General features: G+C 37.4%; 4 protein-coding genes across 4 annotated transcripts in view; all 4 read left to right on the plus strand.

Moving 5' to 3' along the window:
• The window catches only part of LOC113039573 (agglutinin-like protein 4), an 8,320-nt gene extending 4,744 nt beyond the window's left edge, over nt 1-3,576 (plus strand). The window contains exons 6-15 of the mRNA XM_026197491.1: nt 1-136; nt 288-482; nt 595-693; nt 999-1,137; nt 1,247-1,422; nt 1,667-1,861; nt 1,988-2,086; nt 2,344-2,482; nt 2,569-2,730; nt 3,042-3,576. The exon at nt 1-136 is cut by the window's left edge and continues 760 nt beyond it. Coding sequence (XP_026053276.1) covers nt 1-136; nt 288-482; nt 595-693; nt 999-1,137; nt 1,247-1,422; nt 1,667-1,861; nt 1,988-2,086; nt 2,344-2,482; nt 2,569-2,730; nt 3,042-3,088 — 1,387 coding nt within the window. The 3' untranslated portion in view covers nt 3,089-3,576. The remainder of the gene's footprint in view (nt 137-287; nt 483-594; nt 694-998; nt 1,138-1,246; nt 1,423-1,666; nt 1,862-1,987; nt 2,087-2,343; nt 2,483-2,568; nt 2,731-3,041) is intronic.
• A 10,889-nt stretch (nt 3,577-14,465) lies between these two features.
• Nucleotides 14,466-18,868, plus strand: LOC113039574 (fucolectin-like). Its single transcript, XM_026197492.1, has 4 exons — nt 14,466-14,957; nt 15,252-15,287; nt 17,917-18,175; nt 18,618-18,868. The coding sequence occupies exons 1-4, from the start codon at nt 14,915-14,917 to the stop codon at nt 18,850-18,852; spliced, it is 573 nt and encodes a 190-aa protein (XP_026053277.1). The 5' UTR covers nt 14,466-14,914; the 3' UTR covers nt 18,853-18,868.
• A 511-nt stretch (nt 18,869-19,379) lies between these two features.
• LOC113040800 (fucolectin-like) lies at nt 19,380-20,167 on the plus strand. Its single transcript, XM_026199050.1, has 4 exons — nt 19,380-19,410; nt 19,479-19,758; nt 19,851-19,992; nt 20,105-20,167. Exons 1-4 carry the CDS (start codon nt 19,380-19,382, stop codon nt 20,165-20,167), a joined length of 516 nt encoding a protein of 171 aa, XP_026054835.1.
• Nucleotides 20,168-40,788: 20,621 nt separating this feature from the next.
• On the plus strand, nt 40,789-58,948 carry LOC113040801 (uncharacterized). Its single transcript, XM_026199051.1, has 11 exons — nt 40,789-40,831; nt 47,229-47,264; nt 47,549-47,807; nt 48,899-49,044; nt 51,994-52,273; nt 52,376-52,515; nt 53,260-53,351; nt 53,420-53,516; nt 55,324-55,433; nt 57,829-58,024; nt 58,884-58,948. Exons 1-11 carry the CDS (start codon nt 40,789-40,791, stop codon nt 58,946-58,948), a joined length of 1,464 nt encoding a protein of 487 aa, XP_026054836.1.
• The last annotated feature ends 13,141 nt before the right edge of the window (nt 58,949-72,089 follow it).

Here is a 72,089-nt window from a genome sequence, read left to right on the forward strand (position 1 = left end):
CGTGACCCAAATGGGTCCCCTCAACGCGACTGCGAACTTGACCCAGACGCATCCTCCCAACATTACCACAAACTTAACCCCAAAACCGTCAGGCTCTAATACCTTGACCAATGGCAACACCAATAATCCACCATTGGTAAGCCTTTTTCCTTATTTAAAAATTAAAATATTAACCATCCTGACTGTTGAAGTGAAATTTGCATTTAAATGATAAAAATTACTTTTACAAGTTAGCTTGTAAACCCAGCACTTACGTTTTCCATCTAATTTGACTTTGTTTACGGAAGGAAATCACTGGCAGGGATAACTGCAAGAGAGATAGAGCATGTTTCTCTGCTCCACCTTCCTGTAATCCAGGGTCACAAGGTTCCTGCTATTTCCTCTCCACAAGAGGAGTTAGTGGAAATGCGAATAATTTTACTTTTGAGCTCAGTGGGGAGACAGATGGTTACATTGGAGCAGGCCTCTCTCGAGACAAAAGTGTAAGTGATCAAAACCATTTTTTTTTTTTGTATTATTAAATATAATAATCAAGCACTGTAATTAAAAACCCAAAGTAAGGTTCCCTGACTAATTTACTTTTTCCATCTTCAGGGTCAAGGAGCCACTGTCTATTCTTGCGCCGCAGTCAATAATGAACTGAAGTTTTTCCGTTCCACACTCAACAATCAAATACTGACTCAGGATGGCACAGTAAGACCATTTTTGAGAGAGCCTGCTCTATACTTCTCTATAGTTCTCTATACTCTATACTATGCCAATATAAGCAAAGGATATTCTTAACAGTAAACAATATGGTAGTATATGAAACAAATGTGAATGGTAACTGTCCACACAGGAATCAAATGTTGCCTCTAAAATCTATGTAAAAATGCAATAATACTTAAAAATGTACCAAAATAGACTTTCTCACAGCACTGTATATGCCACATTAGATTTAGGTTACTTGCCATCTTTGCATTTTAATATTCAGAAATATTATTTCTGTCTTGCTGCAGTTAATTCCTGGAAGTTTCCGTGGTTCGATAATTGGAAAAAAGATTCAGTGCATTTTCACTGCTGCAGGTCTCAGTAGCACTGCCCGTGCTGCCACCACAGACAGTTTTGTCTTCTTTTTAACAGGAACCGTCTCAAATGGTGAGTGTGACACATAAATCAAGTGAAAATTATTATTATCATGACGTATTTATTTTATTAATTTATTTTGCAAACGTAATTCTTACTCCTCTCTTTACTCCTTTTCCAGGTTCTCTGGATTCTCCAGTGACTAGACTGGCCACAAATGGGTCAGTGGACTTAAGCAACCCTAACAGCACAGATGTTTCAGTAATAACACCCAGTATAAACACCACCACTACATCCCCAAACACCACTGCATCTACTGCATCCGGAGTATCTACAGCTAATAATGGGACAAACAATGTAAGTGGTAACAGACTGGCAAGAACGTTTTTGTTTACGATTGTGTTGCTATTTGTGGTGAAGTTGAAGTAAAGTGTTTCTGGAGTCGATGTTAACAGCTATTGGTCTGGATGCCTAATTATTGTAGTATTTCTTTTTGAAGCTTGAATTTACTTGAGATTTTATGCAATTTGTAAACATTCTTAACAGATGCATATGAATTTTTGCATTGCATTTCAAGGCTAATATCAACATAACTTTGCAGGACAAGGTCACCAAAGACAACTGTAAGAAGGACAGGGCATGTTTCTCTGCTCCAAACGACTGTGACCCATCCAGCTCAAGTAGCTGCTTCTTTGCCTCCACAAGAGGAGTGAACGGAAACTCTGACAATCTCACTTTTGAGCTCAGCGGGGATACACCTGGTTACATTGCAGTTGGCTTGTCTCGAGACAAGAAGGTCTGAAAAACATCAAATTTAATTCTAATATATACCCTTGTCATAAAATAAATAAATAAATAAATAAATTCATAAATTAATATATTCCAACATTTGGTTTTGGACAAAAAACTCTTCTTCTCACAGGGTGATAGTGACACAGTCTATTCTTGTGTCAACGACAATGGTGTGGCGAGGTTCATCCGTGCCACGCTGAATAATACCATTCTGACTCCGGATAAGTCTGTAAGAAAACCCTTTTACAGAGCATTTTCTTTTATTAACAAGCTTTGCACAAAAGATTATTGACCATAACTGATGTGGTAATGAACAGCAATTGGGATGGCTTTAAAGAACAAAGTATTGTGGGACAACTATACAGTAGAACAGTAACAATGTAAATGTTTGTTCAAACCCAGAGTAGAGCTGGAGGGTTCATGGAATGCTTTGAAGTGAAGAAACACCTCTGTCACTGTGACATTTGTACTTGTTTTGTCTTGCAGTTTAACCCCGGATCCTTCCGTGGCTCTGTGAACGGCACTAGGATTCAGTGCATTTTTGTAGCTGCGGGTCTCAGCAGCACTGCCCGTGCGGCAAATACAAGTGCTTTCCTCTATATCTTAACTGGCAACTATACAAATGGTAAGAGTGACGCTACGAAAAAAGTACTGAATAAGATTCCAGGTTGTAGCAAAATTTTAATGTTTTCTTTGTTTCCATTTCCACAGGCACTCTAGGGTCGCCAGTCACACGACTGTCTACAAATTCACAGGTTGACCTAACCAACACTAACAGTTCAGATGTCATAACACCCACTACTGTGGTTTCTACTACAGCAAAACCTGCTACAACAGCAGGGAGCAATGCACTGCATCACGCTGCATCTCAGGGTAAGAACTCTATACGGCCACACCAGGCCAGACAGAATCTGCCTTTCGAGAGAAAATCTCTAGTGTGTTAGAAAGAGTCACACAAAGGACTACTCTTTAGCTGCTAAATGCTCTTATCTGAAATGAATTTGTGCATGATACATATTTGCTCAACAAATAGGAGAGCATTTGAAACACAGGAGTAGTTTCTAGCCAGTAGAAGTATTATCATTTTCGTGATGTGCTTTTCAAGATTCAGTTATTTGGAGAAAAAAGATAAAGCATTTGGAGTTCTTTAACAAACGACTTATTCCTTTTTCTTGTCTTTCCAGCTGCTCTGCTAATTCTCACAGGGATCCTTGCAGTCCTCCTGTTGTAAGGATACTGCCAACACATCATTTACTTTCTGAAATTGGGCAATGAGCACTGAACGCTTGATGAACCCAACACTGAAGTAGATGTGACTGTGCAGTATTGGGACTTTGAGAACAGTGAAGAAAAGAGCTGAAAATGTTGGGAAGAGGGCAATACACCATTTTTGTGACCTGTGTGTATGTGGGAGAGTGGTTGTGTTTGAGAGTGTTTTTGTGAGCATTAGTGTTCATATTCTAATAACGTACTGCTAGGTTCCTTCACAGAGAGGGCAGATAAAAATGTTTTATAAAACAATAAAAATGAAATGGTCTATTTAATTTAATTGTGCCAGTATGATGCCACCAAGTGGCTGAAATTATTAAAGATTATTATTTTTAAATGTCTTAATTTATATTTGCAACTGTTGCCTCAAAACTACTGTTCCCTGTAAGTTTTAAAGTCACATGTATATTTTTATTTGAAGAAAAAGAATATATAATAAAATGTTCATGTAAACGATGAAACTCCCAGATCTGTCTCTCTCTCTCTCTCTCTGTCTGTGTGTATTTTCACCAGTATAAGAATAAAGGTTTAAGGCAAGCATAGACCAAAGCTAAATGCAAACAGTATGTAAAGTTAGGAGAGTGAAAGGAGAGTGCAATGGAGAACTTTGTTGATGTCAAATGGTTGCAAATTCAAACAAGCAGGGGTATGTTTCCCAAAAGCAACCATGGATGCAAGTTCCTTCATTACAAATAGAGCTCAGTGGAACTTTCAAACATAGGGGACACTATATGTAGTGCAAGTGACAGAACTTGGTATTGTCAATGCTTTTGAAGCAGAGGCTCCTCGGTTACTGCTACACTGCTAGCAATTGGTGTCACTTTACAATATATTTTACAACAATACACTGTATTCATGGTTTTTATTGTAAATGCAAATGCATGATGGGAAATTGATGGACAGTCCTGTAATATTATTGTAACTACACTGTAGAAGCATTATTTTACAGACACCACAAAGCATTGTGGGATAGCACCAAAACTGGTACTTTCAAATTCTAACATAAAAAGTTCAGCTTTCTTAAAGCTGCATTAGGGTACTTTTGACGCTCTAGCGGTTAATAAACAGAAGTGCTTGCGTCTTGTGGAAGAACAGCGTAGCCGGAACTACTTCTCTCTGTTTATGTCTATGAAGAATCACAAAGGTACTGGGTTACTCCGCCGCGGTATCCCCGAAGCAATCTAAAATAGTCCGAATATAAACACTTATTATAGGTGCACCCTAGTGATTCAGGACAAGCCAAAAACACGGTTTGGAAAATGGATTCATGGTGTACTCGCTTATTATATAAATTTTTCTACATTTTGAACACAAACAAAGTTATGGACCGCAGCTCTGATTGGTTGTTTCTTACCGGGAGCGATGCATTTCTGAAATATTTCTGAGAGGAGGCAGAGGAGCTTGATTTTTTTTACACAGATTATCGGTCTCATATTCTACTGTCAGGACATAATGACAGGTTTAACAAATATGTAAAAAATATATTTTTTTACAAAAGTTCCCTACAGCACCTTTAACGTTAAAAGAAACTTTTTAAAAAGGTATGATGTGCCTCAAACTTTCTTTCAACTTAATTTTGATTTAAAAATTCAACATTCTAGGTACGTTGATTTGTAACATTCCAAGAACATAAAAAGGTCCAGTTTCCATATTAGTGTAATGCTATTTTAAGGTTAGTAAAATGTTCCTGCAACATTCTCTCAGTCATTGAAACACCTGCTGTGATCAAGCAAGAAAGAGAAATAAGAACACAAACTACAACTTTCTTCAGCCACAGTCTTAGGTGAACTGAAGATACAATACTTTAAATCTCTCAAGATCTGAATAAACAACTCCACAAACAGCATTACCAGCTTCACTTGTACTAATACTAATCAGAATTATTTTATTTCTGCCATGCATCTACAGAAGTTCTTATTGATAATTGACAGAGGTTAAGATGTTGTCCAACACTGGAACTAGAAGATGGCAGTTGCAAGGATGGAACGCCTCAGCCTCTCACACTGGACTGCAGCTCTTGGAGGTTCCTTTATACTCCAGCTAATGAGCTAAACAGGAGTCAGGTGGCACTCATTAGCCTGCCAAGCAGAGAGAGGAAGGAGGAGTAAAAGAAACAAGATCACAATCTACACACAGTAAACCCAATGGTTAATGTAATCAAAAGACAAAATCACTTATGTCCCTATGGACGTAACATACTCATCCAAGAGTTTCATGTGGGTTAATTACATCAACACCTTCCCCAAACTTAGGCTTTATCATTAACTCACATTTTAGAGGTTCAACAGGCACTTGTAAGAATGAATCCGTAAGATTTACAACGTCTTCAATTTTTTTTGATTGTGCTCGGGTCACTGCACACACAGAAAAAGTAGAGGGGAACTGTTGGGAAAGACTAGAAGTATCATCAGCTTTACCTTCGTTCCCTATGATTGGTCTGGGAAGCACTTGACCACCTGCCAGGTCATTTCCTAGTAGGAGACCCACCCCTTCAAATGGCAACCGTTCCCGCACTCCAAGATTAACTAATCCAGTCACAAGATTTTAAGTGTACTTTATGGAGAGGAACACGATCACACCCCATTTCAATACCACAAATTAACACATCCGTGCCAGTGTACAAGCTTTGCGAGAAGGGCAGTAATTCTTTTAAGACAAAGGACTGTGCTGAGCCAGTGTCACGCAAAATCACAACAGATTGATGCGCAGTGTCAGACAAGGAAACAGTGCCAGAAAGAAGAAAAGGTTGAATGGATTCATCCTTAAATTTCAGACATGGTTTGCACTAATGCCACCTTTTGGGATTTAGTCTCAGTGTTTTTCCTTTTCCAAGCCTGACACTCAGCAATTAGATGCCCTTCATCAAGGCAATAAAAACAGGAACGTTTGTCTCTTCCACCTGAAGAAGCAGGCCTGTCCCTATTTCCGTAACTTTTTGCCATATTGGGGGATATACGTGGCAAATCTTGCAGAGTGTTTTTATTAGCAAACGGCATGTTTGAGAATCGGGCAGACGGAAACACATTGCGGTGCGTCAAAACAAACTCATCTGCTAATACAGCAACATTCAACAACAAATTTACTTTTTGTTCATTTAAATGAATGACAACACCTTCGGGAAGACAAGTTTTAAAGTCTTCCAGTAAGATCAATTCTTGCAATTGCTCGAAAGTAGTGGCCTTACTGGAGAGACACCATTTTTCAAGCATTACTCTTTTCTCTCTCGCAAATTCTACATGCGTCTGTCTCTCTGACTTTGCATGGACTCTAAACTTTTGGCAATATGCTTCAGGAACTAGATCATAGCCTCTGAGAACAGCAGTTTTAAGGATATTATAATCAAGAGACTGCTCAATTGGCAACGACGCGCAGATCTCTTGAGCTTTACCTGTTAAGCTACACTGCAGCAATAATGCCCACATATCACTCGGCCATTTAAGTTTTCCTGCGATGCGTTCAAAAGCGACAAAGTAGGGATCAACCTCTGACTCGCGGAAGGGAGGCACAAGCTTGATGTATTTGCTGACATCAAATTCCTGAGCACTCCTTGTGTATGAGATTACAGGTGTAGGAGGAGAAGAAACAGAGGGAGATCTTGAGCGCAGAGCTGGAATAGGTTTCCTGATCACCTCCGCCGACCGTAATGCTATAGTACGGAATTTAACCTCTCTATCAGTTTCTGCCTCTACCACTCTGAGTTATAACCGTAAATTCTCATTCTCCTGCTTTTTAACTTCAAGGTCTAATTCCTTTAGACGAATCGATAAGGCCGGATCAAAGCTTACACTTTCAGTAGGATTTACACCAGAAGCAAACTCTTCAGCCACCGCATTCGTCACAACCGCAGGGTGTTCGTAAGCTTCTGGTAAAATACCATTGTATACAATCTGCTTAAACAAATAATCCTTAAATGACTTGCCTTTTCTCTTCTTTTACTATCTCGATGTTAAAGAATTCTGCACTCAAAATTAGATCTTTTTTTCTACATTTCTGAAAGATCTCTGTGGAGGGAGACAGAGTAAACGCCAACAAATCAAACTCCATTTCTACGTCCACAGAGACTCTCTCTCCCCCTCTAAAGCATAGACAGCGAGAACTAGATGTTTAAGAGAAAAAGAGTAATTGTACTCACTGAATCAACGCAGTCGTAAAAATAAAATAGCGGGCGGACGAGCCCCCACTTGTTACGTACCCCTTTAAAAACAGAGATCTAGGAGTGAAAAGGGGGGGTAACAAATAAACGGTGGAGAGAAACTGAGAGAACTGCCATCTCCAAGTTCCAGGGCTGACACACAAGAAAGCTCAGTAACAACAGTTTGAGCAAACAACCAGAGGGATTTTATTTAACAGAATGGAAAAATATATAAGGCTTCAGGAGGGGAAAGGCCAAAACAATAGACAAAAAGTTTCCTCTGACTAAGGTTTTCAGTGTTAACTTACCTACCAAACAAAAAGAGAAAGAAAAAGCACAGAGATACTTCCCTGACTTCCTCTCTAACTCAAACACAGGAGAAAAAGGGTAGTTTCTAAAATAAATGACATCCACCTCCCTACAAGAAAAATATTCCACTTCCACTTAAGCAGTTACACTAAAAATGACAGACACTCTGCAACTCTCAATAACTTCACTTTAACACTATAGGTGAAGCAATCAACAAACACTTAAGTAGACAAGAGTTTAAACAAGAGCTTAAAATCCCAACACTGGAACTAGAAGATGGCAGTTGCAAGGATGGAACGCCTCAGCCTCTCACACTGGACTGCAGATCTTGGAGGTTCCTTTATACTCCAGCTAATGAGCTAAACAGGAGTCAGGGGGCACTCATTAGCCTGCCAAGCAGAGAGAGGAAGGAGGAGTAAAAGAAACAAGATCACAATGTAATCAAAAGACAAAATCACTTATGTCCCTGTGGACGAAACAGTAGTTGTACTCCATATTGGTGTATCTAGAGATCTGTGATTACTGTGATGTGGAGATCATGGAAGGAACCGTGGAATCCAGGCATAAAAACACAATTCAGTGAATGTGATATGGACTAATGTCAGTAATTATTAATCTGTCACAATCAGTTTTGGAGCATTTATTATATATATATATATATATATATATATATATATATATATATATATATATATATATATATATATATAAATTTTTTACAGTTGTATTTTTCAAATTGGTTGAATAAAACTTTTCTTTCATTGCATTGCTGTTGTGTCATTATTTTGATGGTTGAAAGTTGAAAAAGCATCAGTGTGTGGATGTCAAATGGTCGAGAAGTTTTTGCATTTTTTGAATCAATTTGCAAACATTAAGGTGCCTGCTGCACAATAAGAAAAATGCACACATCCTCATTCACCCTTAAGGGTGATGTTATGAAAATCTGAATTTTCCATGTTTTAGGTGCTATAATCATGTCCTCAGTTCATCTACCAACCAGGGAAACATTTAACACACAGTAAATTTTGTGTAACTTTTTGAAACTTTTTTGTGTTTTAAAACATATTAGTAGTCTGAATGAAGAAAGTCATATACAGCACAGATGACTTCAGAGTGAGTAGTTTATGGCCTAATTTTAAATTTTGTGTGAACTAACCTTTTACAACTAAAATGGCACTTTGAGAAGCTTGATAAATACGGGCCCAGGCTTCATTAACAGAGACAACACTGCTCATTCCCTTAACTCAGGGCACCAAGGTTAGGTGAGTAACCACAGCTTTTACCTACATAAGGTTAAGACAGTTGATGTTGTATTTCTTTCTAAAATGGCATTTAGCATCATGCTGACAATTCCCTCAGAGCATGAGACCATGTCTCCAGTTATCACGGAATGAATTATAGCCAACAATAATCAAATACAACACTGAACTTTGTTCTGTACAAATCACATACTTTGCTTAGAACGTCCGTAACAAAATCGTCCCTCTGAAGTGTCACGCAGGACAGAAAAATAAAGCACCAACACTTTGTTTTCTGCAGGTTATAATAAAACTTCACCGTCATGACAAACAATAGCAGATTTAATTATCTGTTTAATATTTATAATAGATCAAAATATATAAACATAGTCTAAAACATTTAATACATAATTTGGAGAAAGTATTCATGTTGGAAAAGAAAGAAAGAATTCAGGGATAAGAGACGAAAAAACATAACTTTTTTGTCTTTAAAAATTTCTCTCTGAGATCAACACAAGTGAGAGACAGTATGGCTAGTTAACCTCTAAGTATTTCAGTGTATATGGAGTCCTGGGTGTACATCTGCTTATGATAAACTTGCAGTAAGTAATCTTTTAATTTCCAGTCAGTATAAGAACATCCAGATGGGGAATTCTAATGTGCTCCACATAAAAACTGCTTAATATGGCTTAATGTCACTGGAGGACCTAACACAGAGGTGAAGGATTGATGCTGATATGAGAGTATTTGTATATCCCTCATCTGTAGTATCCTATAAATGCTGATGCGATGGGTTTGATGTGAATCTGATCATTGCTGGAAACATGAAGAAACTCATTATCATTAGGATATGTCCCCAAAACCTTCAAACTGGCTGTTATTAAGCCTCTTATAAAAAAAACCACAACTTGACCCCAAAGAACTACTTAATTATAGACCAATCTCGAACCTTCCTTTTCTGTCCAAGATACTAGAAAAGGTGGTATCCTCACAATTATCAGCTCTATATTTCTTTGTGGGCCGATGAAACACACCAATTTGAAAAACTAATGGAATGCATAGTCGATATAAAAAAATAAAAAAAAACTGGATGACGAGTAATTTCTTACTGATAAATTCTGAAAAAAAAAAAAAAAACAGAGGTATTAATTATAGGACCTAAAAACTCAGCTTGTAATAACCTAGAACACTGTCTAAGACTTGACGAGTTCTTACTAGAACCAGGAAGTATGACCATATTAGCCCGGTCCTGTCCACACTGCACTGGCTCCCTATCAAACATCGTATAGATTTTAAAATATTGTTTATTACTTATAAAGCCCTGAATGGTTTAGCACCTCAGTATTTGAATGAGCTCCTTTTACATTATACTCCTCTACTTCCGCTACGTTCTCAAAACTCAGGCAATTTGATAATACCTAGAATATCAAAATCAACTGCGGGCGGCAGATCCTTTTCCTATTTGGCGCCTAAACTCTGGAATAACCTACCTAACATTGTTCGGGAGGCAGACACACTCTTGCAGTTTAAATCTAGATTAAAGACCCATCTCTTTAACCTGGCATACACATAACATACTAATATGCTTTTAATATCCAAATCCGTTAAAGGATTTTTAGGCTGCATTAATTAGGTAAACCGGAACCGGAAACACTTCCCATAACACCCTATGTACTTGCTACATCATTAGAAGAATGGCATCTACGCTAATATTAGTCTGTTTCTCTCTTGTTCCGAGGTCACCGTGGCCACCAGATCCAGTCTGTGTCCAGATCAGAGGGTCACTGCAGTCGCCCGGATCCAGTACGTATCCAGACCAGATGGTGGATCAGCACCTAGAAAGGACCTCTACATCCCTGAAAGACAGCGGAGACCAGGACAACTAGAGCCCCAGATACAGATCCCCTGTAAAGACCTTGTCTCAGAGGAGCACCAGGACAAGACCACAGGAAACAGATGATTCTTCTGCACAATCTGACTTTGCTGCAGTCTGGAATTGAACTACTGGTTTCGTCTGGTCAGAGGAGAACTGGCCCCCCAACTGAGCCTGGTTTCTCCCAAGGTTTTTTTCTCCATTCTGTCACCAATGGAGTTTCGGTTCCTTGCCGCTGTCGCCTCTGGCTTGCTTAGTTGGGGTCACTTCATCTACAGTGATATCATTGACTTGATTGCAAATAAATGCACAGACACTATTTAACTGAACGGAGATGACATCACTGAATTCAATGATGAACTGCCTTTAACTATCACTTTGCATTATTGAGACACTGTTTTCCTAATGAATGTTGTTCAGTGCTTTGACGCAATGTATTTTGTTTAAAGCGCTATATAAATAAAGGTGACTTTGACTTTGACTTTTGTTGATTGAATCACTCTCTGTGAGATGGATGTTTTTGGAAGAGGTATCTGTAGTGTTTGTTTTATAAAATCAACTAACAAATATATCACATTACTAGTCACGGTAAGAAGCACTAATACTTTTAATGAACACAAACTCAAATGATAATGCTAATGTTTGATGTGTTGGTGCTGTTTTAAAAAGATCAGGTGTAAAGATGCTGTTTAACTCCAGAGCTGATTTGGCCGACCAGACAGTAGTTAGGTTTCCATCCAAATATTCAAATTTAACTTACGTGCAAAACTGGAATATTGCATAAAACATTTAAGAATAAAGCATAAATCCAAAGAGTCCAAGAGAACAAAGATGTCACTTAATGATAAACTGGCACTAAATATCACTTAGAAAAGTAGAAGAATCCACCATAATAATGTATTCAGTGAAAGTGCTTCCTGCATAGTTTATGAACATTTTTTTTTCCTTATTGGATAAAAAGTGTATCCTACACAATTGTGGAGATTGTATGCACATTTTTATAATTGATTCCCATCTGGCATTTCTATACAGCATTTTATTATGCAATATTGCAAAATTTGCATACAAATAGGTGGATGGAAACATAGCTGGAGAGAAAAAAAAGAACCCACTTTATATTAAGTGGCCTTAACTACTATGTACTTACATTTTAATTAATAATTTAGTACAATGTACTTATTGTGTACATACATGTTTTTAAATTGTCCTTTTCTGTAATTACATTTTTAATTATACTGTTGACCCATACTTTACACCTTAACCCACCCTTAAACTTACCCACACCTCCAACCCTCTCCCTAACCTTACCCCTATCCCACCTCAATAGCAGCAAAAGTGTTTTACAATACAATATGAACACAATAAGTACATTGTACTTACTGTTTTATGTAAGTACATAGTAGTTAGGGCCACCTAATATAAAGTGGGACCAAAAAAATTCTTATAGAAATGAGAGAAAGACGTAATATGCATAAATGTCAGATCACTGTAAAGTAGCTGTGGTCAATGAGAAAATCACCCTGTACAAAATCTACTGTTTATGTACCAATCAAATAGACAGAATGTTTAAGTATGACAACAACCACATGCTAATCTGAAGTGGGTCTACAGCGCCTCCTTAAAACTGTGTGAGAACTACAGTAAATGCAATGACACTACATCAAGCATCAGTAGTCAAACATGTTGGTCAGTAATGATTGTCAATAAACGAGTGAAGAATGTCAACAAAACCAATAGATAACACAAATAAACAGCATCGGTGAGTCTGGCGGACTGCCCAAACAGCGTTTAAATACAACGCTCCAGTCACCAATCCTGCCTACCACACGAAAGAGAGAACCACAACTATATCCCAACATGTCAAAACATTAAACAACACAATAATCCACACCACTCCAGTTGACTCCAATTAATGTCTTGAGAAACCAAAACTGTGTGTTTGTAAGAAACAAATCCACCATTAAGACATTTTTTACTTAATGTTGCTTTCAGCCAAAATACGAGTTCATTTTTGGACTCTCATTATGACGGCACCTATTTGCTTCAGAGGATCGACTGGTGTTTTCTCAAATGTTTTTTTTTTTTTTTTCCTCTCTTCAGCCTACTCTTTATATCAGCTGTTATACCAGTGTAATGCAGTACATAGAAGTATGCACAAAAGTGCATGTGTGGCATGTGAGAACAAGTGAGGTCTGTTCTTGCGACTTCACACTTATCTGAGCTTTGAGACGCTGGCGGACTGAACTAATCTTGATGTTGCACGAGCAGCCTCAAGATCCAGCTATTAAAAGCATTTTTGGACTTGTCTGTTTCACTTAATTTGACACTTTAGAAAATTAATAAAGTAGGAAGTTGCATTTTAGGGTCAGCAATATCTTTATCTTATCTTAATTGCAAAAGATTTGAAATAATTTGGTTTTATTTGTATTTATTTATCAGGTTTGTGTTTGGTTTAATAGCCATATCTGGCAACACTGCATCGCCGGCAATAAAACTGACTTAAACTTAAAGGATAGCATAGTCAGCGAGGCAAATGGAAAACATATCATGACATTATCTGCTAGAAACGTTATCAATGCTGTCATAAACAGTAGCATTTAACACTAGTACACACAGATCTGTAGAAAAAAGTAGGTTACAGAATGAAATGAAATACACAAACACTAGCTTAAAGAAGTCTATGATATGTCATTCAGTATAGTAGTTACATTTTCACAAATAATATTGCATTATCTTTTCTGAATTGGCTTTGAATTGTGCTTTTACATTTTTTATTTATTTTTTGCTTTTTGCATGAGACAATTTTACCAGACAAACAAAATGTTATATTTGATCCTGAACTCTCCTGAAATCGTTTTGACTAGTAAATTACGATGAGGTTTCTGTTACTGCAAATCTACAGTCAGGATAGGTCAAACTGAAGGCTCGTGAATGAAAGGAGCAGAAGTCACGCCATCTGGGAGCTTCTGATTTTTGTCTATCGCTTATGTTAGCTAGTTGTATGGCAAAAGACTAAGTAAACTAAACTTTTTTTGTTACAAGCAATTAGTAAGCGGCAGACAAAACAGGTACTAGTCAACCTACACCCTCAGAATAACATCAGACTGACACATCTGTGATCGTGATGGAACAACTATTAATGCTGGACAGTTTTTCACAGGACATTTCTGATACTCTGTAGAAGTTAAATTACACAGATCCAACATGAACAGGTTGTGTGACATTTAATACAATTGTTTAATACCAACAGACATCTTATCGTTACAGCTATACTGAAGGCTTAAATATTCAACCTTAAAAAAACTATATTATTCTGCTTTTGATTTTGCTTTGGTCAAACATATGGAAATTGTATCTTTTGAACATTAATAAAATTAAAATACACAAAAATTAAAACTTGCACTTTAAAAACAAACTAACTAACATACAAACAAGTTTGACATCAAAAAAAAAAAAAAAGCAAAAAACAAATTGGTCGGTCTGATTGCAGACACTCACTGGTCCTTTTAGCTCCATCAGAATATCACATTTTATTTGTCTTCATCAACTGTGATTTTCTGAACAACTTTCCAAGAAAAAAAAGGTTGATATATACATTATTTACATAGGCAAAATAACTGATGCTGGTACAGACGCAGTCATAGTGCACTTCCTCAAACGCTCATGCTCTTCTGAAAAAACAATTTGGAAATATTTACATTTACATTTACATAGTCTGCAAAAATGCAGTGAATGGAAAAAACAGGTGACATACTAAGAAGTGAACAGCAGTAGATGTAGATGCAAATGGAAAAGAGTGTCAAAGATTTACTACATTGCTATGTGAAGTCCTAATTTTAAAGATAGTCTTGTGTCTTCTAGGATCAGATCTTCTCATGTCAGACCAGATGCAGACAGTGTTGGGGAACTTGCAAAATGAATAATAGTCAGAATGTCAGTTGGGTCAGATATTAAGCATATAGGTTACTGATACTCTAATAAGAGTAACTCTCAACAGAATGCTTAAAAGGGACCATCAACATTAAGTGTTACCAAATGTTTTGTTTTGTTTATTGGATCTTGACAGCTTCAGTCCTCATTCACTTCAGTTTTTCTAGCTCCAGTGAGGGAGAAAAGTGGGCGGAGAAACATGATCATGTGACTACCAAATAAAGTTGAACTAATTTGCTTCTTCCAGGAAAAGCTCTCATTAAAACATTCCCAAATGCAGGCAGAAATCATCACAAACCACATGAAATGAACATGAGAGTTGTCTTCAAGAGTCTGTTGTTTTTACTGGGTAAGTGATATATACAATCTAATTACAGCTTTTTCTTTCAGACAGAGAAACACTTAACAGCAGAACATAATTCAAATTGAATGTGTTGTTATCAGTTTAATGTTATCTAAATACCATTAAACATTATACTTTTATATGAGGAGCTAAATTGTGTAAGACATCATAACATGATTTTAGAGATCATACTGAATTTCCTAAACTGCTTTTTTATGTGTACATGTAGGTTTCTACTCATGAGAAAAATCTATGTAGGTTGCTAAATACTGAGCATTATTCTGTCTTTCTCATTTCAAGGGTTTTTCTCAGTTCAAACGAAGGGAGGAACTGAAGGTGAGATTTGAAAATGAAAACCTACCATATCTTTTTTTAGTGAGTTTGTGCTGCTGTGAACACACGTCACATGATGAAAACTCATGGACATAAATAGCCCAGCAGGACTACCCTTACGAAAAGGAAGTTTATTCAAGTTTGTTATTATTACTAGCACTAGTTATTAGTATTTAAAATAAAATAAGAAAGTATGCTTTTAGTTTACTTTTTATGTACGTCTTGGAAATGAGCTTACAATGTAAGTATACTTGAATCATACTTACAAAAATTCTAAATATATTTGAAGTATATAATCCATGTTTTCATTAATATACGGTAAAGGGCGCTCGTATACATCGTTTGTACATAATTTCCAAAAAAAATGCAAGTGAAGAAGAAACAAGAAACACCAGATACTACTGCACCAAAACTGTAACGTTATGGATTAAAATAACAGATGAAGAGGTAATAATTACAGTCAAGCTTTGGGGTGTTGATCGACTCCATCTACGTTTTGATTATCATTCTAAATCCAAATCATAGTCTTAGTTCAGCTTTTTGTTCAAAATGTTATTTCTTTATTTTTTTATGAAAAAAAACATTAACGTGTTTAAAAAATAGTGCATGAAGCTAGAATAAAATGTTTTGTTATTGTTTCTTTCTTTGGATGTTTCGTATGTTAAGATATTCATACAACAAAATATATACACATTAAAACCTAAATAGGGATATAGTAGTATACTTAAAGTATGATGTAAAGTTCACTTAAAAAAAAAAAACAACAAAAAAAAAAAACACTTGCAGTATAAAACTACTAAACTAGTCGGATACGGTTTATCATTATTATTTCTAAAATGATTGATGCCAGTTTGAAAAAGTATAATAGGTATTCATGTAAACATATTTTACTATCCAAGTCAACAGAGAAATAACCGAAAGGTGTGTGACTGTGCAGCATGATGTGAAAAGCATAGTGCATAAACAAATAAATAAAAATCATGCGGATTGAGTTCTGCAGATGTTGACTGATTACCACCTGGAAGTAATTATGCAGTATTGAAGATCCACTCGCCTAACTGCATCTCAATGAATCTCAAGATCATCCACTTTGAATTTATTTAATACACTTTTAAAATCTGTGAGAAAGGAGTAACGAGAAACAGTCAATGAAACTACAAAAAACAAAAAGAGCACAACATCAGAGTGAGACTTTGGGAAGAGGAACAAAACAATAAGCTAGATTTTAAATAATAATAATAATAATAATAATAATAATAATAATAAATAGATAAATTGTCAAGGCAAACTTTGAAGTTGGTTTGAGAAATCCAGAAGTTTGAAAAAGGTTTTAAAAACGTGAAGTTTGAAGGTTTTCAGTTTGTAGTTTCTAGTTTAAAAGAAAGTTTAAATGTTTTCTGACATTTGATTATTCTAGTTAAACTCTTTAGTTGATATTACCTTGTTCATTCGGGTGCTCATGGATTCAACATAATCTATTAGAGTCCATAATTACAGAGTAAAACAGAACAAAATCAAATGTAACAATTTATTATCAGTCAAGTAAATATGTATTCTGCCAATTACATATCCAATTGAAACACATCAAATCATATCAATACAAAACATCAAATTATCAAAGAGGAATCTAAAAGTAAAATATGCATACCTGACCTTAGAAAATACATAGTATGAAGTGAAGAGACACACAACACACTACGGGCTTTCTGGCTACAGAAATCACCCTGATCAACTTGCTGCAATCGTTTAAATACCTCAGACCAAGACAAACATCCCCCGAGATGAAGACAGGAACTAACCATTGGAATTTGCATTAACTCAGGTTCCAAGCCTGGGTGGTTTTACAACACAAAGAGAATAGAGGGTAATCCACATGGAGGACCCTAGGAAAGGACACTCCCATCACAGTATTCAAGATATCTCCTGACTCTTCGGATCTGTGTTATCTTCTAATCTACTTTTGTGAGATTGAGACCATTGAACCTGTTGCACTGAGACATTTCAAATGATGCTAGACATGAGTGTTAGTTCACTTGCATTGACATTTTCATGTAATCATTTTGAGCAGACTGAGTAGAAGGAAGAATGGGTGAAGGGATTTCAAATGAAACAAATGGCCAGAAGGGAAGGAGGTCTCGAAGATGCCCGTGTATGTCTGTATTCTCTTTTTCCCGGGAGATCAAAGTATCTCAGGTTTTTTTATCCTTACAAATATGTTACAGATGTGACTGAATTTGCCATGAAAAAAAACAACAAACACATTATAATCTTTCTGTGGCGATGTTGCGAAGTGTTCCAGACGTGGCATCGGTTGTCGTCCACTATGACACATTATACTATATTAAATGATTTAATCTTGCATCCCTGCGACCATTGTCATTTACTAATCCGCATGCACTCTGAGTCAATCAGATTGTGCCAAAATCTGGCTAAAATCATGTGGTCTGAACCGGCTTCATTCAATTAAACCACCAAACTCAACTTTCAGAAGTTCGTTTTTCATGCTTTTTATAATAATAATAATTATATTAAAGCAGAAGCTTGTAATTTGTTTAGATTACATGTTCAATTCCAGTCAAAATAGAAATAATTGTAATAGTTATACATTTTTTCCCCCTTGAACATATTCCAGTGAACATAGCAACATGGGGCAAAGCTAATCAATCGACACAGGCCTACAACTGGTATCCCTCAAACGCACTGGATGGGAAAAACTCCACCTGCACTCATACAGATGTACAGAGTGACCCGTGGTGGAAGCTGGACCTGATGAAGACGTACAGTGTGAACAGAGTGACCATCACTAACAGACACGACTGCTGTAGTTACAGGATAAACGGGTCAGAGATTCGGGTTGGAAACAATTCTTCAGATCTTTTCAGAAACCCTGTGTGAGTCTTCTGGCCAGTTGGACAGTAACTTTATACATACATGCATATGTGATCTTATACAACTATTAAACTACAAACACACACACACACACACACACTATATATATATATATATATATATATATATATATATATATATATATATATATGAATGTTACCACATTCAGTTAACCCGTTTTTCACACATTAAAAAAGGATTAAACACGCTGAAATTATTATCCATGTGTAATAACAACACTTAATTGTCATGACAAATAATTGCACATTTGTGCAGATGCTAAATAAACAAAACTTCAAAACTGCTAATTCTCATGTATGTTACATAATCTAAGTTGGAAGAAATTATAAAATATGCATTGTGTTGTGTTGTATTAAAAACATTTATATAATCATACATTGAGCAACAAACACAGGAGCTACTCACTCTTTCATCTTTCTCCAGATGTGCTGTAGTTTCTTCTATTCCAGCAGGAGCTACCTACAGCTACTCGTGTGGTGGGATGAAGGGACGTTACGTTACTGTGAATATTCCTGGAACTTCAAAGATTCTGACTCTCTGTGAAGTGGAAGTCTATGTGATTTTTCCAGGTAATTCAGAGCCACAAAGCAAATGTCTTCTGGCCCAGATCCGGGCCAAACAATCACTTTTTCCTCGTCCCAAGTGCCGCAAAGAATGATGGTCCTGAAGTGGCCCAGAACTGGATTAAAGAGAAGATATATATGCGAGTAGCAGGGCATAATTTAAGTTGCTAAACACTGAAAATACTGTCCCGATTCACTCCGTCAAGGCAAGCATTTCTCATTCAAAACACGCATCTCCAGAAACACGACATGTTACAATCTCTGACAAAAACAGCTGAAGTTTCTACACTGGCAAAGCGAGTGTTAAAAATAACTTTAATAAAACGATTCATCAGTCTACTTCTGGGGATATGTCGCGTCCAGTGCAGTCAGAGTCACTGACAAGGGTTTTATTGTATTTTATTGCACCGCTCGCATCCACGGTGTGCTTCCTTATCTATTGTGGTAATTTGCAGGTGGTGTCAAAAAATTGCTGATTTAGATAAATAGCTGTATTTCTGTATGATTGACTCATATACAATAATTTTCATCCAAATACAAGAATCTTGACTTTCTGATACGATACGTATGGTAGGCATTTCCAATCTGGCAAAACTGCTTCTAAATTAGAGCCAATCACCAAATGGTAAAGTCAACATGTCACTGCAGCTGCCGTTAGTGATGATATAAAAATAAAATGCACTGATTAAAACCCATTTCTTGACACTATGACATCTTCCAGGTAATTTGGCAACAGGAAGAACCGTTACACAGTCATCAACCTATGGACTGTGGTCTGCAGAACAGGCCATTGACTACAATCCAGGTTTCATCCAGCCATCATCATCGTGTTCCTCAACCAATATTCAGACTAACCCATGGTGGAGAGTGGATCTGAGTTCTGTGCACCGAGTTAATAGAGTCATCATCACAAACAGACTAGACAACTCTACAGAACGAATAAACGGAGCACAGATTCGCATCGGAAACTCTTTGGAGAACAACGGCAACAGCAATCCCATGTGAGACTCTTTTGCAGTGACTTAATATCCATGAAAAACACATATGAAGAAAGTCTAGAAGTCTTAATGAGGTTTTCTCCATCTCTCTTTAGATGTGCTGTGATCTCTAGCATTCCGGCTGGTGTTTCCTCCACCTACACCTGTAATGATATGGAGGGTCGATACGTGAATCTGTTCATTCCTGGATATTCAAAGTGTCTTACTCTGTGTGAGGTGGAGGTCTATGAAGAAGGTGTGATCAAACTAATATTTAATAGATTTAATACTTTAGGAAATTGCTTTACAACAGTTGAAATTTGCAATGTATGGTTTATGAACATTTGAAATATGTTGCATGCTCTCACAGATTCCAATCCTTTACTACATAAATGCATTTGTGTATGGCACCAAACCATGTCCATACTTATAGTTTTTTTTTTTTTTTTTTTTTTGAGGATCACTACACAAACTCTCAATGCATATGTTCAATCTTAAGTGACAGATGCATTTGGATCAAATTGCTCCAGATACTGTAGTCATGATGCATTTTTTTTTTTTTTATTATTTGCATTTAGAATTTTATTTTCCTTTTTATGTTCACCCTCATGTGCCCTTTCAGATTCTTCTGTCCAGGAAGAATCTTGTGAAGATGAAGTTTGAGTCTGTGTGAACCTCCAGCTCCTGTCACCGGTGAGAGAGGGAAACATACAGAAATCTGAAATCAAATCACATTGATTCCAGTTTAATAAAATCTGCTCATTTCTGCTTCAGTCAGCCCTGGTGGAACGAGGGTCTCAACCGCACTAAAAGGAACTGATGTTGAAGGAAGCTGTGCCAAGTCAATGTTTTCCTACAAACACTGTAAAACAGAGAAGGAATATTGATTTTGAAGTAAATTATTCAAAGAAATATGCATTTATTTGGTAATTTGCTTTGATGACCACAATAAATTTGTATGTGAAAATGTAAAATGATTGGATCTTCAGGAATTAGTGCTACATTGTAAAGTCCATCCAGTGTTAATTTCACTGACGGAAAATATGAATCAACTTGTATCAGGTGTAGGTGTAATATTAGGTGTGACCTAATATAACTTCATAAAGTGTCAGAGGACTTAGTCCATAAAATAAATATAGTTCTTAAATGTGTCATAGAATGCATTGATACTTTTTTTTTTATTGTTCTCTGATGTCCCCCATGTGTATGTTAAGTTTTATCTCAAAATATCCTACGGATCATTTTTTTAAAGCTTGTTGAAATTGCCACTTTTAGGATATGAGCTAAAACACACTGTTTTTGTGTTTGTCCCTTTAAATGAAAATGATCTGCTACTTCCTATTTCTTTTTTCAGAAGAGTGCGGAGCATCAAGAGCTCATACTGAAGGGCATAATGGTGTTACGGTTTAACTGGTGGTGACCGTGTTACTGACCACACATTGCTTCCAAATGCAATTTTTAACTAGCACATTTCTATTCATAATTATTCTGGTAGCATGTGAAGGCAACGTTGGTGAAAACAGGCATGGACGATGGTAACTTTAGCAACATTAGCCTTACAGAGAGCAAAGAAGCAAAACAAAATATGACGCGTGATGCTTACTTTGTCTGGAGTCTGGATGTTTGCGCAAAGAAGCGCTGATGACGATCCCTTTTTCAGAAGCAATCTTCGTAAAACTCCAGTGCCGAGCTGACCCTTTGTTTGGCAGTCCGGTTTAAAATGTTCCAACAAACGTATAGGAATTTTCAGTCCTTTTTTCACAATTTTTCCTTTCGAAAATAAAAGTTAACCACCCTGACATGGGTGTCCTTAGGCCCTTTTTAGGGGGGTGATCGCCTCAGTCCTCATGAAATTTCATATGAAAATGGCGGCAGACTTCAATTGGCTCCTGTCTGGCTCCTTAAGTTACTGTGGTCTAGAACCACCCCTGGCATTTAATCCTCATCCCACCTCAGCTGTTTCCTCCTGTAAAAAAGTAAACACATATTAACTTTATAAGAAAAATCATGATGCCATTTTCATATGAAAATGTAACTTTCACTGTAATACATTTTCCAGTGCATGTGGCAAAGAGGGTTGTACTAGAAATGCAAAAAGTAAAATTTTGTGTGTACAGTAAAGAGAGTTGTGTGGGAGATCATGAACACTTGTATTTGTATACATAAATACATACAAAAAAAATTATAATTATATATATATATATATATATATATATATATATATATATATATATATATATATATATATATATATATATATATATATATTATGATGTCATCGGCCATTGGCAGATGTGGCAAAGTTACGGACCGGACCCCTGTTTGGATGTTTTTAACCGGGAGCGGATGACTTTCTGCAAATGGCAATAGGACACTGGGAGGAGCCAGAGGAGCTTGATTTTTTTCACAGATTATCTGTCTCATATTCTACTGTCAGGACATAATGACAGGTTTAACAAATATGTAAAAAAATATATTTTTACAAAAGTTACCTATTGCAGCTTTAATTTTAAGTTAAATGCGATTCAACTAGACAAGATTCATATGTAATAATAATAATTAAATAAAAATAATTCCAATCACATATCACAAGATAATACAAAATCACAAATCAAGAAATCATTAAGTAAAAAGGGAAAAACACATTGATATATTGCATGATTTGATACAGATATAGCAGGGCTGGGAAACTTCGGTCCTGGAGGGCCACAGTCCTCCAGAGTTTAACTCCATTCCTAATTAAACACAGCTGCCTGTAGCTTTCTAGTGATCTTAAAAGACATTCATTAGCTGGTTCTGATGTGTTTGGTTAGAGTTGCAGCCCTGATGTAGAGTGTCGTGACATATCATGGAATGAGATTTTACTCTGTGTTAAACTTCAAGAAGCACTTCTTCTCTGCTGTGAAACAGAGGCTCACTTTGGGTATTCCAGTACACTCAGGAGCCTTGCATCTTCCTTTTTTTTTTTTTTTACCTGTATGTTTTGTCAATGGGTATCCCAGTTAGGAATGGGAGCCATGGACCCCTGCTTCATTACCTCATATCGCACAACATTGCTCTGAGGCAATAAAAAGAAAAACTGAACATGCAAATGTTTCAGAACAGATTTGTCAAATCACAGTCAAATCGGACTTTATAGTGACACCCACACCTTATCAGACTGTTCTTTGATACTTCTCATAAACTTTTAATTGAATGAAATCATATATATATATATATATATTTATCATGGGCATAAGAAAAACGTTTAGTAGAGAGTTAAATATGGTGGTCTGGAGTGACTGGGACTGGCTGAAGCTAAAGGTGCTGATGACAGCAGTTTTCTACAAATAATTCTTCAGCTCAATCTAGCTTTAAACCCGTTTTCTCCTCAAATTTTTTTCCCCTATAACTCTTTTATTTCTTTAAAAACTTTCCCTATTTTCAAAAGTTGTTTTCTCTCATATGGAATGTTTTACATAGAAAAAAATATGACTAGCTATCATTAGCCTTAGTCACCAGGTGTCTCTATCACTATGCATGAAATCTAATGCCTTAACTGCTTTGAATAACACATTTACGCCAAGGATTTGCGTATCTTGAACAATACGGAATCATGTTACACATGATTCATATGGTATTAGTTTTCAGGTGTATTTTCTAAAGGTTGGATGTAAACGTACTGTAATGTCACTGTAAATGCAAGGAGGTATATACTTTAATTTTGGCGATGACATGATACATACATCTTAAAATAATATATCCATCATACTGAATGTTTAACTTTTTTTCTGTATTTTGGCCCAGTTCACTCTTGTGTACTGTAATTTTTTATGAGGCTGGTGCTAAATAAATCCTGAAGACTTTGGAAAACTGCTATTGTGTGTTTAGTTGTTTACTTTTACACCTGCAAACATTTATTTAGAGGTTTAAATAAGATTCTGAGACTTCTGGACTCCACTGGATATATGGGGATGTAAAAAAAAGTTATGTATGTAAACAAACAAATCCTATATAGTGAACACAGAGGTTCACTCGTAGTAATATATGTGACGGGATGGTAAGGCGGATAGAAACTAATAACCACAATGAACAAAGTTCACTTTAAGCAAAATCTCAAAGAAACTATTAAGGTAGCCAACTACGCCACCTCGACTTTCACCCAAAGATATTTAAACTTTTACAGGTTTGTTCTACCCAGAGAGGACTGAGACAGTTCTATCAATTAAAACCTATTTTTATTCCATGTTCTTAAAAACAATTCACTGATAAATACCTTCCAGACAGTTACCTCTTAATTACCCACATACATATTTCGGTAGCACTTTATTTTACAGTCCTGTTCCTCATGTACATACTATGTACATATTATAGTAATTACAATAACTATGTAATAACTAGGTACTAACCCTAAACCTACCCCTAAACCTAACCCTAACCCATGTAGTTACCTTGTGTTACCAGAACTTTCTTAGATAAATACACTGTAAGTACACTATAAGTACATGTTAGTACACGTACTGTAAAATAAAGTGCAACCCATATTTCGGTAGCACTTTATTTTACAGTCCTATTCCTCATGTACATACTATGTACTTATTATAGTAATTACAATAACTATGTAATAACTAGGTACTAACTCTAAACCTAACCCTACCCCGTGTAGTTACCTTGCATTACCAGAACTTTCTTAGATAAATACACTGTAAGTACACTATAAGTACACGTACTGTAAAATAAAGTGCAACCCATATTTCACATAGAATAGAAGGTATTGTTAATTAACAAGGGAAAAACATAAAAATAAATATCAAAACTGCAGGGGAAACCCGGATGGCCAAGGACACTGACAGAAAAGAAAGAATCCCCTAGCTCACCCAATGAGCAATCACTGCAACCACAATAGTGTTCCACACCAAAAGACATTATAAAACTCACACTCCAGCGTGTTTAACCTTCCACTAAAAAGATGGGTGGCCCAAGTACCCTCTTTCCCGGCATCCTCAGGGAGACCTAAAGTACTACAAAAATTATAAATCCCATAAAAAAAAAAAGAAAACACCCAATATAAAAGATACCTGGGGCAATTACCATATATATATATAACTGCTGGTAAAGGTTTGTGAAATTGTTCACCAGCAAATCTCTGGGCTCAAATATAATCAACAAAATACAAATGCTATATACATGAAGAAAAATCACGTGATGTGAATTTAGCCCTTGTGGGGGAAAACATTGCCTTGGCGCCAATTGAAATACATGGGACTTTCATGCCGAAGAGTTGCTGTGTCGTTTTCTGTACCTCCAATAAACTAACAAATTATTAATTAAAGTTCTACATCCTTCCTAATAAACATATAGAACCGGAAAGGTTGACAAAATGGCTACAAGCAATAAATTGTGAGGATGATCAAGGGAAGTGGTGGAATCCCAAGACTAAGCATGTGTCTGTGCGTAGTCGGAATATCATCACAGTAGGCTATGTTAAAGGGGGGATGAAATGCTATTTCATGCATACTGAGTTTTTTACACTGTTAAAAAACTCAGAGCGATTCACTGATCAGAGCGAGAGCGTTGCCAAATGTCACAAAAGGAGTGTGTTTTTGGTTGCCAGGGCAAGACAACCCTGCACAGATTACCAAAAAAAAAAAAAAAACAGCATTAAGGGACCAGTGGATGGAGTTTATTTTTACAGAGCATCAACGGAGTTGTGCAAGTGTTTTTGTTTGTTCCCTGCATTTCGAAGATGCTTGTTCACAAGACCCAGTTTGACGCCGGATTTGCGTATCATTTATTTCTGAAGGATAATGCAATCCCAACGAAAAAGGGGCACGATCGTGTGTTGGAACCGCAGGCGGTGAGTAAAACTGCTTCAAATATCTCTGCCTCCTTGTTAGTGCGTCCGCCTCCCATCGGAGACCCGGGTTCGAGCCCCGCTCGGAGCGAGTCGTTGCTGCTGCTGCTTTCGTTCAGTTTCAGCCTCTGGATCTGATTCTGGATCATAAATAAGCGGCTGAATCTGACTGTAAGCCATGGTTTATTTTGGATGATGGGTTTTTCCTCACGGTAATGTCACAGCTTCCAAACGCTCTCAACGCAAAAGCCTACTGGCGCTCTTGATTCTTTAGCTCCGCCCACACGTCACGCCTCCAGCTGGTCGTGTTTTTCCGGGAAAAATCGGTACAGACTATCTTTCTCTTATGAAAATAATAAAACTAAAGACTTTTTGTATTCATGAAGGATGCAGTACTACTCTATATGTGCTCAAGATTAACAGGATATTGAGTGAAAACGAGCATTTCACCCCCCCTTTAACATTGTATTCATTATTAACGTTATCAAAACCCTTTAAGGTTGTCTCAGAAAGTGGCATCCATATATAATTAGCCTTATCATTCTAGCTGAAGCAAAACTATGTAACGTTAGCCTTGTGTCGAACTTTAACTCGCCTGAAAACACGTCTGCTAAGAGCTGTAGTCTACATTATACGCCGTATTCCCACTAGAAAAGGCCAAGGATTTTTGTATACCCAGTTAAAAAAGCATGAGAATACGTAACAACTTGGTTTTGTGTCTGAACTTTTACACTTTCATTCATAAATTCACCCCGTCTGTGTTTGCAAAATTACATGGATAGAACTGCGGAATCCAGTCACAAATGGACCTGGCAATATAAAGCAGAATGTCATAGAATATGGCTATTTTTGAATGAATACATCTACAATAGGGCTGTATATGAATAGTGTATATGAATATTAACGCTAAAAAAGACTAAAACATTTTCTACACGCCTCTTTGAATGAGTGCTCAACATGTGCATTTTTGTCATTCAAAAACACATGATGTTTGCTGTGTTTTCCCCCTTGCCGACAGAGATGTATAGTAACGAAGTGTAACTACTTCACTACTGTACTTAAGTACTAAAAGGCGGTATCTGTACTTTACTAGAGTATAATTTTTTTTCTCCTTCTTCCACTTTTACTTCAGTACATATTTTCAATGAGTTTAATACTTTTACTCCAATATTTTTATGTGCTGCATCGTTACTCGTTACAATTATAAAAATGTTACGAATCATTCCATTACAAACCCACATTACCATTGCCAGAACTGCAGGTTTGATGGAGATGGCACATCATTGAGTGAATCAAGCGATTAAGAAGAGTGCTGACTGAACTCCTGTGAAGAGAGAGATGAACACCGAGCCGAGCCAGATAATGACTCGTTCACGAGTCAAGAACCGGTTGCATCAGTAGTTCTTTCTGACAGTTCGATTCAATAAAATGGTTGAAGAAAATGGTTCACCAGTTCTTTTGTGCTCGACATAATGGCGTCATTGGCGATTGGTTTACCTGGGCTCATAACATTAGCACAGAATCAGTTCGGTTCAGACACTCTGTGTGTCGGTTTGCTTCACGCTGAATCAGACATGCGCAGTATCATCAGCTCTTTGGTTCTCGAATCGGACACGTCTGACAGAAATGGTTCTTGACTCGTGAACGAGTCAGTCTGTTGTTCGTTATCTGGCTCGGCTCGGTGTTCATCTTCAGTTCTCTCTTCACAGCAGTTCAGTCAGTGTACTGTTTGAGTAAATGAATTACTCCGGGATATTGGTTTGTTTTATCTCAGAGGGAGTGTCAGCCACATTAAATAAGTTAACAGCTTAAGACATTTGTGGATTAATGCGTATTGGAGATGCGAACCGTTTAAAACGATTCAGTTCGATTTGGTGAACTGTTTCAAAAAGATCCTGTTACATTGAGTGATTCGTTTGCGAACCGGATATCACAAACTGCTTTGTTTTGAACTGTCTTACAACAGACACAGAAGATAAGACAATGCTGAATGAAGTTGTAGTTTTTTTTTTGTTTGTTTTTTTGGACCAAAATGTATTTTCGATGTCACATGAGGTCATGTGACCTCTGATGTCACATGAGGTTTTTCTTACCTTTCTGGACATGGACAGTAGACCGTAAATATAGCTTCAATGGAGGGACTGAGAGCTCTCGGACTAAATCTAAAATATATTAAACTGTGTTCCAAAAATAAACTGAGGTCTTACGGGTTTGAAACAACATGAGGGTAAGTTATTAATTACATAATTTTGCAAATTGGGCGACCTAACCCTTAAATCTGTTTTTTGTTTACAAAAAGTTACAGTCAAAGGAAGTGTGATTGTCCTTTAGGTTAATTATTTGAAATAATAAAAACAATATGTTCAAACTTTTGACTACTTTCTTTAATAACTACATAACACAGTACTTGTATTTTTACTTTTAGTACTTGAGTAGTAAATTTTAAAATAGACTACTTGCAATACTTAAGTACAAAATTTTTTGAATACTTTAGTACTTCTACTTAAGTGTGGTGCTTAAAGAGCACTTCAACTTCTACTCAAGTCACTTTTTTGATAGAGCACTTGTACTTTTACTCAAGTCTGGGTCTCTGGTACTCATGTATATTGCTCTCATAACTAGAGCAAATTATTCCTGTTCACCACCAGGGGGAGTTAAAGAGTAAAATCCCACTCGGCTATATATATATGTATATATATATATATATATATATATATGTATATATATATGTGTGTGTGTGTGTGTGTGTGTGTGTCAAGTGAAGTCGTCACCTTTATTTATATAGCGCTTTAAACAAAATACATTACGTCAAAGCAACTGAACAACATTAATTAGGAAAACAGTGTGTCGATAATGCAAAGTGATAGTTAAAGACAGTTCATCATTGAATTCAGTGATGTCATCTCTGTTCAGTTTAAATAGTGTCTGTGCATTTATTTGCAATCAAGTCAACGATATCACTGTAGATGAAGTGACCCCAACTAAGCAAGCCAGAGGCGACAACGGCAATGAACCGAAACTCCATCGGTGACAGAATGGAGAAAAAAACCTTGGGAGAAAACAGGCTCAGTTGGGGGGCCAGTTCTCCTCTGACCAGACGAAACCAGTAGTTCAATTCCAGGCTGCAGCAAAGTCAGATTGTGCAGAAGAATCATCTGTTTCCTGTGGTCTTGTCCTGGTGCTCCTCTGAGACAAGGTCTTTACAGGGGATCTGTATCTGGGGCTCTAGTTGTCCTGGTCTCCGCTGTCTTTCAGGGATGTAGAGGTCCTTTCTAGGTCCTGATCCACCATCTGGTCTGGATACGTACTGGGTCCGGGTGACTGCAGTGACCCTCTGATCTTTATACAGGTGGCTATGGTGACCTCGGAATAAGAGAGAAACAGACTAATATTAGCGTAGATTACATTCTTCTAATGATGTAGCAAGTACATTGGGTGTTATGTGAAGTGTTCCCGGTTCCGGTTTACCTAATTAATGCAGCCTAAAAATCCTTTAACGGATTTGGATATTAAAAGCATATTAGTATGTTATGTGTAAACCAGGTTAAAGAGATGGGTCTTTAATTTAGATTTAAACTGCAAGAGTGTGTCTGCCTCCCGAACAAATGTTATAGGTTATTCCAATGTTTAGGCGCCAAATAGGAAAAGGATCTGCCGCCCGCAGTTGATTTTGATATTCTAGGTATTATTTTTGAGAACGTAGAGGACGTAGAGGATTATAATGTAAAAAGAGATCAAATACTGAGGTTCTAGGTTCCTGGTTCTAGTAAGAACTCTTGCTGCTGCATTTTGGGCTAGCTGTAGTTTGTTTACCAAGCGTGCAGAACAACCACCCAATAAAGCATTACAATAGTCTAACCTTGAGGTCATAAATGCATGGATTAACATTCCTGAATTTGACATTGAGAGCAAAGGCCCTTATTTTGATATAGTTTTGAGATGGAAAAATGCAGTTTTACAAATGCTAGAAACGTGTGTTTTCTTAGGATATATTGTGATCAAATAGCACACCTAGGTTCCTAACAGATGACGAAGAATTGACAGAGCAACCATCAAGTCTTAGACAGTGTTCTAGGTTATTACATGCAGAGTTTTTAGGTCCTATAAATAACTCTTCGTTTTTTTTTTTTTCAGAATTTAGCAGTAAGATATTACTCATCATCCAGTTTGTAGCAGCCCCTTGGCGTCGACAAACGAGACAGAGAGTTTCGACGGGTGCTTAATCTTCTTTATTTCGCTCGCTTTGAGCGCCATTAACCGTGACTTCGAGAAACGTTGTGTTGTAGCACCGTGAAACTACATAAAGAAACAATATACTCATAAATAAAAAACTTATGTACAAATGACAGATTACTTAAACAAATACACATTTACAGATACCCAAAAGGCAAATAAATTATTACATACATGAGAAATTAACCAAAAGAGCAACAAATAACACGTGCCATACGAAATTATATATTACTTTAAAATACAACATGCAAAACACACAATAAAGACACATACCTCGCTCCGCTTGCCAAAGGGTACTAGATGAACCAAAACGTAAAGTGCATCCACCTTTTACAATATATATATATCAAACTTTTGTAAACGCCATGTGAGAACCACAATGTGCTCCTCGTCCGCACCTTTCTTCTACCTGCGTTACAGCTTACGTTACGTAGAGAGCGTGCGTGCGCACACACAACACATTTAAAGTGACACACACACATACATATTTTTGCGGTCATTTACACTCCCACCAATTATGAGATGATGAAAGAACAGAACAAACTGTGAATGAATCAGAACATGATTTCTGCACATCAATATGACCGCCTTCACAGTTTTTATGCATGTGAAGTCTAAAATGTTAGGTTTTATAGAACTTAATTACATGGTCTGATGCAATGATATCACAAAGCAGTCGCTGATTACTCATTTTCAATAAGTACCACCAATTTTTGGATGGGCCTTTCAATGACTGTGGGCTTGGAGCATTGATTTTGTTTTCGCTCCCCTAACTGCAACTTAACTCGCCTTACAAGACCATCACTTCCTTCACTGGTTTCCACCACTCGGCCTAATTGCCACTGACCTCTGGGAAGCATATCGTCTTTGATGATTACAACATCATTCACTTGAAGGTTACGGCGAGGAATATGCCATTTCTGACGTGCTGCAATGTTGAGAAGGTATTCCTTCTTCCAACGACTCCAAAATTGTTCGATTAGGTATTGAACTCTGCGCCATCTTTTAGTGGCATACACATCTTGTTTTACAAACTTTCCTGGAGGTGGAAGAGCAACATCAGATTTCATCATTATCAGATGGTTTGGGGTCAATGGTTCGAGTGAATTTGGATCATTAATCCCATCTACCGTTAGAGGACGGCTGTTTACAATGGCCATTGCTTCATAGAACAGCGTTCTGAGTGATGCGTCATCAAGCCTGCCTGGGCATAAAGCAAGTGTGGCATTGAGTACATTTCGCACAGTACGTATCTGACGCTCCCAGACACCTCCAGCATGGCTTGCAGAAGGAGCATTAAAGACAAACTCGCATTGCCTTTCTGTAAGAAAGATCTCTAAGGCGTTGGTGTCAATCTCTTTCAGTGATTTTGCGAATTCATTTTTAGCTCCAACAAAGTTAGTGCCGTGGTCACACTGAAGTTTGCGAACTGCTCCTCTGAGGCTGATAAAGCACCTTAGGGCATTGATAAAGGAGTCTGTAGATAGGTCCTCAATCATTTCAATATGGACTGCACGAGATGATAGACAAGTGAATAATAGGCCATATCTCTTAAGCTCCTTACGAGCTCTCTTCACAATAAATGGCCCGAAACAGTCCATACCACAGTACGTGAATGGAGCGGAAACCTCAACACGTTCTCTGGGAAGTTCTGCCATTCGCTGTTCTTCAGCTGGTCGTCTGAGTTTCCGACATTGCACACACTTGTGTATGAACTTAGCGACGGACTTACTGCCTCCAATGATCCAGAATCCATTCATTCTTAACTCCATTTGAGTTTGGCTTCTTCCCTGGTGACGAACTTTGGTGTGGTAATGTGACAGAATTAGTTTAGTGATGTGGTTACCTTTTGGAAGTATTACAGGATGTTTTAGATCTTGACTGAGAGATGAGTGTTTTAGCCTCCCACCAACACGGAGGATGCCATTGTCCAAAATAGGATCCAGAGGGTACAGTGCGCTTGAATTTGGTAGAGCTTCTCCTCTTTCAATTATTTGCATTTCCTTTGAGAATGCTTGCTGCTGTACAAGCTTGATGACCACCTTAGCAGCTCTCTCACGTTCTTCAACTGACACATGATCACCGTTGTACATCTGTTTGTGGCCCAATCTGTTTATTCTTGCAACCACCCTTAGAAGCATAGACCAAGAAGAGAATCGACTTAAGCGACTGAGGATGTCTGCTCCGTCTCTGACGGAGGTCACAAAGGTTTGGACTAATTTAACTTCAGGATCACCGACAAGCAGGTTCACAGGTGTGTATGGTGTTGCATTTACTTCCTGTTCCCACAGGAATTTGGGTCCTGATAACCACATTGATGTAGAGATGGCAGACGCATTAAGCCCTCTAGATGCATAATCAGCAGGGTTATCTGTTGTATTTACGTAACACCACTGACTAGGATCTGTGACATCTCGTATCAGCTGCACTCGATTTGCGACAAAAACATGAAACCTACGGGCTTCGTTGTTAATGTATGCTAAAACGACCTGCGAGTCTGTCCAGAAGAACTCTTGGTCAATCTTCATTTCCAGCTCATTTTTCAGCATGACACTCATTCTGGCAGATATGACAGCGGCTGAGAGTTCTAACCTGGGAATGCTTATGACCTTTGTAGGTGAGACCCTGGCTTTAGCTATCACCAGACAGCAGTGGACTTCACTCTTTTCATTTTTGAAGCGGAGGTAGGAACAAGCACCATATCCTACATTACTCGCATCAGAGAAGTGGTGTAACTCTGTTCTGACTATTTCACTGAAGGTATGTGGGTGATAACATCTTGGTATCAATACTTCCTTGAGTTTCAGAAGATCGTTTTTCCAATCCACCCATTGAGGACGCAAGTCATCAGGAAGTTCGTTGTCCCATTCAGTACCTCTACGACAAAGTTCTTGTAGGATACACTTTCCCTGTAGAATAAATGGGGCGACAAACCCAAGAGGGTCATATAGAGAGGCTATAACAGACAGAATACCACGGCGAGTCAATGGTTGATCCTTAAGGTCGATGCTGAAACTGAATGTGTCATCCTTTGTTGACCATTGAATGCCGAGTACACGTCCAGCTGGTGTTGCTTCAAGATTAAAGTCAAGAGGCTTTGATGTTGTTGCCTTTTCTAACGGGTTTAAACAACTCAGAACGTCTTCCTTATTTGAGTTAAATTTGTGAAGCCGTAAACCTCCATGTTTACACACTCTTTGAGCTTGCATTATTAGTTCTTTGGCTTCACTGGTTGAGGGAACACTGGTTAACCCATCGTCCACATAAAAGTTCTTCTCAATGAATGCTGAGGCTGAAGGATAGTTAACCTTGTGCTGCTGTGCCAGGTACTTTAGGCCGAAATTAGCACACCCAGGTGAAGACGTGGCACCAAAGAGGTGGACTGCCATGCGATATTCTTGAGGCTCTTTCTCCAAGTCTCCACCCTCCCACCATAAGAATCTCAGGTAATTGCGTTCATCAGGTGGGACGAGAAACTGGTGAAACATCTTCTCTATGTCACAGGTAACTGCAACTGGCTCCTTTCTGAAACGGCACAGCACTCCCACCAAGGAATTGGTTAGATCAGGCCCAGTCAGAAGTGTGTCATTTAATGATATACCACGAAACTTTGCTGAACAATCGAATACCACCCTCAGCTTGTTGGGTTTCTGAGGGTGGTACACCCCATGGTGTGGGATGTACCACACTGTCTCTCCACTTAGTATAGCTGGAGCTTGTTCTGCATCACCTTTGATAATCATCTCTTCCATGAAAGCCTTGTAGTGATCATAATACTGTTTATTGGACTTGAGCCGTTTCTTTAGGTGTTGTAATCGAGCAGTTGCTAGCCCTTTGTTGTTGGGTAGTGAGGGTCGGCTGCTGCACTTAAATGGGAGAGGAAGCTCGTAATGTCCATTATCCTTCTGATGAATATTGGCACTGAGGTGCTGTATGAAACGAACATCCTCTTGTGACACACATTTATCCTCATAAGCCTTTTCATTGAAATCTGACTCAAGAATTTTCAGGATATCATTGGCCGAAGGGACAGGTATTTCCTTTACTGCAACACGGTGGACAAAACTTTGATTTCCTTGTCGGTCAAGGTGTGGATTAGACAGGCCTATAATACTCCACCCAAGCACAGTTCTTTGCGCGAAAGGCTCATTTTCACCACCTATAATTGCTTCCAAGGGAGCTAGAGCAGATGGGCAGTCAAATCCAATTAAAAGTCCGACTTCACAGTTCAAAAGTGGTGACAGCTGACTTGCTAAGTGTCTGAGGTGACTCCACTGAAGCGCTGTGTGCTTGGTGGGAATATACGACTTGTCCACTGGAATGAAGTCTCTTGTGTATGCTTGCTGTAGTGGTATAGAACTTGCAGATTGTAGTCCTCTTACTTTAAGTCCACAGACTCTCTTACTGGCAGTGATCGTGTCAGCAGCTGTCATGGTGCTGAGCCTCAATTGCACAGGTTGTGAGACAACATTCAAACTTTCAAGAAGATCTTCCAAGATGAAACTTGAGTCGCTCTGGGTGTCAAGTAGAGCATAAGTTAGTACTTCTCTTTGGGGTTCGTCCACTGTAGAGATGAAAACTGGTACAATGCTGGAAGTAGCAGGAGAACATTGAGTGAGTGCGTGTGTCATGACTTTATGAACTTCCTCACTTGCTTGAACATTCGTAGATGCTCCTTTAGGGTCCTTTGAAGGAGCTTTATCCCTTTCTTCATGTAAGCAGGTAGGATGACTTCGACCACACGTACCACATGTATGTCTTCTTCTACAGTCTTTACTCATGTGTCCCTTTCTGAGACATCCGAAACAGAGGTGGGTTTCGTGAATGAAGGCTTTCTTTTCTTCAATAGTCTTTCCAGCAAATGTAGAGCATTGAGCAATGTGATGTTTTTCATCTTTGCAGAAAAGGCACGATGTCTTTGGCTTAGAGCTGTACGTCTCTGGTCTTTTTGAGCTTAAGTCCTTCACCTGAACCTTTGTACTGAGAGCCTTAGCACGCTTGGGGAACCTTTCATCTGTGTTCCTTTGATTCACAAATAGTGCAGAGGTTATAGGGTTACAAGCTATTTTTGCTTCCTTTGCAGAAATTCTGTGAAGCATTTGAAACTTGGATAGTCACCTGATGTGTCTAGCTCTTCCACCACGATTCGGTTCCACTTTCTCACAATCCATTCGGGGAGTTTCTTTAACAGCTTGTGGTTTTCTTCAGAATCATTTAGGATGACTAATCCTTTTACGTGAGGAATTGCCTCGACACAACCTTGTAGGAAATCTGTGAAGTCTCGTAATGCCAGTGGGTCATTTGCTCCAATTTTGGGCCATCTCATCAGCTTGTCTCGAAACGCTCTTTGGATGGCGAACGAGTTCCCGTACCTTTCCTGTAACACTTTCCAGGCACCTTGATACGCATCCTCAGAATTTCTGTAGAAATATCCCTCCACCGCTTTGCGAGCTTCCCCAGCAAGGTAATTCTTCAGATAGAACATTTTTTCACCAGAAGGAAGAGGTTTTCGATCAATGAGGGCCATGAATGACATCTTCCAATCTATGAATTTTAAAGGGTCACCAACAAAGACAGTGGGTTCTGGAACAGGCAGCCGATGTGTGCTTAGTGAGTTTACTATTGCTTGAGCTAGATTTGCAGTTTCCTGAGGTGATGTAACTCCATATCCTTCACATGATGCTTGCTGAGGTAGGAACGACTGTGCTTCCGGGTTCAGTTGAGATGTAAGCTCTGTCCTTTGCCAGCCAGTTTGAATGCTAGGGCCTTCGTCATCTTCACAGCGATGAAGCTTGCCTTCCAAATCGTTATACACTTTTACACGAGCTGCTGCTACTTTAACTTCTTTGTCAACTTGTAGCTGTTGTAGCCGTTTCTTTTCCTCAACTAGCCTTAACTGCATTTCAGCCTCCTTCTGCTTTATCTCCGCTAACATTCTCAATTCACAAAGCTTCCAGTCATGCTCCATCTTATCAAGCTTAGCTTGTTGATTGTGAATTTCTTGTAAAGCTTTAGCTTGTTCCAGTTTCGCTGCAAATTCTGCCTGTGCATCAGCACGCTTACTTGAGACTTTAGAAGTCTTGGATTGGTTATCGGATCCCAGTGATGACTCTGAAACGACTGTGTTTGTTACTGTACATCCAAAGACGGATCCATATTCATCCTTATTCAGCACTTGCCTTACTCTTTCCTTCACAAGTTCTTCATTGTAACTTTCATTAAATGTTTCCAGTCGTTTACTGACAAGATCAGTGATCTCTGCAGTTAGTGCAGCGCAGGCATCCATACGTTTAACAATGTCTGGAGTAGTAGTGTGGTTACGCAGAATTGCTTCATAACGCTGATAGACTGAATCATGTCTGCCTTGAATGTCCTGCTGTATTTGATCCAGGTCTTCACGTGTACAGAATGTTTTCAAATTTGATCTAGCCTCTCTTGCAGCCTGCTTCCAGGACTCATATGTCTTATGGAAGGACTTTTCCTGTTTCTTTGCTTCTAGCTCATGCATCTCTCGACCTTTCTCTGTTAAGCTTCTTTCACGTGAGCTTGCTCTGAGCTGTTGCACTGGTGGGTTACTTATTTCTTCAGCTGGAAGTGGTATCTCCTCAACTGGTTCAACTTCCTTTTCAGGTGGGTTTTCCATGGCCTCTTTAATGTTGTTTACTTCTTTAAACTGGGCAACTTAAGCTATAAGTGATACCATTTCCATCAGACCTCTAAAATGTAAGCACTCAAAATATTAGCAAGGAGAATCAACACAAATGCACAACTGTAAACACTTTTAACATTTAAATATTTCCCTTGTAATAGATCAGAAATGTCAGTTTACAAACAGTAATAAAGTTAACTGTACTCTTTGTGTATGACTTTTTAAATGTCCAAGATAAATCTTCAACAATCAACGTTCAAATTTAACACACAAGTTTTTATAGTCTTTAAATAATCAAGCAAACTTGAATATTTTCTCGTGATTTGACTTATTCAATTTAAATGTCTCTTGTAGTTTTATCCTTCAATTTAATAGTCCAAAAAATATTCTCCTTTTCATTTGAACATGTCAACTTACAGAGTTCCAATGAATGGATGCAGCTCACGTGGGAATACGATTTAACTCACAGTCTCGATCTCATCTGTAGTGTTAAACGGTGCCTTGTTACCACCTTGCGATCTTTCCCTTTAAGCAGTTATAATGACGTCACGATCCGCTGTGACTGCGCAAACGTCCGCAGCGCCGTGCTGATTGATCCTCGTGCGGCGTTGTGATGAACTCTCTCGAACAGGGCAGCAGCGAAGTAATGCAGAGTCCCGATAAGCGTCGAGTTTCACTGTAGCAGCCCCTTGGCGTCGACAAACGAGACAGAGAGTTTCGACGGGTGCTTAATCTTCTTTATTTCGCTCGCTTTGAGCGCCATTAACCGTGACTTCGAGAAACGTTGTGTTGTAGCACCGTGAAACTACATAAAGAAACAATATACTCATAAATAAAAAACTTATGTACAAATGACAGATTACTTAAACAAATACACATTTACAGATACCCAAAAGGCAAATAAATTATTACATACATGAGAAATTAACCAAAAGAGCAACAAATAACACGTGCCATACGAAATTATATATTACTTTAAAATACAACATGCAAAACACACAATAAAGACACATACCTCGCTCCGCTTGCCAAAGGGTACTAGATGAACCAAAACGTAAAGTGCATCCACCTTTTACAATATATATATATCAAACTTTTGTAAACGCCATGTGAGAACCACAATGTGCTCCTCGTCCGCACCTTTCTTCTACCTGCGTTACAGCTTACGTTACGTAGAGAGCGTGCGTGCGCACACACAACACATTTAAAGTGACACACACACATACATATTTTTGCGGTCATTTACACAGTTTTTTATATCGACTATGCCTTCCATTAGTTTTTCAAATTGGTGTGTTTCACCGGGCACTTCTTGCAAGTTCACACACCTATTTAATGTTATTTTTAGTGATCTCCGACTGGTGATGTCCGGTGTGAATAACAATCTTACTTTATTTATGTTTAGCATTAGCCAGCACTTTTAAATTTGCCAAGATGTCAGGCGCTCTGGCTCCTGGTAAACATTTGACTATGGTGGCTGGTGTCTCTATATTCACGTTCCGTACAATAGAATCACCAATTACTAGAGCACTTTCATCAGGTTTCTCAGTGGGTGCATCACTGAGTGGGGAGAACCTGTTTAATGTTTTGATCGGAACAGAAGAGCGGTGTTTTGACCCACGACTACGCTGCCTCACCGTCACCCAGTTGCCCTGCTGCAGGGGCTCTGCTGGAACCGGACAATGTACAGGAGTCCCTGAGCTAGACGCATCCAAAGCCGTATCTAGAGCGCTAACATTCTTACTGTCCTCAATTAAAGTTTGGATGTGTGTCTCTAATTCTGAAATCTTCTCTGTCAGCCTAACTATTTCCCTGCATTTATCACATGTGAATCCCTCATCAGCGAGAGAGATAGATAAACTGTACATGTGACAAGAGGTGAAATAACGATAGCAGGCGAAGCCATTACTCACCGTGCTTGATGAAATAATCTTACCACAGTTGTTTGATGAACTTGTTAAAAACTGGAGCGAGAGAGAGGAGGGGAGAAAAGAAAACAGAGATAGGTTCGAATGAAAACGCTAATGAAAAGCTAACGAGTGCTAATGCAATGCAGGTGTACTGCACTCATGGATATAAAATAAAAGTGAACTATCAAAATTAATCTGATAAGACTGATCGATAATATCAGAAATATGGTGTGAATTAAGTTATATTTTATCACTTAAAAAAACAGAGAGTGATAGTAAGATAAAGATTCTAGAGGAGAAAAAACAGCTACACGGAGCTACAATTAGCTACAGCAAGCATGTGTGTGTGTGTGTGTGTGTTTACATAACTTGAATAAAATAACATTCTAACCCACATGCAAAGTACCAGTACCAACACATAATGTAAAGCTGAAAAGGTCCTGAAAAGGTCAAATACATTTACATGAAACCAAAAGAATATCATATAACTATGGAACTTCAGAATAAAAACAATATTTGTCATTGTTGATGACAGAATAGAACATTTTTTTTTTTTATCCAGTGAAACTTACATTTCATTCAAGATGATCATTTTATAAGTTCCCCCTTTGAAAGAACTTTGATGATTTTAGAGCAAACATAAATGATGTTATCACACCTGTTGTTCACAACCATTTATCACCAAGGGACAGTCACATTATTTTTAGAGGGAACCTCAGCTGTATCAGAAAATCGTTCCCTATCTGTCGGTCACTACGAGTTATGTTGTGAAGACATATCGGGAGGTGGTCTCACTTGGGAGCCCAATCATCCCTGAGTTTAAGAGAAAACGCCATTGAGAATTGGCTAGTGGACAATCCTGATATGTCGTCATTACATAACATCTCTGTTTCCTCCAAGGAATGAGGGTTACGTACGTAACTGAGACATTATGTCATGATAACTCTCAGAGAAATTAGCATGGTAATATATGGCAAAGTTAATTCGGTCTTGCCGTAACAGATCTGCTACGTTGCATGCTGCTGTGAGCATGTAAGAAATACTGCTGCTGCACATATAATGGTGAATGGTTTCTGAAGCATGCTGAAAACTGGTACTGAAAACTGGTACAGCAAATACACAAATAAAGTTTGAGTGCAAGACCACAAAATAGGCATACCAGAAGTTAAGACTTTCCTCTATAAGTGGCAAATACAACCAGCCTGACCCAAACACTCTATCCCAACATGACCAACAACTGGAGCCAAACACTCCCTCCAAACATGACCACCAACCTGAACCAATCACTCAATCCCAGCATGACTACTTGATCCAGACAGGCTGTCAAGATTTTAAACAATTAAACACTGTAAGGCTCCAATACTATGACCAACATCAATGTCAATAATATATCATTAAGAACTTTTTCATGTTTAAAATTATGTGAAACTTGCTTTTAAAGGATGATTTTTTTTTTTTCAGTTTAATTTGACTTCATGTTTATTGCAGGAGATTACTGGCATATTTCTCCACTCCACCCTACTCTAATCCATTGCACAACGTTCCTGCTATTTCCTCTTAAAATAATTTAGTTTGAAGTCAGATGTTAACATTGGAAATGGCCTCTCTTGAGACAGCAATGTAAGAGAACACTCCGGTTACTGAGCAAACTAATTTGTGCTAATAAATCTACTGCTTTAGTGGATCAAATTACAAGTGTATAACAAATGCAATATTCATTTCACTGGCTCTTGTTCCATCACAAGCAACAGTCATTTACTCAGTCTTTTTCCAAGAAAAACCTCATTTACATAGGCAAAATAATTGTTGGCCTAGTCAAATAAACTGCACAGCCAAGTTCATCAGGGAAAAGAAAAATACTATAAGCAGACATTTATAGAAATAAGGAAATTAAATATGTGTATTTGTTTAGGTGATTATTGATTAGCAGACTGTTGTAGGTGAAACCTATAAAATAAATAAAATAAAACACATAATGACGGCCTGTTAGTTTCCATGCCAGTATAGATGCAAGCCTAGTGCACTTCCTCGTTTTTTTTTTTTTTTTTTTTTTTTTTTTTTGAGTAAGCAATTTGTGAACATTTACATTTATTTTACATCCACTCTCACAGTTTTTTTTTTTTTTTTTAATGATAGCCTAGTGTTATCTAGAAACAGATATCATGTTGCACACTATTTGTGTGTTTTCAGGTTGTCGTTAATATAACAAAATGCTAAATGTCTGTTAATCTTGATAAGTCTGTAAGATTAGAAAGAAAAATGAATTAAAAAAACATGCCAGGTGTTGTTTTTTCGGCTCCCATCAGGAAGGAAATGGGGAGGAGAAACAGGATCATGTGATTTTTATGTAAAGTAGAACATCTCTCCCAGGAGCAATTTACATTCAAACCCCCTCAAAAGAAAGCAGAAAGAATAGAGACGTGTTTGAAATGAAGATGATGCTTTCGTACCAGAGTCTGTCACTTTTACTGGGTAAGTCAATCATACAATCTGTTTAATATATTGATTATATGATCTATACAATGTGTATCTAGCTTTATTTTTTCAGACACAAAACTAAATGAGTTGTTCTTGATTAACCAGTTTTTCCCAATCTGTTTTTACCCATGGCACAGTTTTGATAAGTGAAAAAAATCCCACAGGACACCACTAAGCAATAAAATATAACACAATTCTTATATTAATTGCTTCAAATTACATATAAAAACCGGCTATTATATTAAAAGTAATATTCCTATTTAATGTGAAACATGAGTTTGAGTCACATAGGAACACAAGGTCACATGCATCTTTATGTCGTTGGTGATGATAAAACAAATTAACAAATCATTGCTGTCTGGCATTAGACATCCTCCACCTGGGCTATACTTTACTGTACTTTCATGTAGCTCAAATAGTAGTGCATGGTGCTAACAACTGCTAGATCATGGGTTTGATTTCCAGGGAAACATCCAGAGTACATCCAGAAACGTAGCAAAGAGATCAGTTAAATAATCCATGTGACATTTTACAGAGCTACGTGAATACTTTTTGTACGCAAAAAAAAAAATAAAATAAATAAAAATAAAAATAAAAAATAACAACAAATATTCAACAATTGATCTCCTCCCTAATTTCCCCTTCATAACTCTCCTCCTCCACCTTAGCGCCATTTTGGGGAGTGTCCTTTGAACAAGGACGTGTGCCACATCGTTTACACATTGATCTGAATGAAAACACAGAACAGCAGATAATGTTTAGGTTCAGTAGATACTCTCCAAATTGGCACAAGGTTGGCGCAGAGGAGATGAATTGTTAAATAATGACGTTTTCAAACAAGAGAGTTTTCAAGAGAGATTTAAAAAATGATAAAGATGAAGCTGCTCTAAGGGGTGCTGGTAGACTCTTTCACAATCTAGGGCCCATCACCAAGAAAGCTCTACCTCCTCTGCATTTCAGCCTTGTAGAGGGAACCATAAGTAGGTTTTGATTACTAGAGCTTAAATCTCTGGAAGGGTTGTAAGGATGCAGCAATTCTGATAGGTAACGCGGAACAAGATATGTGCAAACATTTATAGACAAATAAAATAATTTTTACATTTATCCTAGAGTGCAGGAAACCAATGAAGAGCTCACAGAAAGGGGGGGGGGGGCTAAAACATATTTGCTGCCTTTTTTTTAAAGAAATTTGGCTGCTGCCTTTTGGATCAATTGTAAACAAGCTACTTGGGACTTTGAGATGCCATAATAAAAAGATTTGCAAAAGTCCAATTGAGATGTGGTGAATGCATAAACAGCTGTCTCAAGAGGTTTTTCAGGCAGGCAATGCTTAATTTAAGAGACTAAGCAGAGCTGAAAAAAGCTAGAGGCAACAACCGAGGAGACTTGTTTCTCAAGAGTGAGCTGACTGTCTAAGAAAACATCCCAAAATAATTGAACATACAAGAGATTAAACATTAACCCCCAGAACTATCAGCTTGGAAATACATGTCAATTAAGACTCTTTATAAGTTTTTTTTAAAAAAGCAAACAGTGATAATCATGTAGATGTGGAAGTGAGATGTCTATCCTGTAGCCTGATTATGAAGATGAGTGTCTCTCAGTGAGGTCCAAACAGAAGACGACAACCAGAAGGTGCACAGTAATATGCTCATGCTCATAAGGGGAGGGAGGGTTGCAAGCCGTTTGAGCATGCTTACCGAGCAGTGGTGCCACGTATATATGTCCGTGTCTAATAGGAAAGTGGTAGTGATTGGTGCAATGACAGCTGACCGCGTCAGCTGGTCGCAGCCTATGCCTCCATGGCCTGACTGAACTAACGCTGCACTTGATGTTATACAAAGTTTAGTGGTTAGATTTAAAATTGTCAGATGGACCAAAAACAATGACCTCAATCTTTGAGTCATTTAAGGTTAAAAAGTTAATGGCTAGCCAATGCTTTACCTCATCGAGACATGTAAATAGGGAATCGATAGCTGAAGGATTATTTATTTTAATAGGCAGATACATCTGTGTATCATCGGCATAAAAATGGAAGGACACACCATGCTTTCTCAGAATCGAACCTAAGGGAAGTATGTAGAGGGAGAAAAGTAGAAGTGCTAAAATAGATCCCTGAGGAAGTCCACAATTGAGATGGGCAGCAGAAGAGGTAAATTGCCAATTTTTACTGAAAAGTATCAACCTTTTAATTAGGAATTAAACCAATTCAAGACGGAGCCTTTTAGCCCAACAAAAGATTCTAATCAAGACATTAGCAACTGATGATCTATAGTGTCAAAGGCAGCAGTCAGTTATAAAAGGATTAAAATTGTCACCTGTATCAGTAGCAGCTAGTATGTCATCTAACACTCTCAGCAGAGCTGACTTAGTGTTATGGGAAGGCTTAGAGCCACTCTTAAAGAATTTTGAGATCTGGTTAGTACTTAGAAAAAATTGTAGTTGACACAACACTATCTTGTCCAGTGCCTTAGAGATAAAAGGGACAACAGAAAATTTACAGTACAAAACAGACAGGTCTAAGGAAGGCTTCTTGAGCACAGGAGTAAAAGAGGCCAATTTCGGCATGCAGGAACCGAACCAATTGATAACGATTTATTAAACAGGGAAAAGATAGTGCCAACTGACTCCATTAACAATTTAAAATACTGGGGGTGAATTACGTCCTGAGGACAGAAAGAAGTTTTGAGGGAATTAATAATTTTAGTGAGAAATTGCAAAGAAATGGGATCAAAGGACTCATGAAGATGATGACTGGGAAACATGATAATAAGCCTAAAGTTTTGTTTTCTGTAAATGCTCTTTTAAATCCAACTGTCAATTGTTTACTAAATTTGAGTCAAGTAAGTGGTTACCACCTGATATCTTAAATTTACAATCTTTTCAGAAAAGAAGCACAAGAATCTTTCACACAGTTCATTTAAGGAATTTAGTAAACAATTGACAGATGGATTTACCGAAAACAAAACTTTAGGCTTATTTAGATTTTTTTAAATCAGACTAGAGAAATATGCTGCCTTTGTAGACTTAGCAGCAGTCTGGTAGGACCAAAGAGCAGACTTATACACCTTGTGTAAAGACTGAAGTCTATCCTTTTTCCATTTTCGCTCCGTTTTCCTGCACGCCTGTCTTAAAGAATGAATTATGGGAGTTAGCCACCTTTCAGATTTAGGTGTTAGTTTAAGAACTTTAAGAGGAGGAGTTCTATTTAAAATGTCCATGCATACATTATTTAGCATCTCAAGATGTTGGTCGACATTCAGATCAGAAAGTGAAGCGTCCAAGGACAATTTTGAGCTCAGTTTCTTTAAAAAGCATGTTAAAATCCAGGTGAAACCGAGAGGTATAAGACAGAGACAGCTTAACAACATCACACGGAGAAGGTAGATTTGGCAGTGACAAAGAAAATAAAATAGGTTTGTGGTTGGAGATCACTGCATCAGAAAGCTAAAGCTCAGAGACAGAAAGCCTACAAGTGAGCACTAGGTCCAAAGTGTGCCTTTGTTGATGGGTGGGCTCATTTATCCACTGTGTAATACTAAAATATTCAATAAGACTTAAAAACTCCTTAGAAAGACATGGGCAACAAACATTAATATTAAGATCACCAACTAAGATAAAACGGCCATAATTTGTAGTAATATACTCCATTAACTTCGTAAGTTCAATAATAAAATCTTTAACCAGATGTGGAGGGAGATACAACACAACTAACAGAATCAGGACCATTCCACTCACAACTTAATAGCTGAGCTTGAAAACTAGAGAACATTTTTGCATAAATTTTCTGACAGCGAGAGAAAAAAGCATTTTTTTAAACTGCCGCCCCCTCTACCATTTTGCCGTGGAGAGTAAAAAAAAAAAAAAACGAGCAATCATTTGGAACCAGTATGGAAAAAAGGACTCAAATCTACTACCTGAGTCCAAGATTCAGTGATAAACATAAAATCCAACTTATGAGAGGATAAAAAATAGTTCAGCTGGAAGGTCTTATTTGCCAGCCAACAAGTGTTTATCAGAGCCAATTAGCTTGAACCGCTCCATTGTAAAGGTGGGGAGCTGCATGAAACACTACAAGCTGTAAGTGTTTGTCCAAACTAAATTGGTTTTGCGAGAGAACATAATATTTTATATTTATCTTATTTTTTACCACCTACTCCATGCACACACACACACACACACACACACACACACACACACACACATATATATATATATATATATATATATATATATATATATATATATATAAATATATATATATATATATATATGTATATATATTAGGGCTTGTAATTAAACGTGTTAATTGGATTAATTAATTATGAAGAAAAATAACGCGTTAAAATTATTAACGCAATTAACGCACTTGCCCCGCCCAAGACTTATGTGGATCATCTGCCATTTCATAAAGTTAATGACTAATATGAGGCAGGGCAAAAACTTACTGCGTGATGGAGCCTAGAGAATATCCCTAAAATTCAAGATATGGGGCAAAATGCCCTGTTTGAAATTTTGTCTCATATTTACATCACATAGCTAAGAAATATCACATGAGTTGTAGGCTAAGTGCAATATTACACAAGTGCAAATGTGATACTCATCGTGTACAATAGTTCAATAAGAAGTTAATATTGTGTTATTTTAGACACAATGTTGTCTGTTTTGCTAAATTTTGCCAACCAAAATACAAATCAGAACAGCAGCATTTCATTTCTTTATCCACGTTTTGAACGAATTGGGTGAACCATTTTGTGCATTGAACCACTGGCCATAGTCGCGTAGGATTTGAAGTGGTGCTGCACAGACCGATCAGTGTATGACATCAGAGGTGAAAATACTGTGAAATTACAAACGGCATTGGATTTAAGAGCATAACAATTGAAGGTTAATGAAACGTTAGCCAATAAAGCATTTATTTTAAACAGTGGAACTTAAAGTTGTGAACTAAAATATTATTTCAACCATACAGCATGTGAATAAATAAAATGCATACTTTTCATAACATTTCATTATTCGTAAAATGCATAACGTTTCTGGTGTTTGGATTTGTACTTCAATATAATGAGCTCCAAGTTTAAGAATAACCCTATCTCCCTCTCTCTCTATTTAACAGCATTAGCTCAATGAAATATGTCTTCCTTCTGTTAGAATGAATATTTTCCTGCCTTGCTAAATGTTGGGCTCATGGTCAATAAGTTGTATTCACCTCAATCTGATTCAAGTCTAACCGCAGACAGTGAAGCTGCATCACTGAGCGTGAGTCCCGCGTGCTCTGAGGCGGGAACAGAGGATCACTGGTCTTAAATTGCTTGGTCTTAAAGCCTTTCGCAAAAATCTACTATCACAAATAACAATGATTTTCATAAAATACTGATACATTATCAATTGATAATTTGTCATTATCATTATGGTCTTGTGAAAATTATAATATGGGCTGCGAGAAAATAATGAATACAAAGAGTAGTGCTGCTGAGTACAGGCATGTTTCAACTCGATAACACACCGTTCCTCAGAGCCAAAACACAGACCGAGTTCAGTTCAGCTGGAGGGGGTTGGGTGTTTTGGGGGGTAGTTATGTATGGCTTGTGGGGGTCGAGATAAAGGTGTGAATCTCTTGCTCTTTCATATGGACAGTGTCTTATGAATCTTGACACTAGACTAAAAAAGGGTCTGCCCCCAAGTAAGATTTTTCTAGTTCTAGTTGTACATTTGTTATATTCAACTAATCAGAGATTTATATTAAATTTACATAATCAAATCTTAATATATTCCCCGCTCAAAAGCACATGCATAAATTTTGCAACATAGCACATTGTTTTTTGACATTTTAATTATTTATTAATAAACAAACGTTTTCATGTCGGCTGCAAGATGAAATTCACAGTGCTGGCTCCGTTCCAAGCGTGCTCCATCACGAGTAATTCATGCCAACAGCCCATAATATAACTGCATATTCAGCAAGAATTCATGTTAAACATATTTAGCTATATAGCTTGATCAGAAGGCTACAATTACTGCAATAGTCGAGCGGGATGTTACAGGCTATAAGAGTTTGTCTGTTTATTTTACTGATTATTTTCGTGTTAAAGCATGATTTAAACAGATAAAGCATATTCACACGCAATCGCTTTCGCAATAATGCATTCAAACAAATGTAATCTTACAGTGCTACTACATTATCAGTAGGCTATCTGGTTTTGAAGAAACGCGTGGATCGGAGGGATTATTGCGCGGAGGGGAAGTTGTTTCGACTCACAGACTCTGCTGCCGAGTGAGTGAGATGTTTCACCCGACGAAATGAAGATGACCACGGCAGCATAAGCATAGCATATCCACCAAATATATATATATATATATAATTTCTAAATACTGTGTTTCTCATTTCAAGGTTTTTTCTCAGTTCAAACGAAGGCAGGACGTGAAGGTGAGATGTCAATCAAATGCTATTACATCTTTTGTCAGTCAGTTTGTGCTGCTTACAATGTAAATATTACATAAATCTCATTAACTTAAATAGCACAGAAAGACAAATTGCAGTTTATTATTTATTTTATTAAGTATGATTGATGGCAGTTTGAAAATTGTATTCATGAAATGCATATTTATTTTAACTTAAACTGGCATGTATCCTTTGGAAATTATAATGCTGATTTGATGCTAAAGATTCTTTCTTTTAAGAAGTAAGCTTTTCCATTAAACATATTCCAGTGAACATAGCAACTTGGGGCACACCTGTTCAGTCGACGTTAGCTTTCAACTGGTATCCCTCAAACGCTCTGGATGGGTTGAGCTCTACCTGCACTCATACAACTGTACAGAGTGACCCGTGGTGGAAGCTGGACCTGATGAAGACGTACAGCGTTAACAGAGTGACCATCACTAACAGACTGGACTGCTGTAGCAGCAGGATTAACGGGGCAGAGATTCGGATTGGAAACGATTCTTTAGATGTTTCAAACAATTCAATGTGAGTCTCTTTGACATTCGTATATTTTTTTTCTTTATTTTTTATTTTTTCATATATTCACTATCTATATACAAAACATTAAAATAGTGTAATAAAACAAAATCAAATATCTACAGAAATCAGCAAGTTTACTGGAACTGCCTAAAGGAATTCAAAATCAAATCCTCAAGAAAAAATAATACCTTTTTTATATAAAAAATTCCTTTTTTTTATTCTTTACATGCTTCAATAAAAATAATACTGTAAATTTGCTGTTAAGTGAGTCAGATATTGATTCAAACCTATCACTCTCATAAGTGTCATTTCTTCCTGAATCGGACTAAATGGATCATAAGAGTAATTTGTTCATCGGTCGTGCTGTATGCTTATTGTGTTGCATCCAGTGCATGAGGACAACCCAATAAAAATACATTCGATCACATATTTGGTACAGACTCTAAACTCGGATAAATTATTGTTTAACAATTTCTTTTTTTAAATGGCAGCATTCAGAGGACGAGTCTGGACTTCACAGAATGTGTGATCACAGAATGAAATACCTCCACCTATAATACCCATGTTACCACATTCCCTGCGTTGTATTACATTGAAATATAATAATGTACAGATCAAACACTGAGGAAAACATATCGCTGATAACACATGTACATCACAGAGACATCTATTTGCCATTTGCTTTCATATCTGCAATACGTTTTCTTTTGAACGTTTGCTTTGTCTGCAATATGTCTGTAGGACATTTCCTATCAGTTGTCAAACAGAGGTTTATGAGATGCCTTTAAGTGATTTAAAATGTAATTAAAACTGACATCTTACAGATGTACATGTGCCATCTGGAATATAGGTCAAGTGCTAAGGCTATGGTCACAAGACCATTTGTAACATTACAAAATTCAACAACACCATTTCCCTCTGAAGTGTCTCACAGGAAAGATGGATACAGACAACACAACTTTGTTTTCTATGTGTAATAATGAAAAATAAAAATGTGCATAATTGTACAAATAATTGTACATTAAGCGGCAATAGAGGCATCATACTAATAATAAGCAACAAACACAGGAGCTACTCACTCTTTCATCTTTCTCCAGATGTGCTGCAATTCCTACTATTCCAGCAGGAGCTACCTACAGCTACTCGTGTTCTGGGATGGAGGGACGTTACGTTATTGTGGATATTCCTGGAGCTTCACAGATTCTGACTCTCTGTGAAGTGGGAGTCTATGTGATTTTTCCAGGTAATCCAAAGCTACTTAACAACCTAGTCTAAACTCTTTCAAGGGTTTCATTAGGCTTTTTTAATGTTGTTCTCATTTCATTACAGCACTTTTTGATATAGTTCACTCTAGTGAGATTCAAAGACTTATTTTATACTCAGACGGTGCTCACATATAATTATGAATGGCAGAAAGCAAAATGCACAATTTGGCAGAATAAGGCCCGTCTTCTAAATAAAAAGATCGAATAGGCTGTTGGTAAAATTGTCATTATAAGCTCTGGTTGCCATTGAAAGAGTTTGTTCTGATAAAGGACGGTACATCTGGAAATCCTGTATAATCACATTGACGATTTCAACAATGTCCTTATTACATTTCTTAGTCACACTGTTGTATCTGGAGGATCAGAAAGCTCTCGGATTTCATCAAAAATATCTTAATTTGTGTTCCGAAAGATGAATGAAGGTCTTACAGGTTTGGAACAACATGAGGGTAATTAATTGACTAATTTTCATTTTTGGAGAATCTAACTATTAAAGTATTTTTTTAATTGTTTTTATTTAATTTTTGACTGATCAAATGCAGAGTTTTGTGAAGTGTAGAGTAACACATATTGTTTGCCGTTCTTACAATCACAAGTGCAGAGATGGAATTATGTTTACAAACAGTGTCCTCTGGTTTTTGCTTATAACTGGCATTGAAACGACGACAGACAAAGATGTGCTTTGTTCCATTTCAGAATCAGAATCAGAATCAGAAAGAGCTTTATTGCCAAGTATGCTTGTGCATACAAGGGATTTGTTTAAGTGGCATAGGCTTCCAGTACACAGAGACAACAACACACAGACACAAAAAAAAAATAAAAAAAATATATATATATAAAAAAATAGGATAGGAGTGAATAAGATGCAGGGATGTACTAGGATGGAGGGGTAACATATAAATATAAGGATATTGCAATTTGCACAAGTTCATGAGGTATATTGCCTGGGTGAAAAAACTGTTCTTGTGCCTGACTGTTCTGGTATTTGCAGCTCTGAGGCGCCGGCCAGATGGCAAAAGTTAAAAGATGGGGTGACTTGGATGTGAGGGATCCAGAGTGATTTTCTGAGCCCTTTTCCTCACTCTGGATGTATACAGTTCTTGAAGGGTGGGCAGGGGAGCACCAATAATCCTTTCGGCAGACCGAACAGTTCTCTGTAGTCTTCTGATGTCTGATTTTGTTGCTGAACCAAACCAGACAGTTATTGAAGTACACAGTATAGACTCAATGACGGCTGAGTAGAACTGTTTCAGCAGCTCCTGTGGCAGGTTTAACTTCCTCAGCTGGCGAAGGAAATACAACCTTTGAACCTTTGGGCCTTTTTCACAATGGAGTCAATGTGATTGTAACACCTTCAGGTCCTGAGAAAAGGTGGTTCCCAGGAATCTGAATGACTCCACTGCAGTCACAGTGCTGTTCATGATGGTGAGTGGGGGGAGTGCAGGAGGGTTTCTTCTAAAGTCCACGATCATCTCCACTGTTTTGAGCGTGTTCAGTTCCAGGTTGTTGAGACTGCACCAGACAGCCAGCCGCTCAACCTCTTGTCTGTAAGCAGACTCATCACCATCCTGGATGAGGCCGATGACTGTTGTGTCATCTGCAAACTTCAGGAGCTTGACAGAGGGGTCTTTAGAGGTGCAGTCGTTGGTGTACAGGGAGAAGAGCAGCGGGGAGAGAACACATCCCTGAGGGGCACCAGTGTTGGTGGACCAGCTGTTTGATGTGAATTTCCCCAGTCTCACTAACTGTTGCCTATCTGTCAGAAAGCTGGTGATCCACTGACAGATAGAGCTAGGAACAGAGAGCTGGGTCAGTTTGGTCTGAAGGGCTGTTGGGATGATGGTGTTGAAAGCCGAACTAAAGTCCACAAACAGAATCCTCACATAAGTCCCTGTTTTGTCCAGATGTTGATTGCATCATCCACGGACCTGTTTGCTCGGTAAGCAAACTGCAGGGGGTCCAGTAAGGGTCCAGTGATGTCCTTCAGATAAGCCAGAACCAGTTTTTCAAATGATTTCATGACGACAGACATTAGAGCCACAGGTCTGTAGTCATTAAGTCCTGTTATCTTGGGTTTCTTTGGAATGGGGATTATGGTGGAGCGTTTGAAGCAGGAAGGCACTTCACACAACTCCAGCGATCTGTTGAAGATCTGTGAAAAGATGGGGGCCAGCTGGTCAGCACAGATTTTCAGACAGGCTGGTTTCACACTGGATTCTAAAGCAGTGCTGAAGAAAGTGCCTGTTGTGTTTTCACACTGCCAGCGTCATGAGCAGCTTAGCACTCTGATATGTTCGAATCTCACAGTTGGTTCCAATCGATCGGCTTGGTAATCGGAATTCTGCAGAATCTGACTCAGACTCGAAGTGATGGTAAAACTGACAACATTATTAAATGTTCTTTTAATAGCTTTGGAAGCTGAAGCTGAGATGAAGCTGAGATGTTTGACCAATCACAATGCAGCTGAACAATCAGAGCACCCAGAGCTTTTCATAGCAGGGTCTTTGTTGAAATCAACATGTTTTAGGAAGACTGGGCATAGAGGAGCTACAATACTGAAGAAAAAACAAAAAAAACAAAACAAACATGAAACATTTGAACATTAAAGCATACTAACCTCTTCTACAATTACACCCAATAAACAAAATAATAAGATCTGAAAATAGTATCATATGACCCCTTTAAAGGCTGGAATAGCGAGCAGTCATAGCTTGCAATTTCAGGTAGACAGCACGTGGTCGTGGATGCCTGAAATAACTGCTCAGGGGAAAAAAATAATCCTTGAAAAGGACATTGTGAATCCTTGACTAGTTCAAACAGATCTTACATAAATTCAATCCTAGATTGATGAAAAGCTCCTCAAACACGTTCAAAGAGTATAAAATATGCTGACTAAAACTATTTCTTGACACTATGACATCTTCCAGGTAATTTGGCGACAGGAAGAACCGTCACACAGTCATCAACCATTAGCACCTGGTTTGCTCAACAAGCTATTGATTTCAATCCAGGTTTCGTCCAGCCATCATCATCGTGTTCCTCAACCACTGCTCAGACTAACCCATGGTGGAGGGTAGATCTGCGTTATATTTACAGAGTAAGTAGAGTTGTCATCACAAACAGACTTGACTGCTGTCCAGAACGAATAGATGGAACGGAGATTCGCATCGGGAATTCTTTAGAGAACAACGGCAACAACAATCCCATGTGAGACCCTCTTTCAGTGGCTTTAATATCCATGAAAATTTCTAAAAACACATATGAAGAAAGTGTAAAAGTCTTAATGAGGTTTTCTCCATCTCTCTTTAGATGTGCTGTGATCTCTAGCATTCCAGCTGGTGTTTCCTCCACCTACACCTGTAATGATATGGAGGGTCGATACGTGAATCTGTTCATTCCTGGAGATTCAAGGTTTCTTACTCTGTGTGAGGTGGAGGTCTATGGAGAAGGTGTGATCAAACTAGGATATTTAGTGTTTTTGAAAACTTTTAATGGCTTCATTTATTTTATTTTTTTAATGCAATTTTTTATTTAAAAAAATTACATTTCAAGAGTTGCATGCTCTCAACAGTCAGTAATTCACCAAATAAAATGCATTTATTTTTGACACTAAACCATGTTCATCCACATCGGGGACATGCACAGATATTTTGAGGGGCAGGTTCTCAAGTTGAAAAAAATGGCACTTCTCATATTTATTTATTTTTTGTATATTTCTTTCTAAACAAATGTTAAATATATTAGGGGTGTGCTATATTGACAAAATATATATCTCAATACCCTATTAAAAAGTAATATATTTAAAATACATGTATTGCACAATAAGTATAGTTTAAATATATTAACATATGTGCTGACAGATCAATCGAGACTTACTGATATATATATATATATATATATATATATATATATATATATATATATATATATATATATGTATATATATATATATATATACATATATATATATATATATATATATATATATATATATATACACATTACACCTTACACCTTAAACATTAGACAACCTCCCATTGTGTCCATTTAATTTGAAGAGATGCATTTGCATTATATTTCTGTAGATATTTTAGTCACAATGCATTTTATGGTTTCATTATTTGCAATTAGGAAGGTTTTTTTTTTTTTGTTTGTTTGTTTTTTTGTCCATGGATGTTCATGTACTCTTTCAGGTCCAGTGCTGAAGAAGACCTTTCTGAAGATGAAACTGAAGTCCAGTTCGAGTCTGTCTGAAACTGAAACGAGAGTTCAGCTCCTGTCACAGGTGAGAAAGGAAAACATACAGAAATCTAAGTGCACTGATAGCAGTTTTAAGAGATCTGGTGATTTCAGCTTCAGTCTGCTCTGGTGGAACGAGGGTTTTCTGACATGACGCTGGAATGGTCTCAACCGCCTGAAAAGGAAGTGATACGAAAGGAACCTTCACCAGGTGAGTTTGCTTATAAAAACACTTGAAAACCTGACAGGAAAGTTGATTTTTCAAGTAAAATTGAAATTCTAGTAATAATTCTGCTTATATTACAAATAAAATAGACAATGATGTTTTATGATGTAATGAATTGTTTTATTTACAGCTCAATGCGCTCTAAGAAAGAGATGATGATGATGATGATGATGATGATGATGATGATGATGATGATGATGGGGAAACCCAAACTTTGCTTCGATGTTTTTCATTTACCTCCTGGAATATTCTCTAGTCCTCAATGCTGGCCACAATAAAGTTCTGTGTGAATATTTTAACTACTAGTTCCTGAAACTGAATTTTGAAACATGCAAAATTAATTATGTAAAGCTGCTTTAAATTTATATTTTATAAAGTGCAAGTACTCAACAGTGTATTGGTATTGTTATTTATGCATAATTTATATACTTTTATATGTTTTTATAATTTTATAATATTTTATTTTAGTGAAGATCATTTTTATTTTAAGTATTATTATTATAATAATTATTATTATTATTCATTTACATCATTAACATACCTGTGTAGATGATTTTTAGAAAGAACTACATTATTTACTGCAGTTGACTTTTTCAGTTTACTTTACTATAATTTATTTTCCTGTGACGTTCTGAAATTAAATGCAGTTCTCAATATTACAGTTTTTCTTAACCAATGACACATTTCTCCAAACTCAGGTTACTGTTCTCAAAGCAGTGGAACACCATGTTTGTCTTAAACAGGTTATAAGTTTTTCATCAAGTTTATACAAATTACAAATCATGCAAATATATAGTTTAGTCATGAATCTCATTGTGCAGGCTGATGGGTTAACGAGAGACTGTAAATTTGTTGCAGCTCGGCAAAGGGTGGTATGATGGATGAAAGTTAAAACTAATGTACACAACTAATAAAAAAAAACTAAGAAGAAACATAGTATTTCAATGAAAAAAAAAAAAAAAAAAAAAAAAAAAACATAAAATCTGAAGTGTCATGCAGTGAAATTTTCACTAGCAAAAACGTACTCGGTTATGAACGTAACCTCGGTTCCCTGAGATACGGAACGAGTACTGCGTATGGGGAAATGCTCCTTCTTTTTTTTTTCGATACTGCCTTTTTTTCAATAACGCAGTGCAATAGCACTGCCATTGGTTTAATCTTTTAAACTTTTTTAAACCAATGTTTAAAAATGTTTAAACCAATGAGTAGTCATGTTTTATTATCCCCAAAACCTACTTGGACACTTGGCAGGGGATGGCCTGGCTTGCGTGACAAGACGCTGGATAGTGTCATGTGGCAGGCCGCTGATCAGGGGCCCGAACACTGACGAGTGTGGAAGAGGAAAAACGCTCTCTTTTTGAAAATGTGAAATATTTATTGTGTTTGAATTAATAATGGCTCTTAGCGTGGGCGCAACAACAGTGCACCTAGGTCACAGAGCAGGCAGGCGAGAGAGCTTTTAGACTGGTCTGGCCGCGGCAGGACTTTGCCCCTTCCTCTTTCTTCCCCAATGATCAGGAAGATTTTGAGGGTGTCGGATCCAGCACAAACCTTGGCCGGGGGCCCTGACGTCTCAGCGGTTTAGTGCACTTAGCAGGGCGAGCTTGCTGATGCTGCTCCTTAGGGGGTGCCACCTGGGTGGTAGAAGGGGCAGGCTTGCTCTTATACTGAGTTGCCGCAGTCCTGGGGCAACTCGAGGCAGGGGCAGAGCTGGAGCGTTTGGGCAGAAAGTGTTAAGGAATAAAAGGAAAAAAGGAAAACAAGTTAAGAATTACAGCTCTTTAATATGTAGTGAAGAAAAACCCTTTCACAACATCCAGCCAAGAGAAGAAGAAAGGAGGCAGACGTGTCTCTGTCAAAGTCTACGATCAAGACATGACTTCACAAGAACAAATACAGAGGGTACACCACAAGGTGCAAACAAAGCCTGATTATACTTTGCCGGAAAATGTCTAAAAAAGCTAGATCACTTCTGGAAAGACATTTTTTGGATGGCTGAAATTAGGATAAACCTATACCAGAATGACGGGAAGAAAAAAACTTATAAAGAAAGCTTGTAACCAGGCTTATAACGTGAAACGGATCATAGTTGATCATTAGCACTTGTTGCCTATTCAAGCATTTTAAACCATTTCTGAACTTGTGCGCACTCATTCAAAGCACACACTGAGAGCAGCGTTTCTGACGAGGCGCTTACACAGAATTGATTCCTCTTTCGTGTATCCTTGCTTCTGAATGAACACATACACACAAAATTATCTCATAATAATTGTTTCTGAAAATATTCACGTGAACACAGCCACATGCGGCAAAGTTGATTGGATGATGATGCATAATACAAATGTGACTGTATATAAAAAATGGTTGTAATTCCTAAGCATTTTATGTTAGATTTTTGTTCAACCCCTTGAATTAGAGCTTTTTAATTCAGTTTGGTGGCATAAAGAGCCACAGTTATGGTAACTGTGAAAGTGTCCAATTATATTTGGAGCTATATATATCTACCACAGTGCTGTAAAAGACAGATCTCTAGTTGTCAGAAGAGTTTGTTAGCAGTTCTTGCTGCTTAAGGTGGCACAAACATATTTTAAGTTTAAAGCAGTACCCCTGATACCAATCAAATGCTCTAACCGCCAAAGAAGAACATTGTGATCAATTGTATCAAAGACAGCTCTAAGATCGAGAAGCAACAGAACTGTATTTTTACCACTATCAACTGCAAGTAAAATTTCATTAAATTCTTTAAGCAATGCAGACTCAGTACTACTCAGTACAGAGAAACCAGAGTGGAGAGGCTCTGTTAACTTAGATTAACTGTTCAAAATTAGATTAATTGAGAGTATACAACTTTTTCTAAAAGTGTTGATAAAAACAAAAGCTTAGAGACAGGTAATCAAATCTGAAAATGACTTTGACCTAGCTGATTTTTTAGCATTCTAAAAGTAAGTCAAACACTCTTTAAAAAACTCATAAGACACAGTTAAAGAATCATGTTTCCATTTCCTCTCAACTTCGCATCAAGCCTGTCTAATAGAGCGAGCATTATCGTACAACCAATAATAGGATTTCTGATTGGGTAATTTCAATTTGAAAGGTGCAAAAGAATCTAAAATATTAGAACAGGATGAATAAAAAAGAGAAGTCAGTTCATCAGGCCTAGTGGAGGACTCAACAGCATTCAAAATGGAAACTTCAACATCATTAGCACGATAAATTTCACTAAACTGAGACATTTGAGAGTAATGGCCCACATGCTCTTTCACTACTCTAGAGTTCACAACATGAACATCGTCCATGTTTAGATTCTCTATAGCAACACCATGCACATAAAGTGTGACCTTGGATATGGGTTACTCCATTTATATGTTGCATAAAACAAAAAAACTCCAAACTGTTACAAAATTCAGCAACCAAGGGTCAACCTGGGCACACATGTATGTTAAAATCACCCAATAATAACAGCTGATCATATGATGGCATAATACAGATGAAGAATTCAGAAAACTTCTGTATAAAGCACTGTCAAAATTAGGTTGCCAATAAATAGATTTGGATAGATTTGGATAAATAGATAAAAAGATTTGGAAAAGGTGCAGCTGCAAGGATGTTAACCAGAGCAAAGAAATTTGACCATGTCACCCCCATCTTAACATCGCTTCATTGGCTCCCAGTCCATTTCAGGATTCAGTCTAAAATTATTGTTATTTTTTTAAGCTCTTAATGATCAATCCCCCTCTTATTTAAAAGTAATAAATATCTTATCCCACATTCATCTAGTAGATCCTTAAGGTCTGCTGATCCGTATCTTTTATATGTCCCTTGATCATGGTTAAAAACCAAGAACGACAGAGCTTTTTCAGTTGCTGCCCCTCGCTAATGGAATCATATGCCACTGGATATCCGCCTTCCACCTTTTATTATCATGTTTATAAAAAGGCTGAAAACATATCTTTTCTCCCAGGCGTTTGAATCTAATCTTAGTACTGTATTTTATAGTATTGTTTTTCATGTAGTTTTATTCTTATTTTATTTATATTTATTATAATTTTTTTATATACTCTGTTCAGCACTTTGGTCAGCTATGTTGTGTTTAAATGTGCTATATAAATAAAATTTACTTACTCAAGTGAGTGCACTAGAGCAGTCAGGTTGGTCGCTCCCTGCCAGTCATCCACTTCAGGGCACCGAACTGTCTCCTCTAGTGACAACAGAGGCCAGTCTCGAGAGACTTGTTCCCTTAGTTGATTTTCTGGCAGAGTGGAAACTTCTGCCAAATGTCTCAAAATGGGTCCTGAAGATTGTAGAAAGAGGATACAGAATCCAGTTTGGTTCTCGTCTGCCTCGTTTCAACAGGATTATTCCCAATGTAGTGGGCCCCGAGCAGCCTCTGGAAATGAAACAAGAAGCAGACCCACTCTTGAGGAAAGGGGCCATTGAATGTGTTCCTCCTCTCAACCAATGGCTTTGGTTCAAGATGCTCACGCAAGCAGCTGGTATCTCAAATCAAGTCCAAGGACTTGTTTGTTATGATAGGTTTCAAGGATCATACTTCCATGTATCCATTCTTCTTCAACACTGGAAGTTCCTAAGGTTTGCTTTCGGAAGCGGAGTATACCAATATAAGGTTCTTCACTTTGGTCTGTCACTCTCAACCCGCATTTTCACCAAGTGTGTGGATGCTGCTGATCTCCATTGTGACTCCAGGGCATCCGCATACTAAATTACACAGACAATTGGTTGATGCTAGCTCAATCGGAGCAGATGGCAGCTCAGCATTGAGATGTCGTCCTTGCCCATATGAAAGAGCTGGGTTTAAGACTAAACACTAAGAAAAGTGTGCTTTCTCCACTACAGAGAACCAATTATCTGGGTGTGGGATTCGACCATGATGCAGGCACGTCTCCTGCTCATATTGATTCAATCCTCATGGCAGTCAAGAGAGTTAGAAAAGGCCAGTCACTCACTGTCAAACAGTTTCAAAGACAGTTGGGTCTGATGGCAGCAGCGTCCAATGTAATTCCTTTTTGCCTGCTGTACATGAGACCCTTGCAGTGCTGACTCAGGACCAAGGGATTTCCCAGAGGGGAAATCTGTTTCACATGATCAAGGTCACGTGGCGATGCTTACATGCCTTGGACATGTGGAAAAAATGTTGGTTCCTGGCTCAAGGCCTATTGGTGGGGGCTCCTTGTGGTTGCATAACACTAACGACGGATGCTTCTCTCACGGGCTCAGGGGCGGTCATGACTAGTCGCTCTGCCAAGGGTCTGTGGGAATGCCATCATCTCACGTGGCACATAAACTGCCTGGATATGCTGGCCATGTTTCGAGCTATGAGACAATTCCTTTCAGACCTGGTGGGACATCATGTGCTTGGCCTCACAGTCAACACATCGGTGGTCTCCGACATCAACTGACAAGGGGGTATGCATTCGTGCCCCCTTTACAGGCTGGCTTGCCGGATCCCACTGTGGGCTCAGGGGAAGCTCCTCTCACTAAGAGCAGTCTACATCCCAGGTTACCTCAATCAGGGGACAGTCATCCAGACAATAAACAAAGCATGAGGCCCATGGACGTGGATTCTACCCCAATGTGGTGGATCTCCTTTGGAAGGAGTTCAGCCAGTCAGAAATTGATTTATCATTGAGTAGGCAACATATTAATAATGAATAATTGATCTGTAGTCAAATTCACTGCACCATCACTAACTTTACTATGAAGAGAAAAAAAATCCTGTGTAGCGCTAATGAAACTACTGCTTAAGTAGATCAGTTTACAAGTGTATAAACAAAATATTTTGGACTAAATGGAAACACTCACTCACTAGTTTTCTTCCATCAAGGTCACATTTCAGTCATCTCAATCAGCTGTCTGATTCTTTCCAAGAAAAAAAAAAAAAAAGCATTATTTACATACCTGTAGGCAAAAGGACTGTATGCCTAGTCAAATGAACAGCACAAAAGTTAATCGTAGGCAAGAAGGATGCAGTTTGCTATGCAGATGATACCCAAATTGTCTAGCCCTATGGCCAAATGACTACCAAATGAGGAAGCCATTGACTCCCTCTGCCAATAGCACTGAAGAAATTTGAAGCTGGATATGCCAAAACATATTTCAATTAAACAAAAACAAGCCACTGTGTTTTGGAAACAAAGATACATTTCTCAATGTGAAAGCATACCTTGACTCTAGGGGTCAAATAACAAAAAAAATCAAGTCAGGAATCTTTTTGTGATTTAAACTTTACTTTCTAAAAATCCCATACACTTTGTCTATAACTATTTTTTTTTTTTTTTCGTGTTTATTAATGTATGTTTAAGTAATACAGGGATTCACTCAATTCAAACAAAAGCAGGTACAGAATTCAACATTTTATGATTATTTTATGAATGAATATTATTAAATTGTCAGTGAGTTTGTGCTGATTTGAAACTCTGTAAACATTTCAGACACACAGTGAAAACTATGGACTTTTCCCATGCCAATGGATTTAAGTAAAAAAAAAATAAAAATAAAGTAGACTCAGAGACAGTCGTAAGAAACAGCTCAAGGTAGCATGTTTACATCTATACTGAACAAAGCAGCAGAACTACTTAAGATCCAGAATTTATTTTACAAAGTATAGTTAATGCGAGTTTAAAATCCTACAAATAGTATTCCTGAAACTCTTATTGTATTTCAAATTGAAACCGGCCACTGTTTGATTCTTTCCATCTAAATCAAAAGAAAAATTGCAAAATGATTGTGCAACTGTGCAGCATGATGTGAAATTTAAGCATAGCACATAAGACACACTTCTGTCATAACAACTCTCGGAGGGATTGGCATGGAATGTACATCTCAGTGTTAATGTATTTGGCCTTGGCGGAATAGATCTTCTATGCTGCTGCTGCTGCTACTGAGACTTGCTACTTCCAATACATCCACAAAATGCTGCTGTGAGCATGTAAGAAATATTGATGCTGCACATATAATAAACATGAAATAACCCCCAATATAGCATACATGAATCCCCTTATAGCTAATTGGGGAAGGTTAAATGTTTCTGAAGTAAGCTGCAACTTCTACGGCAAGCACTAGTCATATATTTGAATGTTGAGCTCATTGGCTCGCAATACAGGAGAGAACCAATCAGCTGTGCCATGTGATACTGATGCCATTAGGTCAGATTGAGTTAGACCTATCAGATTGTGCCATCTAGAGTCTCATGCCAGAACTCTGTATATGTTGATTGATAACTATCTGAAAGTGTTCATGCAACATGTGTTCCACCCTCAACATCTCAGTGACTCATGATTATTCACAAGACTGTGAACTTATTTCAAACTCTAAACCTGTTTGAAATCTGTAAGAGATCAGCAATGAGCAACAGGCAATGAAATTTGAAAAGAGAAAAATAACATAAGAGGGGATTGAGAGATTGAGAGGAGGGATTAAATAAATAAAGAAATAAAGAAATGGGGGAAAATGACCAGATGCTAAAACTTCTACACATCCACAACATATCACTGCCCTCTAGCGGGACCTTGATGTAACTAGCATCTATACTCACAGACTTGAGTTACTTCAATTCCCTATATGCAGCCGCATATACTACAGTAACCAGGTGGATGTCAGTAGAAGTTCTCTTGGAAAAACAACCATTTGCTTTTCAGTTTACAGATATTTTCTTCAAACTCAAAGAACAAAGCAATGTGTTAACATGTACTTTCAAAAATAGCTGTTGTGGGTTTCTGAGAATTTAGATCTTGTGTGGTTTTCTCACAATCTTATGTTGTATTTATTTGGATAATTAGCATTGTGGCGTTGTTTGTTTTCTTCCTTTGAGGCAGTCTTAAGACAGATATATTTGCAAAACAAATAATGCTATCCTAGGTGTATCTATATATTTTTTTATACATATATATGACAAAGTTTTCTATAATCTCACAAGTACATAAATATGGATGAAACATATTTTGGTAGATTTTTATGTGCATGACCTAAAATGTAGTAATCTACAGCGTCCTCAGCAGCTGAGATATTGTTAGAAAATTAAGACTTATGTTCAGCCTTACATTGAAACACAGAGCATCAGGGATTGCTTGCAAGACATTAGGTGTGTTCGACTTAATGCTGCACTGTGGAGATCGATCAAATTGTGACAGTGCATGCTGGGATGGAAATTTTAACAATGCAGGGCTGTCAAACAACCCCCAGTGGTCCAGCCCTCCGAAATGTGACATCACACTGCATGAGAATCAAAATGGCAGGCATAGTGAGACTGGGGAGTTTTCCAAGATGGTGACCTGACTGCACATGTTTTATTGAGCACTTTAACCCTCCCGGGTCGACAAATGCGAATTCGTGTTTTGTTGCATCTTCTCCTGATAACCCCAAAAATAACTTACATATAAGAGCAATACATTAATTGAATCTGTAAAGAGTCTACTTTTATTTGTATATAAACATAACAACTACAAAACACTGTCCATTTTCCAAAATTAAAACAAACAGGGTGCACTCTCTGGAGCCTAGGTCTGCGTGCAAGCAATTATTGATGATTTATAGCTAAGCAAGCCATAGATATTATAATGGCCCATGTGAACCTTACGGCGTGTAAACAATCACAAACACAGCAAACAAAGTAGTAAGAATGCACCGCAAGTTTTATAAATGTTACCGTTCACTTCACGCTGAGAGTAATAGAACATTATTCACCTCACAAAAGACTCGATGTGAATGAAGAATGAAAAAAAAAGAATGAAGCGGCTTGATCCAGCAGAGATCGTCAACATAAGTAAGTCTATATTATTTTTTATTTTTATTTTTTTTCACAAAACTTTTATTTTTACTAGTTTCCAAACTATTATCCCTTACTAAATGCCTTTCAGACAGGACCACTTTGGCAAGTTTACTTCAGTTTATTGAACACAATTTATCTTTGGTGGTATGGTTCCTTATGGGGGTTCTTGCTCCCAAATTAATTGAACATGCAAGAGATTAAACATTAACCCCCCAGACATAATGACATGTATTACTGCATGAAGAAGAAACACCCAAAACCATCCTTGTTCCATTCCTGCAAAAGAGAAAAGACAATGTTATTGAGATATTCTTAATGCAGCCTACATTTTATATGAAATGTCCACTTAGTCATCACCAAACTTTCTATATTTAGCTGTAGATCATGCCGTATACCATTGCTCTGCCTCAGAAGCCTGTCCAAAATCAGTTCATGGGGTGCGTTCAACTTGATGCATGGCTACAGATGGCGATGACAAAGATTACGTGTGTTTCGGGGTTTATTCACATTTCATATCATACAACACAGATAAATGTGTATATAACCCACTGTTTTGTATTTAAATAGTATATGATTATGTTGAACACTATTACTGAAAATATTGCATTGAGTTAAGCAGTATATAAAAAAGTGTTTCTGCTGCTCATGAAAACGTTTCTGAAATGTGTGTGTATTTGACAAATACTGCATTTTATTTACTTCATCTGTGATAAAGTATGCAAACGGGAGCAGAAAGTGTCTGGCTTGACAAGTCAGATTGTGATCGGTTTGCGCAGTGCTGCATGAAGTCGAACACACCTAATGCCTGATACTCAGCAAGTCAGCTGCCTAAAGTATCAGATGCAGCCAGTAACTTCTCACTAGTGATTCCCAATGGTTTTAGAGTATGATTACTCCTCGTCGCCCCCTGTTGTTCAGAGAATAGTACACCAATGTTCTCACACCTTCAAAAGTAAAATTCAAGCACTTCCAAGGACATTTCAATTTTCCAGCACTTTACAACTGTGGTAAATTACCTCTTTACATACTCTTACCTTAGTTAAACCACTCACAAAGATACAACACAGACACACCTTGAAAATCGTTTAGATTTTTGAAGAAACATTAGCAATTTGCATTGTTCTTAACAAAAAATCAGCAATTTGCCAGCAGGCACAATGGTTGGGGAATGACACGTCATATTCATAGATCCTTCAACAAGGATTTTACAAAAAAAGTCCAGAGATTTTTGATGGCTTCTGCCTTTTCCAAGAATGTTTTTCTGCAAAGAGAATAAAAACTACATGGAACAGTCACAGCTGTGATTAAAACAAAAACAAATGTATGGGCCCTGAAAACAGCACATAGTTTAGTAAAATAACAGTAATATGAATATTGATTACCCCTGCCCTGAGAGCAGCACATAATACACTAAAAATAACAGTAATATGAATATTGATTACCCCCGCCCTGAGAGCAGCACATAATACACTAAAAATAACAGTAATATGAATATTGAGTACTCCTGCCCTGAGGGCAGCACACAGTACACTAAAAAATAACAGTAATATGAATATTGAGTACTCCTGCCCTGAAAGCAGTGTTAATGCTAATGCTAACTGACTGATGAAATGTCAAGGAGATATGAACATGTTCTTATTTTTCGCTCATATTGGTTTCACAGACACCATGGTAGCATTGGAAAAGCGCATTTAACTCCTGTTACACATAAACAGCTTTCATCGGTTGAATCTGTAAACCAATCATTTTCTTTTCTGCCCTGAGAACATGAGTAAGTAAAACTCCCATCTGCATCAGCTGTGGCCTAATGGCTGAAGATCGCAGGTTCGAGTCTCGGTGCTGGCAGGAGTTGTAGGTGGGAGGGAGTGAATGAACAGCACTCTCTTCCACCCTCAATACCCATGGCTGAAGTGCCCTTGAGCAAGGCACCGAACCCCCAGTTGCTCCCCAGACGCTGGATATAGAGCTTCCCGCTTCCCACGGGTTTATGTTAACTTCTCACTGCTGTGTGTGTGCACTTGGATGGGTTAAATGCAGAGCACCAATTCCGAGTATGGGCTACCATACTTGGCAAGTGTCACAACTGTCTTTCTCATAGATCGATTTCAAAACTGTACAGGTATTCAAGAGCAAGCTTTTAGATGGATTAGATCCTACCTGTCGATCACTACTTCTTTGTATATTTAAATGGGGAGTCATCCTTTTTCCTTGCTAATGTGCAGTCACTTTTGAACAAAATGGACAAGTTATAACTTTGCATCACCCACAGTAAGATACTTTTGGATTTCAACATCATGGTTTTCAAAGAAACATGGCTACATAGTGATGTACCCAATAATGCATCATGATTAACAAGAAATGGTGTGACCTCAGGAATATCTCCACTCTGTCACGCTCCTGCTCGCCTCATCTGGAACACACACACACACACACACACATATATATATATATATATATATATATATATATATATATATATATATATATATATATATATATATACATTATTTGCCACCCATTCTATCTACCCTGGGAGTTTTCATTGTTACTGCTATTTACACCCCACCACAAGCTGACACCAGCTTGGCTTTGTCTAAGCTACACGATGTGCTCAGCGGCTACATCCACAAACATCCTGACGCTGCTCTTGTCATCGCGGGGCATTTTAATAAAGCCAACCTTATCTGTTGTTTGACCATCAAAATATATGCTACTGCACATAGCAGATATACTTACACTCTAATGACCGCTAGTTGACATGGAGTTACTTATCAAGAGCTGTCTAAAGGGTACCATCAAACTGATATTACAATTAAAATAGTTCAAAGCAAATGTGTCATATCACACATTCATCTGATCTGATATCTGATCTTATTGCTGTTTGAGAGATTTTTCATATATATATATATATATATATATATATATATATAATTAATATTATTATTACTACTTATAAGTGGACTTTGACATTCACTTTGATATTCCGCATCGACTTATAGGCAGTTGGATTTGGTGGGCTGAAATGCCATTTGTTTATGCAGCTAGATGAATGTAAACAAATCAGGCTTTAGTGTTTAGAATAAACAGGAGTTTCCCAATAAACTTTTATGCAAAGTTCCTCCCCTTTATTTTAGAGAACCAAGGTTACACTAGTAACAAGATAATTTACAAATCTAATTAAAGTGACGTGACGTACAGCCAATGGTGACCCATACTCCATCCAAAGTGCACACACACAGCAGTGAACACACACACGCACACAACGTGAACACACACCCAGAGCAGTCAGCAGCCATTTATGCTGTGGCGCCCGGAGAGATGCTTCCGATCAAACAGTTGACATTGGTAGTGTTCTGAAATGGCAGCTGTAGTGGTTATAGAGGTAAATGTGAATATTGGCACCAATATTGGTGGCTACTTCATGTACCTACAATAACATTGTAACATTTTTATATTGTGGCTAGGATTGACTAGGTAGAGCTAAGGTGATGATGTTATCAGCAATGAAACTGACCAACGTGGAGTATCTGTGAAAGTGAAAGTAAATGGAGCAAGAAAGAGAGGGGACACGAAAGCATAGGAGGGCACATTCAAAGTTTATATGTTTATAGATTGTTTCTTCAAATCTTATATATTTCAAACCACACAAAAGTTCCAGGTTTTTGACTTGATGAAGATGAAGTCTGCATTCAGTTTATTTACAGTACAGTGAATCAGTCAAATTTAACAAGCCTGATATAATTACAAGACTGAAGACATTTTTCATTTAAATTTTTCTATGGTCCACAAAATGTGAAATAATCTTATAATCTTAATCTGAGAAATAAAAAAAATTCCATCATACTGTGTTCACAGTTAATTTTTTTTTTTTTTTTTTTTTTTTTACCTCAAGTCACTTACATCTCTTAACTTTACTGAAAAACATCAGTGTAAGAAAGGTAAGACATTACAATACAATTTGCATTAGTTAACAGCATTTTTAAACAATTTATTAATCTAATGTATATTTATAAGTATTGTTTACTGTTAACTTGTGAACACATCTGTGTATTACTGCCTTCAGAAATGGTAATTCTTTCATTTAGATCTATGGGTTTTGGATAAATGAGTGTTAATTAATTAATTAATTATATTTTTAATTTGCATTATGGTCTTATTTGTTTGTCCACCGTTAATTTGGTTTTAAGACAGTTTGCAAAATAAATCATGATGCCCTAGATTAATTATCTTGTCAGATTACAAATAAAAATGCATTAAGGTCATAATGCAGAAAATGTCCATTGAGATACAGTCTACGTCAGTGGTTTCCAACCTCGTTCCTGGTGCATTTCACCATCTTGACTGATGAATTCAACCATTAACAAAACTCCTTGTATTTGTAACATTTTACATTAAAATCTAAATCTAAACTAAAATATATTAAAAATCTATGTTCAAATATATGACAGTGCACAATTCTGAGAAATTCTGAACTGACCAAAATTAACATGTGCCCAGAGATTATGTAAATTATGTAAACAAGAATGATGGAGATGTATAAGCAGGCAAAGAGATTATCCAGGTGCATTGCCAAAGGGGACGAAATGCAAAAGACTTTCACACCATGTTCAGTGCCAAATGAAATTTAAACATTTAACGATCATGACCTGACCAACCCATTGGCATGGTTCATATGCATTAAATCATTTATGCAGTTTTAAGCAAAGGTTTGGGCTTCTGGAATGCTGTGTTATTTTCAAAAATAATTTAGACTTGTTCAGAGGAGCCTCTGCACACCTCAGATGACTTGACTGTTGGCAGTACTCAGAAAAAGGCGTTTTCTGCATCCTTCCATTGGGCTGTTCCTTGTGCAAAGTGTGCTGGACTGTGGAATGATGTTCAATACAATTATCAACAACAAGGTGTTCTTGGATCTCATTGGAAGTGGTCTGTGGTTTGCTTGTAACGATTCTAACCATTCTTTGCCTTTGCCTTTCAGAAATTGTTCTTGGTCAACCAAGAAACTTAATCACTATGATATTTTCTCATAAAGAGCACATTATTATGCAGTCTCAGAGGGGTGCCAAAACCTTTGCATAAAACTGTATGTCTAAGTTTGGGGGCTTGCAGGCTGATGTTCAAATAGTTTCCCTGTTTAGGGGAAATATCCATTATACTATATTTTACCATTGTAATGAATACTAACCTTGTGACAACCAGTGCTATGTTACAAGACTATCCTACTTAAGTCCATATGTTAAACAAATTAGGTCAAAAGTAATATAAAAGTAATCAATAAAATAAACTTTGATTGACAAAAAGTTTACACCAATACAGTAGTTTTTGGACAAAATTTTAGACAAAAAAGAACTTAATTATGTTAAATGAAGTTTAAAGAAGACAGACAGAGAGAGAGAGGTGTGTCAATGAGACAGAAGGGAGGGGACACAGTGTAATATGATGTACATTTACACAGACTGTCCAGTGACTGATATCACTTACACTCTCCAACCTAAGAACAAAAATCAGACGCCTTAAATCAGCCATGAAGAAGCTCTACAAGTACCTGTGGATCTTACTGGGTAACGTACAACATTCATGTATCTGCTATTTTGCTAGTTTCACACTAATATTAACACAGTTGTTTGTCAAGTTTTAGTGATTTTGTTCTGTTTCTAAGTTAGTTAGCATTCATTTCACCATTTACTGCAGATTTACAGCATGTTTACACCACAAGATTTCTTAAAACCACTTTACTCATGATTAAGTGTTACTTTTTTCATGTTTTGTATGTATTTTTTTCTCATCATACATATTTTGCTCATTTTGCTTTTGTCACTCTAGAAATTACTGTGAAAATTACTTGACATATTTGTTCCTCAATAAAACTAGTTTGCTACCTCAGAAAACCAAGTCATGTTCTGATATGTGCAATTCAAATAAACATTGCATTTAACTAATCTCCAAGGTTCATTTGAATCTTGTTGTTTACACAGGGGTTTTATCAGTTCAAGAAATTGCAAATGGAGCAGATGGTAAGAATCTTTCAGTTTATTTGTATTTATTAAATTTGGTGCCATTTAATTAATTTCTTAGGGAAACTTTTTTTTTTTTTTTTTTACCCATAAAAAAGCAATAGGATTTCATAAGAAATAGACTTTTTGCCAAATGCTTTAAATTAAACAGTGTCGGTCCATACAACAAAAATGCTCTGCAAGAATGCATTTTAAATAATTCTCCAGTCCCTATTTTAGATTATACACCTCTAATAGTTGAATACACTAACCCATTACTGCATAGGACTTCATTAAATCAGTCAAACAAATTCAGAGTGTCATTATGAAAGTGAGCTGAATATGACAGAATAAACAAGGTTATTTAAATCAAACACTGTTGAAGAAAGTTTTTGAAGAAAGAAGTCCATAAATAATTGAAAATATGTTGATTCTTGAAATATCTTCCAGACGTCACATTTCCCTGGCAATACGCAACCATGTCGAGCATATATGGGAACTTAGATGCTAGTCGTGCCGCCGACGGTGACCGTGGCACATGTTCCCACTCCATTACACAGAACAACCCGTGGTGGAGACTGGAGTTATGGCAGGAAGTTCAAGTGGAAACGATCGCCATCACTAATGCAGACAGCAATAATTATCACTGGATAAACGGTTCAGTGATTCGTGTCGGGAACTCCCCTACTATTGTCAAAAACCCAATGTGAGGTTTTCTTCAACATTTATCTTTGATTTATGTGGCTGCAGGTAACAGGAATATAAACAGATAACAGATGATCTTTCTGTCTGTAGATGTACTGTAATTTCTACCATTCCATCTGGTCAAACGGCCAACTTCTCCTGCGGCTGGATGGAGGGACGTTACATGTTTGTTCATATTCCTGGAGACCAGAAGATTCTTGTTCTTTGTGAGGTGAAAATCTACGGGTATTTCGCAGGTAACATAAATTAGGTAAATCATTGTTGTAGATTGCAGTCTAATTGAATACGTGTAACACAGTTTAGGGCTGCTAAAGTGCACATCAATAGAGATTGTGTCAGTGTCTCTATTCTCAGGAGGTTCTGCTTAAAGTCAAAGTGTGGACAAATAAAGATATTAAAATATTAAAAAGAACTATTACAAAAACAAATTAACATGAAAGAGAAGGCAATTATGTGCTTTGTGTCTCTTTCAAGCTCTCTTTTATAAGTAGTAATTTATAGAAAAAACAATTACCACATTTTATTATAACTTACTTGATACATTTAGACCTCAGATCATCACAAACCCCAATGATGGGGCATGACAGATTAAAAATATTTACAACAGAGCAGATATTCACGAACAGAAGTTTAGTTACATTCATAAACACAATCATGCTTTGTATGTAGGCCTATACAATTCAAAAACTAGTTATAAACATATGGTTATATTTGTGAACAAAGAATAACCTATCACAGTAAAGTTTTGTCTAATCATTGTTACTGACATTACACTAGCAACATTATAACTCATATTACTTTTATATCATATTGCTTTCTGTTATACAACATAAACAAAATTAAAATAAAAAAAATAATAATAATAATCCTGGCACCGTGAAAATCTTTGAAAATGTGAATGAAACTTCAAAATGTTTAACTTTATTATACATTTAGTCATGGATTATAGTTTGGAAAAAGTCTAACTAGTAAAAATAAAAGTATTATGAAAACAAATACAAGTAGATTAATGAAATAAGACCTACTCATGTTTATGATCTGTGCTGGATCAAACCGCTTCATTCTTCATTTTTCACAGCGAGTCTTTTGTGAGCTGAATTCGGTCCTATTCCTCTCAGCGTGAAGTGACCAGTGACATGACCAGTGCATTCTCAGTGCTTTGTTTACACGCCGCGAGCTTCACATAGGCCTTTATATTATCAAAAGCGTGCTCAGCATATGGTCTCACTATCACAGAACATAAGTTTTCAATAAAGCTTCTTTAGTTTAAAAGTAGACATGTCAAGCTTTCTATATATATATATATATATGTGACCGATCATGGAAAGTAGGGACACAAGTCGGTTCGGGGGCATTTTGAGTTATTCACAGATTCTGAAAGTGTAGTCTCCAAGCTTTCCAAGGATGTGTAACACATGGAAATCTGATAATATTTGGAGAAGCTGTGGCCATTTGAAGGTAGGCACTCAAAAAAGCTCAAAAAGCAGAAATAGCCTCTGAAGATTTGCAGTTCTCACTGCTGTGAGTGACAATGGGGCTCATTTACATCTCATTTAGATAAGCCATACCCCCTGCATAGCAACGACAGACACAACGGTAAAAAAATCGGACCGCATACTATTAATAATAAAGGAGAATTTGCATTGTAAATGTCAGTAATTTATCTTTTTTGACTTTTATAAAAATGATTTATAGGCTGAAATATGTGAGTTTTATCTTTTTATAAAAAATATTTAATCTTTCAAATGTGGCCATCATTTTTAATGTTATTATTTTAATGTTTATGTTAACAAAAAGTACATATTGATGCTAATTTTATTTGTTATTTGCTGGTTTTCTACATAAAACTTGGTGAATTGATTTCATTGTGTAGCATTAGGACTTTTTTAACATGATTCTATGATAACCGATGAGCTAGCTAATAACAATAGGTAGATATGGGAAGGTCTAAACATGAGATAACGTGTACGTGTTCTTAGAATGAACACAAAACGACAAACTTTGATGTTTATGGAAACTCACCCCATAAGAAACGATATAGCCTCTGATATCTTACGGTCCAACTCGTCTGACACCAGTCCAACACATTCTTCCTCGTCGTCATCTTCGCTCAGTTGTAGATTACGGATATTATACAGTCTTATTATGCTGCTTTCATCGTTGCTCAGATCGTCTTCAGAATCAGTGAGCGCTTGTTTATAAGCATTCGGCTTGTCGAAGAAGTACTTCGAAACATTTTCGGTGTAACGGCCGTGGTTCAGCTCGTCTGCGTTCATCTTTGCGGCGTCCATCTTCATTGAATTGTGATATCAGCTAGAGCCGGCCACAGCGCTGCATACTAAGTAGCCACGCGTCTCTCGGAGGGCGGGGGCAATAATAAAAGAAACAAAAGCCGGCTTATCCAGTATGGAAATACAGACAGACAATGAAACGCCCCTACTGCATGCTAGAATCTCCGACAAACAAGCTGATTTCAACCTCAAAATGTACGCTTTTAAATATACCAATACTGCTATCTCAAACACGGAGAGGCTTCTTTGTGATCTCAACTAATAGATTCTGCAAAAAAACGAAAATCACCAATTTTGAAAAAAAAAAATGATTCTTTCTCATTCTTTCTCATTTCACATACACACACACACACACACACACACACACACACACACACACACACACACACACACACACACACATATATATATATATATATATATATATATATATATATATATATCTTCGTTGAGTATTCAATGAGTTACAGTTCATTTTAATGACGCGTTTGTTATCTTTATTGTATAAGTACACAAAGTTTTGTTGTTATTAGATTCGATTGATGTATAGCTCTTATCTGTAAGATCAAAACTGAAATAAACAAACGCATATCCACTTTTTTAAACAAAATGCATGTCCACTTTTTTTCAACCCCAGAGGGTTAAGTACAAAGATGGGTTTAAGGGTCAGGGTTTTATGTAAATAGCACACTCTCTGTGGTCTTGGCAATCTTCAGTTCAAAAGGTGAAGAATGCATTTTACTGACCTTGATCCGTGAAACATTTTCTAGAGAATGTAGCGCTA

The sequence above is a fragment of the Carassius auratus genome, chromosome 22 (genome assembly GCF_003368295.1).
Source record: "Carassius auratus strain Wakin chromosome 22, ASM336829v1, whole genome shotgun sequence".
Taxonomy (NCBI): domain Eukaryota; kingdom Metazoa; phylum Chordata; class Actinopteri; order Cypriniformes; family Cyprinidae; genus Carassius; species Carassius auratus.

What these genes read in the sequence shown, in the direction of transcription:
- LOC113039574 (XM_026197492.1), top strand. Translation starts at nt 14,915, where the DNA reads ATGAACATGAGAGTTGTCTTCAAGAGTCTGTTGTTTTTACTGG. An exon ending in GAGTCTGTTGTTTTTACTGG is followed by an intron (nt 14,958 to 15,251) that starts GTAAGTGATATA and finishes TCTCATTTCAAG; the next exon opens with GGTTTTTCTCAGTTCAAACG. An exon ending in GATCTTTTCAGAAACCCTGT is followed by an intron (nt 18,176 to 18,617) that starts GTGAGTCTTCTG and finishes ATCTTTCTCCAG; the next exon opens with ATGTGCTGTAGTTTCTTCTA.
- LOC113040800 (XM_026199050.1), top strand. Translation starts at nt 19,380, where the DNA reads ATGGTAAAGTCAACATGTCACTGCAGCTGCC. An exon ending in AACATGTCACTGCAGCTGCC is followed by an intron (nt 19,411 to 19,478) that starts GTTAGTGATGAT and finishes GACATCTTCCAG; the next exon opens with GTAATTTGGCAACAGGAAGA. An exon ending in AACGGCAACAGCAATCCCAT is followed by an intron (nt 19,759 to 19,850) that starts GTGAGACTCTTT and finishes ATCTCTCTTTAG; the next exon opens with ATGTGCTGTGATCTCTAGCA.
- LOC113040801 (XM_026199051.1), top strand. Translation starts at nt 40,789, where the DNA reads ATGAAGATGATGCTTTCGTACCAGAGTCTGTCACTTTTACTGG. An exon ending in AACGGCAACAACAATCCCAT is followed by an intron (nt 52,274 to 52,375) that starts GTGAGACCCTCT and finishes ATCTCTCTTTAG; the next exon opens with ATGTGCTGTGATCTCTAGCA. An exon ending in CACAAGAACAAATACAGAGG is followed by an intron (nt 55,434 to 57,828) that starts GTACACCACAAG and finishes TGGGTCCTGAAG; the next exon opens with ATTGTAGAAAGAGGATACAG.